Source organism: Mastacembelus armatus, chromosome 14, assembly GCF_900324485.2.
Source record: "Mastacembelus armatus chromosome 14, fMasArm1.2, whole genome shotgun sequence".
NCBI lineage: Eukaryota > Metazoa > Chordata > Actinopteri > Synbranchiformes > Mastacembelidae > Mastacembelus > Mastacembelus armatus.
In genome coordinates, this window is record NC_046646.1 from 18,062,551 (window position 1) to 18,123,498 (window position 60,948).

The following is a 60,948-nucleotide window of genomic DNA, read 5'->3' on the forward strand; positions in this document are numbered from 1 at the left end:
CCACAGAAATGGACGAGATCTGATTTTTTTTTTTTTTAAAAGCAATCTCACTTTGATAAAAGCTCCCAGCTATTCTTGAAGTTAGATAGATTAGGTTGTGCTGCTCACATCATTGTGGTCTCACATTTCATATTTGTAGCACTGGCATTAATCATTCTAGGCAAACAGCTTATCATTTAACTCTTACAGCCACTGGCTCTAACTAATTGTCTTATATTTTTTTGTGTTTATTTCTCTCCTCAGAATACACACAGTCTTATGCAAATGTAACCAACCTCTTACAGACTCATTTGCTTGTGCACCCTGTCAAACCAATGTGTTCATCAATAAAGCTTTTCCTAAATAAAGAATTATTCAGTATCCCAATGCCAATGGTGGTGACTGCATCAATGTGGTGACGTAACAATAAAGGTGTTGCATGTTGAAGTATATCAGTATCTGATTGTGTTCAACCTGGCTTTGATAGATTTGTGTGGGAGCACTGCTCTCATCCCAAAAGTCTTAGACACATTTTGTTTGGCAACAGATACATTGTCTATGAGGCTTGCTTTTAAGTTTAAGATTTATAGCAATTTGCTTCCCTTTAAGGTACCATAGTATTGTGACTAAACCAGCTATTACTGCAATGCTGCTGTTTGTGTGGGTTGTTTTACTGATTGTAACATCATGCTTGGTTGGGCTACTTGATCGTCTCTCCTTCTGTGGATCTTTGGTGATACAAAGCTTTTACTGTGATCATGGACCAACATATCGTCTGGCCTGTAATGACACGTTTTTAAATAAGATCATGATATATGTTACTTTAACAATAATTGATTATATTCCCCTTATATTGATAGCATTGACATATATTTGTATTGCCATAGCACTGAGCAGGATTGCATCACATAAAGAAAGAGTCAAAGCATTGAAAACTTGTACTTCTCACCTGATTCTTGTGGCTATTTTTTTCTTACCATTTCTGGGCACCAACATAGCTGCAATGACCTCCTACCTCCATCCTAATGCCAGGATCATAAACTCTACTTTAACACACACCATACCAGCCTTCGTAAATCCTATTATATACTCTTTAAAGTCAGAAGAAGTGCTGGACTCTTTCAAGAAACTTTGTAAAAACAAAAGGCTGAGCAAAATAACCTTAAAAAAGCCCCTTGGAATGAAGTTTGCTTTTTTTCATTAATTGACTATGTAAGGTCCCGAGCCCTCTGACTTCCGGGAGATCCCTTATTTTGAAATGCCAGCAGGATCTGACCTCTACCCACGACTATCATCCTTGATAAGTTAATTGTCTTCACCTGTCCTCTGTTCTTTTTCCCATCTGATAAATAGGGGCTGTCGGCTCCTGGAGAACTGCCAGGTTGTCTGCCGTCATTACCGGACCGAACCGCACACCTTTGAACGCCTTCCATGTCCTCACCTGCTCTGGGATTTCCACGTCGTTCATGATCAGGAAAGTGATTCCTTCTGTTTGTTTTTTCTGGCGTTTCCTGCCTTTGTCGCCTCTGCTCAGGACTCCGAAGTCACGGATTACCCAGGAGTTAAAAGGCTGTTGTTTTTCTTTTGCTTAAGAGACTTGGTCCAGACCCCGGACTAATATGGTCGGAGTTCGTCTGGTCACCCATTCTAGTTTTGTTCATTGAGCTCTGTGAGGAAGGGACGGAGAAGTGAGGATCTTCAGCTCCACCTCCTGGTCAAGCCCTAGTATTGCTTTGTGTCAAATAAAATCCTATTTTCAAACTACTAAACAGTCTACCAGTGTGAATGAACTGTGCTCCCTATTTCCTGTACCTGGAAGCATGACAGAACAACCTGGCCAATCAAGGGACCACACGTCATCCACACCAGCATCATGGTGTTCCGACATCGAATCCGCTCTTCAATCTCATGAAAATCAGCTGTCGAAGATGTTGCAGAGTCTGGATCAAGTATCCTCTCAGTTGTTTCAAGTACTCCAGGTAATCTCCCCACCAAACCCTGCTCTGGTTCCTCTACTGGCTTCACCACTTCCCTCAAAGAGGGCAGAAGAGTACATCGAACCTCGGCTTGAACCTCCGGCTCGTTACTATGGGGAATCTGGTTTCTGCCGCACTTTCCTCTCACATTGTGAGCTGAACTTCTCCTTGCAACCTTCCTCCTTCCCCACTGAGGAATCAAAAGTAGCATACACGCTCACACGCCTAGGAGGTGATGCGGCGGTCTGGGGAACAGCCGCTTGGCGTAGGAGAGCTGTCTTTTGCCAGTCGTTTCAGACTTTCGGAAAGAAACTCTCCAAGATCTTCGACCCGGTGCGCCCCCAAGGTCCAAGCTACGGTCCACCTGGCCAAGTTAAAGCAGGTAACCCGACCACTAACCGAATACATCATCCGTTTCCAAGCTCTCGCGGAAGACAGCACCTGGGGCCCTGCGGCCCTTTATGATCATTTTTATTTGGGTCTCAATGATCGGCTGAAGGACGACCTAGCCCATCAGCCCAAACCTAAGGACCTAGACACCATGATAGAGATCACCACCCGCCTAGATCAGCGTTTCCAGGAGCGGCGAGCGGAACAAGGCAGGGCCGACACCAGCCCCACTTACAGCGCCACTAGACTGCCTGACTCCGAACCAGCCCCGCTGACACCCAGTGCAGAGCCTATGCAGTTAGGCCGAAGACGTCTCAGCACGGCTGAGAGGGATCGGCGAAGAGCCCTCAATTTATGTTTCTACTGCGGCTCCTCTGAGCACCTACTGGCAAACTGTTCGGGAAAAGGCCAGGCTCGGCCGGTGCAGAGGGGATTCTGCTGAGCCATTCCCACACAGGCAGTGCCAACCGCCCCCTCACCAGGATTACCCTTGGCGTTCCTCCGCGACAACAGCAGTGTCAGGCCCTTATCGACTCCGGATCTGACACAAACTTCATGTCTAGCTCCCTGGTCCAGAGTCTGGGTCTAGAGGTAACGCCACTCCGTCAACCCGTGCAGGTGAGAGCGCTGAATGAAGTTTTGTTACATAGGTTAACTGTCATCACAACACCTGTCTTCATGTCGATTGAGAATCACCAGGAGTTGTTAACTTTCCATGTCATTGACACTCCCCATCCCTCCGTAATATTAGGGATTGCCTGGCTCCAGACCCATAGGCCCCACATAGACTGGTCCACGGGGAGGATTCTGGGCTGGGGTCAACTATGTTGCATTACCTGCCTATACACTGCTCCAACCCCAACTCCTTCTTTTCCACAGTCATCCTACCAGCCTGATCTCTCCACTGTCCCACAGATTTACCATGACCTCCAGGAGGTTTTCAGCGAAGACTGGGCCAAATCTCTTCCACCTCATCGCCCATACGACTGCGCGATTGACCTTCACCCCAGCACGGTGCCACCAAGAAGGCGGTTGTTTCCCTTGTCAGAGCCCGAAAAGATAGCAATGGACCAGTATATCCAGGAGTCCCTAGCTGCTGGTATAATCCGCCCGTCCAAATCACCAGCGGGGACGGGTTTCTTCTTTGTGGATAAGTGGGACCGGGGCCTACGCCCCTGCATAGACTATAGGGGATTGAATAATATCACAATTAAGAACCGCTTCCCTCTCCTAACATCGGCCTTCGAGCTCCTGCAGCACGCCACCATTTTTACCAAGTTGGATCTTAGGAGCGCTTATCACCTTGTGCGAATCAGAGAGGGAAATGAATGGAAGACCGCGTTCAACACCCCGTCAGGACATTACGAGTACCTAGTTATGCCCTTCGGCCTCACCAATGCACCAGCAGTGTTTCAGAACTTGGTCAATGATGTTCTTGGAGACATGTTAAACCAGTTTGTCTTCGTATATCTAGATGACATACTGATTTACTCCGAATCTGAGACCGAGCACGTTCAGCATGTCCGTGCGGTTCTGCAGCGGTTGCTGCAGAATCGTCTATTTGTAAAAGCGGAGAAGTGAGTTTCACACCCGGAATACCACCTTCCTAGGCTTTGTACTAGCCCCAGGAAGCATTACCATGGACCCTATGAAAGTCCAAGCAGTAAAGGAATGGCCGGAGCCCACCACTAGGAAACAGCTGCAAAGTTTCCTGGGTTTTGCCAACTTTTACAGGAAATTCATCCGGAACTATAGTAGTGTGGCGGCCCCTCTCCACCAGTTGACGTCCCCAAAGGTGCAGTTCGCATGGACCCCCGAGGCGGCTCACACCTTCGAAACCCTGAAGACCCTGTTCACCTCGGCCCCAATCCTGCGCTTTCCGGATTCGGACCTTCCATTCGTCGTGGAGGTAGACGCTTCCGACACCGGAGTTGGTGCCATCATCTCCCAGCGGCGCCCCGACGACTCGAGTCTACACCCCTGCGCTTTCTTTTCGAGGAAGCTGTCTCCGGCCGAACGGAACTACGATGTGGGGAATGAAGAACTGCTCGCCATAAGGCTGGCACTGGAAGAGTGGCGACACTGGCTCGAGGGCGCCAAACACCCCTTTACCGTGGTCACGGACCACAAGAACCTCGAGTATCTCCGCTCAGCCAAGAGACTGAACGCCCGCCAAGCCCGGTGGGCGATTTTTTTTTGAAAGATTACACTTCAACTTGTCATTCCGCCCCGGCTCCCAAAATGCCAAGGCCGACGCCCTGTCCCGACTGCATGCCGCGCCTGATGTCGTTGAGGAGCTCAAATTTATTCTCCCCAGCTCAACTCGGTTGGGGGTCGCCCAGCTCGACCTGGAACAAGAGATCCTTCAATGGACCTCGGGGCACCCCACTCCTTCAGCGTGCCCGCCTCGGCATCTTTTCGTTCCCCCTCATTTCAGATCCAAGGTACTCCACCTCTGCCACGACTCCCGACTTCATGTTCACCCAGGGATCAAGCGGACGCTCCAGATTTTACGCCAGCGATTCTGGTGGCCTACGATGAAGGAGACAGTGACCCAGTACGTCACGGCTTGTCCAGCCTGCGCCCGTGCCAAGGCCTCTCGTAGGGCCCCTGCCAGCCTTCTGCACCCGTTGCCGGTTCCACAACGACCCTGGTCCCATTTAGCTCTAGATTTTGTCACCGGGCTGCCCCAATCACAAGGCATGAACACAATCCTGACTATTGTGGACCGTTTTTCTAAGATGGCCCACTTCGTCCCCCTACCACAGCTACCATCAGCCCCCACCATGGCCCGCATCTTAACGGAACATGTTTTCCGCCTCCATGGCCTGCCTCAGGATATCGTTTCTGATCGGGGTCCACAGTTCATCGCCCGTTTTTGGAGGGAGTTCTGTCGCTTACTGAACATTTCCATCAGCCTTTCCTCCGGGTACCACCCGCAGTCGAATGGCCAAGCGGAGAGGGCAAACCAGGACCTGGAAACCGGTCTCCGACTACTCTGCTCCACTGACCCGACCACGTGGGTTGCCAACTTACCCTGGGTCGAGTACGCACACAACACCATTCCCTCAGCAGCGACAGGCCTGTCCCCGTTTCAGGTGGTCTATGGTTTCCAGCCCCCCTTGTTCGAACCCCAGGTGGCCGACGCCGTGGTACCCTCGGCAGCAGCAGCCGTGCGGCGGTGCCGTGGAATCTGGCGCCGGGCCCGCCGCCAACTACTTCTCTCTGGCACTTCCTACGCTTCCCAGGCCGACAGGAAACGCCGTCCAGCTCCATGCTATAGACCTGGTCAGCGAGTGTAGCTCTCCTCCAGGGATATCCCCCTACGATCTGACTGCCCTAAACTAAACCCCGGTTCCTGGGCCCCTTTACCATCGAGAGGGTCATCAACCCAGTAACGGTCTGACTACACCTGCCCGCAACCATGAAGGTCCACCCTACATTCCATGTCTCCAGGCTTAAGCCCGTCTCTTCCTGCCCACTCTCCCCTCCGTCCAGACCCCCTCCTCCCCCCCGGCTCTTCGAGGGGGGTCTGGTCTACACAGTTCATCGCATCCTACGTTCCCGCAGACAGGGCCGCGGGATCAAATACCTGGTTGATTGGGAGGGCTATGGCCCAGAGGAACAGTCCTGTGTGCCCCGGCGTCATGTTGTGGACTCGCAGCTCGTCCGGGAGTTTCACCGGCTGCACCCGGACCAACCTCGGGGGCCGTCAGGAGCCGGCCGTCGGGGGGGGGAGTACTGTAAGGTCCCAAGCCCTCTGACTTCCGGGAGATCCCTTATTTTGAAATGCCAGCAGGATCTGACCTCTCACCTGCTTTGGGATTTCCATGTCGTTCATGATCAGGAAAGTGATTACTTCTGTTTGTTTTTTCTGGCGTTTCCTGCCTTTGTCGCCTCTGCTCAGGACTCCGAAGTCACGGATTACCCAGGAGTTAAAAGGCTGTTGTTTTTCTTTTGCTTAAGAGACTTGGTCCAGACCCCGGACTAATATGGTCGGAGTTCGTCTGGTCACCCATTCTAGTTTTGTTCATTGAGCTCTGTGAGGATGGGACGGAGAAGTGAGGATCTTCAGCTCCACCTCCTGGTCAAGCCCTAGTATTGCTTTGTGTCAAATAAAATCCTATTTTCAAACTACTAAACAGTCTACCAGTGTGAACGAACTGTGCTCCCTATTTCCTGTACCTGGAAGCATGACAGACTATTGATTAAGGCTAGTTTTATGGCAGCCCTGAGAGCTCACTGCACTACAACTTAAGAAAACACTTGCAAGGAAAGGCAAGTTTATTTGTATAGCAAATGTCTTTCATAGTGCTTTGCAGAAATGAGACAAGGTAAAAGTATGTAGGCAAAAAAAGTATGTAGGCAAAAAGTAAAATAAAAAAACAGCAAATAGTATACAAAATTAACTTGAAATAAAATTAAAGGAGAATGAGTGTAGATAAAACACTTTCTGTTGTCACATGCACAGATAAAAAGAAAAGTTTTTAACTTAGAGTTAAACATTTTCCGAAATGAAGCTTGTCTAACATCATCAGGAAGACTGTTCCAGATTTTAGCTGCATAAAACTGAAATTCTGCTTCACCCTGTTTAGTCTGGACTCTGGGCACAAGCCGGACGTTTGTCCCTGATGTTTCCAGAGTTTGAGATGGTTCATGTGGCACCAACATACCAGAGATGTACTGTGGTGCTAAGCAATGAAGAGACTTGTACACAAGTAGTGTTGTTTTAAAGTCTATTCTCTGAGCAACATATTGTTGTGTATCAACTGGCGTAAAGGAAACATGTAAAGATTGAACAATAGGAGTCCCAAGATGGTCTACAGGTTAGGACAGTACCAGGTCAGTACCAGAGATGCCTGTGCAGTCCTCTAACCTTTGTAACAGGATCACATGGTCCACTGTGTCAAAATCAGCACCCTGATCCAACAGTGCTATGACACAGACTCTGCCAGCGTCGGTGTGCAGATGAACAAGGGCAGTCTCAGTGCTGTGATGGGGCCTAAAACCTGACTGAAAATTATCAAAGCAGTTGTGCGGCAGGAGAAAATCAGTAAGTTGTTGATATACAACTTTTTCAAGGACTTTACCTAAAAACGTCAAGTTTGATATGGGCTGATAGTTGTTCACTACTGTGGCATCAAGCCTGCTCTTCTTCAGGTGAGGCTTGATGACAGCAATTTTCAAGGCCCTTAGACATGTCCCAGACTGTAATGAGTTATTAACATAAGGAGTGAGTTGTGGTAACAAACTGCTTAGTACTGATTTAAGAAATCTAATGGGTAAAACATTGAGGCAGCAGATGGATGAGCACAGATGGGAGATGGTCTTTTCAACTGTTTTGTCATTGACAGGTGTAAAATGTGTCATTGAACACACACACAACTTTTGCTTATAAATGTCATAATGAACTTTACCAGGCAAAAACATTTTACCAGACAAAACACTGTCTTCTCTGATTGGAGCATAATACACATCAGTAGTAACAGCCACTGCAGCAACCCTACCTCTACATACTGACAGACTCCATGTGGGGCCTCTGGCCACAGTAGAGAAACTACAATAGGCACAAAAGAGGAGGCATCGTGCTCTGTCTGACAGAAACAAGTCATCAGGAAGAGATAAGGAGAGGAGCTTCGTCTACATAAGAGAACACTGGACTTAAACACAGAGGGGTAGGTCTCTAAATGAACTGCTGTGTTGAAAACAGTCAAAGATTGACAAGGCGTCTTCAGATGGAGTTTTTTAACTCAGCTCTTGGGCAAAATATCACTTTTGTACGTCCTGCATATTTCATAATAAGTGGTTTTATTGGGATACCTAATATTAAGTATTACTATGTCTCTCTGTTTTTTATGTATGTTGTTTCAGTGCTTGGAAACACAGCTGTAATTACTGTAATAATTCTGGACTATAATCTGAGAAGTCCTAAATATGTAGCAGTTTTTAATTTAGCATTTGCAGACCTGTTGAGTAGCTCTGCTTTGGTGCCAAAGGTTCTTGACATCTTTCTGTTTGACCATCCCTACATCCCATATAATGACTGCTTGACATTTATGTTTTTCTGCCATACCTGCTCTTCGATTCAGGCTCTTAATCTGGTTGCACTTGCCTATGACAGACTGATAGCTATTATCTTCCCACTGCACTATCAATCCATGGTGACCCACAGGTTCATGTTTTCTTTGATTGCCTCTTTCTGGCTCTTTGCTATTACAATTACACTTATTGCAGCAGGTCTTCTCACAAGACTTTCCTTTTGTAATTCTGTGATAATTAACAGTTATTTCTGTGACCATGGTCTAGTAAATCGGCTTGGCTGCAGTGATATTACCCCGAGCCGTGTAGTTGGTGTTTTGGCATCAGTTCTTTTACTTGGGCTTCCTTTGGCATTTATTTTGGGAACTTACTGTTTCATTGCTTATGCTTTGTCAAAGATTTCCACAAGACGAGAAAGAGTGAAGGCATTTAAAACCTGCACAGGTCACCTGTCATTAGTGGCTATCTATTTCCTTCCTATCATATATGTATATTGCTTTGCAAGCACAATACATCCAAATGCCAGGATCATCATCATGTCTCTGAGTGCTGTCATCCCCCCCATGTTGAACCCAATCATTTATGTTTTTCAGACACAAGAAAACAAAGCATCTTTGAAGAAGTTGTGTAAACTCAAAGAGGAATCCAAAATTGCAACAATTAGTTAAAATATATTGAGCCTTTTTTCATAGTTATTGACAATGAAATGTGCAGGTAGAGTTAGTTATTGACAATAATTTTAAATGTTTTATTACAATCATACAAATAGTTTGTTGTTTTTTTATTGCTCTTTTGTACAATAAACTTAACTAATTGCAGACTTGTTACATTAATTGCTTTTAATGAAACATTAAGATGAAAAAACACCAGTCAATAGAGCTTTAAAAAACACCAAGATAAACAGTGAAACTTTAGTCAAAATGTTTTAGTGACGTTTGAAGATGTGTGTTGCAGGCTTGTGCAAAGACTTCCTTATATAAAAGAATGCCTGCATTGTGTTGTTATGGATAGTGAATCATAATGTGAGACTTACATACTTTTTATAAAAAATGTATCAAAATAAATGGTTTGAAATATTGTACAAAATTAATTCAAAAAACTATTGCTATTACTTGTCTCTACCAAAATTTCCTAATGTGATGAAACAAATTTAATATACATGTGAGAAGAAAAGTATAAATGCTATTTCTCACACTGTAAAATGCATTTTAGGAAACTGCACAAGTGGCAACAGTTCCCATCAGTCAATCGTTTCATCTCTAGTTACTTAGTTTAGATGTAGTAAAAATAATAATGTCGACAGAAGAGAAAACTGCTACCATATCTAATCTCATATTTATTCATCCTGCAAGAAATTAATTTCAGTGGATTATCCAACATCCCTCATGTTACATATTTTTATATCTTCCTGTGTTTTGTCTATATCATGACTGTTGTTGGGAATGTTCTTCTTCTCTCAGTGATTTTCCTGGTCAAGACTCTTCATACTCCTAAATACATGATTGTGTTCAACCTGGCTTTAGCAGATTTGTGTGGGAGCACTGCTCTCATCCCAAAAGTCTTAGACACATTTTTATTTGACAACAGATACATTGTCTATGAGGCTTGCTTTTAAGGTACCATAGTATTGTGACTAAACCAGCTAATGCTGCAATGCTGCTGTTTGCATGTTTTTTTATATTAAGTCTAAAACCATACTTGGTTGGACTGCTTGATCGTCTCTTCTACTGTGGGTCTTTGGTGATACACAGCTTTTTTTTTCTGTTATTATGGACCAAGATATATGCTGGCTAGTAATGATACATCTTTAAATAAGATCATGATATACATTATCTCACAGAAGTGAGTACACCCCTCACATTTTTGTAAATAATTTATTATATCTTTTCATGTGATAATGCTGAAGAAATGACACTTTGCTACAATGTAAAGTAGTGAGTGTACAGCTTGTATAACAGTATAAATTTGCTGTCCCTTCAAAATAACTCAACACACAGCCATTAATGTCTAAGCCGCTGGCAACAAAGGTGAGTACACCCCTAAAAGAAAATGTCCAAATTGGGCCCAATTAGCCATTTTCCTTCCCCGGTGTCATGTGACTCGTTAGTGTTACAAGGTCTCAGGTGTGAATGGGGAGCAGGTGTGTTAAATTTGGTGTTATTGCTCTCAGTCTCTCATACTGGTCACTGGAAGTTCAACATGGCACCTCATGGCAAAGAACTCTGAGGATCTGAAAAAAAGAATTGTTGCTCTACATAAAGATGGCATAGGCTATAAGAACACTGCCAAAACCCAGGACAGGTTCCACTCAGAACAGGCCTCGTCATGGTCGACCAAAGAAGTTGAGTGCACGAAAAAAGCTTTTGACCAAGCGGAGTGAAGATATCTCTTGGTCTGAGTGACTCCTTGTGTCTTAGGCACAGCTGTCCCATCTTAGTCCCACTGCCTCCATTGTCACAAATCAGGAAAGTCACACCCCTGGTGTGTGAGCCACTGGCAATCAGTATAAGGCAACGTTCATTGATTAAAACCATAACTTTATGAGGAGTAGATCAACCAATGACATTACCATTTTTCTGTCCAATCCTGAACAATCTATTCCGCATCCACTTCCATCCATCCATTTTCTATACCCGCTTAGTCCTTAACCAGAGTCACAGGGATGATATTTAAATTTAATTTTAGGGAGAAACTAAATGACTTAAAAGGGAATGTTGAAAAATGGAGAACGCTGCTTCTGTCCTTGATAGGCTGGGTAAATAGAATTAAAATAGTTTCTTTCAAAATATTCCCAACTATATTCCAAAGTCCTATTTTAAACTAATAGACCCTACCATTACCATTCATCTGGGGATATAAAGCACACAGATTTCAAAACAATATCTTCAAAAATCAAATGTATATGGAGGCTTGGGCCTACCAAGTTTTTTACATTACTACTTGGCTGCCAATGTTAGAACAATGGTATACTGGCAGTTAGCTCAAGATCCTAACCCTCTGGCTGAAGTACCTCTTTGGCTAGTGATTGAACAGAGTCTAACACCAAAAACTTCCCTTCAGGCACTTTTTTTTACCACCCAGATCAATGAGATCAATGGCCTTTCATAAAGAAGAACATTTTACTATATCTAACTTTCAAAAGATTTGGCTGTAGGTTTGAAAATTTAGTGAACTTCCAAATACATCAGTACATGCCCTGATATAGCACAATCATACCTTTCCCCTGTCAATCACAGACGCAGTGTTTAAGGAGTGGAGTCGAAAGAGGATAAAGTCTATAAAAGATGTTTATATCAACGTCTTATTTTACAATTAAAATATACTTTGCATAAAAGCCATTTATTCAAATATTTGCAGCTGAGTAATTATATCAGGGAAAATACCACATTGTTTGACTCCTTTTTTGTATACATTATGTATATTTCATTTATTGTTTTTATTTATATTTATTTATACTTAAGCTCTCTAATAGAACTGCATTACTTGCCAATTGTATTTTGATTGGTTACATTATTGTCTGTCTGTCATGTCTTTTTGGTTTATGTCTTGTCCACATGTTAAAAAGTTAAAAATGCATAAATAAAATAAAACACAAAAAACAAACATACAACAAAAAATAGGGCTGGGGCTTGATGGAGCATCCATAGTTGCAATTGTTCCTGCAGAATGGCACATGTCCAAGTGTGACAAGGGTTTTGACAGCCGTCATCTTAAAAACAAAATGTGTTTGGTTTGTGTATTCTTGGCTACCGTAGAAACATAGCGGTGCAACATGGCTGCCTCCATGAAAGGAGACCCATTCCCTATGGAGATTTAAAAGATCAGGAAATGCAAAAGTTAGTGTTTTCAGGAGTGACAATATATTTATGAATACTACATTGCATTTCTGCTAACAGATTACACTAAATATTACCCATTGGAAGTTTAATGAAACAGAACTGAAATAGTATTATTTCATGGTACTAACTCTAGTCATAAGCCTGATGAAGTGATGCCAAAGTTCAGTACAGTGATGTCAAACTGAGACAACTGAACATGATCAGTGTCTAATTCATGATCATGTGACACAGCTTCCTGCTATTCTGCTCATGATGACAGAAGAAAAGTATAAATGATAGGTCTCACACTGTACATCTCACTTTAGGGAACTGCACACTTGATATTGTGGTGAGTTGAGTTTGGTTACAGCCGTTCATCTCAGTCAGCTGTGTTATCTCTTATTATAAATTGTATTTGCTAATTTTACATTTAGTCAAAGTGATAATGGTCCCAAAAGTGAAAGCTGCTACCATATCCAATGTCACATTTGTTCGTCCTGCAAAATTTTATTTCAGTGGATTTTCCAACATCCCTCATGTTACATACTTTTTAATCTTTCTGTGTTTTGTCTATATCATGACTGTTGTTGGGAATGTCTTCCTAATGTCAGTGATTTACCTGGTCAAGACTTTTCATACTCCTAAATCCATGATTGTGTTTAACCTGGCTTTGACAGATTTGTGTGGGAGCACTGCTCTCATCCCAAAACTATTTGAAATATTTTTGTTTGACAGGACCGATATTGTCTATGAAGCTTGTTTAAGTTATATGTTTTTTGTCTTACTCTTTATAGATGTGCAGTCATGGACACTTGTCACTTGTAATATCACATCTTTAGATTTGATCATTTATTATGTTGTCTTTGTTATAGGCTTCTGTTTACCTCCTGTATTGATTGCACTGACATATGTTTGCATTGTCATAGCACTGAGCAGGATTGCATCACGAAAGGAAAGACTAAAAGCCTTGAAAACCTGCACTTCTCATCTGATTTTAGTGGCCATTTTCTTTTTACCTGTCTTTTGCACTAACATAGCTTTGTTGACCACCTATCTAGATCGTAATGCCAGGATCATAAACATTACTTTAGCACACATCGTACCACCTTTACTCAATCCTATTTTATACTATACTATATATAGAAACTTTGCAAAAACAGGCTGAGTAACATAAGTATGTCTAAAAAGGTATTCACTGCTATGATGACAAAGTAGAAAGTGTTAAATGGCATACAAGTATTTTATGTTTTACTATTGACTTCTTACTTGCTATCATCGTTCACTGTTGTTTAACTATACTTCACCACCAGAGATGTAAATATTAAAAATATTAGAAATATAATGACATAATACATTTGTGTTCAACTTTTAGAAATTACACATTAGTTAATGTTTTTTGTCTCCATTATTACTTTTTGGGGCATTTTGCCTTTTTCTGTCAATTAGACATAGAGAGGCTGATAGGACATGGGTGTGAGGGTAACCGGAAAAAAAAAAACTGGGATAAAGAATGAGTCCAAAGCTTTATGTAATTTATACCCACATTCCAACATCTCAGGACCTGTTTACACTCTTTATGCTCATGTCAGGACCAGTCGGGAGAAATTTCATGTGTATACCCTTTATCCGTGCATTATTCACGCTTCAATCATATTCCACCTATGACCAATTTACAATACATATACGCTTAAACCCAGAGTCAGTTGCCATTCAATTCGCATTTAGTTCCGTTTTTAGCCAGTCAAAATTTCCATCCTCGACCATTAACTTTATGTGTAACATACTTACACTGTAGATACGTTGCCAACAACCAACTCACGGGGCATTCTGGCTGTACTTACACCTACCCAACTAAGATGTGCTCTTTTCTCACGAAAGCAGCCGCTCTCTGCCATTTAGCAATTATTTGCCTACCATCGTCTCGTGCCCACCATGGATTGAGCTCAAGGTGTGCTGCTAAATGCTCTGGTTTTGAAACAAGTCTTTCTCCAACAGCAGACTGCTATCGCTTTTTTATACAGCTATACCGCTGGCGCTTTTAAGGACTCTTGGACATCAGCAGCGTGTGGAACATTGGCATGCTTGCCAACACCAGAAGCTGGTGATGCAGGTGCCTGCACCACCTCTCTCTTATGTTTGCCTATGCTTCTTGTGGCCTTTGCATGGAGAGGCATCTTGTGATAACAGAAGAGGTTGGTTGATGGGAACTTGGAGGTTTTGTTTGGTTGAGGAATGAGCAGTAGCAGTCGGCTGCCTGTTTTATACAACGCAGATGGTGTGAGTTAATCAGCGGTTGGGCAGGGCTTAACCGGCAATTGAGTAGAATGGATCTGATTGGGCAGTAGAATGGGGAAAGAAAAGGTGTGATAGGTGTCAAAGTTTCAACAAACACCCCAGCACATTTTCCCTGATGTTGTCTCCTCCAGTTGACACAGAGAGAAACTACACCTCCAACTAACATCTCTGACACTTGCAGAATTTTGTAAAAAAAAAAAAGAAAAACAAACAAACACGAGTGAGCATATGACTGAGGCCACTTTGCGTGGCGCCATATTTTACTTCCTATCTGTTTTGATGAATAATTGGGATGTAAATGTTGAGAATCTTGCAAATGTGCCGGCGCATTTTGTGGCATCTTCTCCTGGTAACGCCAAAAAAAACGTAAATTACTCCGTCAATTTTGATCGTACAGATAAAAGCAATATATCAGATAAAACAACCAGAATCTCAGCACAAACTTGGCTACTATAATATCTGAGCAGCAAGTTTATACATGATTGTGTTTTTGAGTAAACTGTTTATGCATGGTTAGTGAAATACTAAAATTTTTAAGTCACTGAAAAAAAGACCATAAAACATACACATACACAAGACTTTTAAGAAATGCATCTTGTAGTGTAAAGTGTTTGTTTGTGAAAGTCATCTTTTTCACTCACTCACAAAAAACACTACACCGATTAAAATTTTCTAACACTTTTTGCATATGCAGGAAGGTGTGTCTGAGCATGAATAGTCATGTGATTTACCTGAGAAGACAAAAGACCCGCATAATGAGCCTTTCAGTCAGGAATGTGGCTGAGAGGAAATTAGTGCAATTCAATACAATACAATGCGGATCCAAACGTTCATCATTTGAGTCGTGTTTTTACTCTGAGGACAAAGTAAACTCTTCGTCGCTGTTTGGGACATATGAAGCGCTTTTTCATCCGCGTAACGTGCCATCATCCAAATGCACAGAAAAAGTGCATAAATTCTATGATGAATTTGACGTTTTATGCCCATTTCTCGGGGACGTGTACAGAACTACCTGGTTTACCTCAGATTATTTCCATATGAACAGTGCGCTCAGTATGAGGCCGGGTCAAATTAGCTGTAATGAGGTGATACAGGAGAAAACGTACTTCTCCTTAAGTTCATACGGATTAAATAAAAAGTGTTGATTTGTTTTCGACTTGAAGTGTTTAATTTCAAAGAAAACATTTCAGGCTTTCTAGCCATATATTTCTTATTTTTATGAGGCAAGTATTTGCTGAGATTCTGGTTGTTTTATTTACATGTCTCTGAAGAGAGATGACAGAGAGAGAGAAGACAGAGAGCGCACTCTGCTTTCTTTATTTTACAAAAGCACAGCGGTTTGTTGTTATTATGAGGGTATACAACTAAAACTAGACCCTTTACAGATTGAATGATATATTGCTTTTATCCTTTTAAAAGGTGGCAGGATTCACAGCAAGAACTTAACAACGTGAATGTTCCTCACCCTTACTTCCTTCTCACTAACAAAGGCCAAGGAAGTGGAGTTGCGCATCTTTGCTGATGCCTCAGTGAAGGCAATTGTAACGGTCGCTTACCTCAGGGTTGAGCCTGAAGACGGGCCTGTTGATGTTAGTTTTCTATTTGGCAAATCCAAACTGGCACCTCTGGCAGGACTCACCATCCCCAGATTGGATCTCTGTGTGGCAGTGTTGGCTGTTGATATGCAGATCAAATCCAAGAGGAAATTGGGCAGAAAATGGACAAGATCACATTCTTTACAGATACCAAGGTTGTACTGGGTTATATAAACAATGAATCCAGGCAATTCAATGTGTTTTTCCGTAACCGCATACAAAGAATCCGTCAATCAAGTCATCCCAATCAGTGGAAACACATCTCTACAGGAAGATGTTGTATAAATACTCTACATCAGTTTTTCTCTATCAGGGCACCAGCGAAGCAGCTGCGGTCAGATCAAGGGGCAAATTTTGTCGGTGCCAAAGCACATTTGAGGTTTGAAACAGATGCAGAGAAAGACAGTGTTGAGGCTTACCTTCTTTCTCAGAAATGTACATGGGTTTTCAACCCCTCCACATGCGTCTAACATGGGAGGCAGTTGGGAGCACATGATAGGAACAGGGCGACGAATACTAGACGTTGCTCCAGGCTGAGAAATCCACAGTTACCCTCGAGGTTCTGTGTACCTTAATGGCTGAGGTTGCAGCCAAAATTAACTCCAGGCCGTTAGTTCCAGTCTCCTCAGAATGCACAGCAGCCACTGATACTCACTCCTTCAGCGCTACTCATGCAAAAGGTTGGGATTCCATCTACTCCTTCTCAAGGCTCCTCAGATGCGTGTTTGTTAAGTAATCATTGGAAAAGAGTGCAGGCATTGGCAGACACCTTCTGGGCAAGATGGAGACGGGAGTACCTGAGTACACTTCAGAGCAGACAGAAGTGGCATGCCAAGAAGCCAAACCCCAAAGGAGGAGATGTGGTGCTACTAAAGGATAAACAATCCCAGAGACCTAAATGGACAATAGGGATACCGACCAAAGTCTACCAGAGAGGTGATGGTCTTGTCAGGAAGGTGGACGTAAAGGAGACATCCCACCAACCCCCCAGGATTCACTTGTTATTTTGTATTTCAGTTTTACCTTCATTAAAATCCCTGCCAAGTACAACACATGGTCTGTTCATTGGAGGGACTCTTTGAAGTAAGGAGTTAAGCTTTCTGTTTCGTATAGACGAGAACAGTAAATTGCTGGCCCGTCAACTTTCAGGGGCAACAATCCTCCAGAGCATTACACAGAAAAAGAATTGAAGCCTGTTCTGGAACATTTAATGCTACAAATGTCACCTAACAAATATTTTTGATGTGAACAGTGATGCTGGATATGTACTAAAATTCTAAGACCCAGTGGGTGTGTGTGTTTATTGAATTGTTGTATACATTATGCATATACTTTTCATTTATTCTTATATCACTTTTTTGTTTATATTTATTTATTCTTAAGTTGCACTTAAGTGATGCATTACTTGCCCATTTTCATTAGTTACATTATTGTCTCAGTTTATCTATCTTGTCGTTTTTCATTGTCATGTCCATGTGTTAAAAATCCATAAATAAAGAATGAAATACTATCATGTCATGGTAATACCTATATTCATAAGCCTGATGAAGTGATGCCATGGTGACAAAAATTCTGCAGAGATGACAAACAATGAGACACCTGAACATTATCAGTATCTAATTCATGATCATGTGACACACCTTCCTGCTATTCTGCTGTCTCACAATGACAGAAGAAAAGTATAAATGACAAGTCTCTTATTTTACATCTCACTTTAAGGAGCTGCACACTTGATATTGTGGTGAGTTGAGTTTGGTTACACCTGTTCATCTCAGTCAGCTGTGTTATCTCTTATTATAAATTGTATTTGCTCTTTTTACATCTACTCAAAGAAATAATGGCTCCAGACAAGAAAGCTGCTACCATATCTAATGTCACATTTGTTCGTCCTGCAAAATTTTATTTCAGTGGATTTTCCAACATCCCTCATATTACATATTTTGTAATCTTTCTCTGTTTTGTCTATATCATGGCTGTTGTTGGGAATGTCTTCCTAATGTCTGTGATTTACCTGGTCAAGACTCTTCATACTCCTAAATACATGATTGTGTTCAACCTGGCTTTGACAGATTTGTGTGGGAGCACTGCTCTCATCCCAAAACTATTTGAAACATTTTTGTTTGACAGGAGCGACATTGTCTATGAAGCTTGTTTAAGTTACATGTTTTTTGTCTTACTCTTTATAGATGTGCAGTCATGGATACTTGTCACTATGGCATATGACAGATTTATAGCCATTTGCTTCCCTTTAAAGTACCATAGTATTGTGACTAAACCAGCTATTGCTGCAATGCTGCTGTTTGTGGGGGTTGTTTTATTGACTATAAGAGCATTAACTGTTGGGACAATTGATCGCCTTTCCTTCTGTGGATCTTTGGAGATACAAAGCTTTTTCTGTGACCCTGGAATAATATTGCATCTGGCCTGTAATATCACATCTTTAGATGTGATACTTTCTTTTGTTGTCTTTACTACAAGTGTCTGTTTACCTCCTATATTGATAACATTGACATATGTTTGCATTGCCATAGCACTGAGCAGGATTGCATCACGAAAGGAAAGACTGAAAGCTCTGAAAACCTGCACTTCTCATTTGATTTTAGTGGCTATTTGCTTTTTACCTGTCTTTGCCTCTAACATAGCTTCAGTGACCTCCCCTTTTGATCGTAATGCCAGGATCATAAGTGTTACTTTAGCGTACATTGTACCACCTTTACTCAATCCTTTTTTATACTCTTTAAAGACAGAAGAAGTGCTGAACTCTATGAAGAAACTTTGCAAAAATAGGCTGAGTAATATAACTATGTCCAAAAAGGTATTCAGTGCTATGATGACAAAGTAGAAAGTGTTAAACGGCATACAAGTGTATAATATTTTACTGTTTTATTATTTGCAGTTTTGCTTTTCAGTTGCAGTCATGATGTGGTTTTTGTCATTTATTGTATTCTGTTGTTGCAGTGGCCATGTAATTATCTGCTTTGCAATCAGACATGAATCTGTTGAGACTTCACTGCTTAAGATATTAAATATTTCAGAAAAATACATCTTTATACTATCATCATTCACTGTTTATCAATACTTTATGACCAGAGGTGTAAATATTAAAAATATTAGAAATATAATGAAACATATTACATTTGTGTTCAACTTTTACAAATTACACATTAGTTAATGTTTTTTGTCGTCATCATGACTTTTTGGGGCATTTTGCCTTTATCTGTCAGTTGGACATAGAGGCTGATAGGACATGGGTGTGAGGATGAGCAGCTAAAACTATATTACTGGGATATAAATGAGTCTAACTTCTATGTGTATTAACACCTAAATGACACTCCATTACAACAGTAAACCAGCACAGGCAATAAGGCCATAGTTGAAGAACAGCACCACCATTTTAATGTGAAGAAAAGCAGTAAAATCTACTGCAGCTTTTAAAAAAACAAGTCTCAAAATTGTTTAGACCAGGATTTCTTTTATTTCTTTTTATTTTACCAACACTTCATGTAGCTGAGACAGGAATAGTGACTTCAATTTAAATTTTTTTTATGAGTAACACCTGATACAATGAGAGAGCTAGTGTTAATGTCAGAGACTGCAAATGGGAACAAATGACAAGTGGGGGGAGGGCCTAACGGGTGCTGTCAATTTTGCTCTGCGGAAAGGTGTGAGTGTTGGCTGAAGTGTTGGAGCTGGTGGAGTTTTAGTTGACTCTGGCAAAGGGGGTGGTGTTTGCTGGGGGGATGAATTCACTGGCGTTGATGATAATACCCGTGACCTTGCCAGGTTAGGGGTAAGGGGTACCATTTTAATTCCTGATCCAGATTATTTGGAAGTCCCATGGTGAAGCTGGGGATGGAATGGACAATGACAAGTCTGTGGAGGGGCAGTGGAGGGGGCACCAATGGAAGTGCTGTCGAGGGGGATCTTTGGCTGATGAGGGGTCCATTGCTGGTGAGGTAAGAGTTGCTTTCTTCACTCCTCTCTTCTCTCAGAGGAGCCGCTGCCTGTTCAGACGGGCTTCCAAGACCCAGTCTGGTGCCTCAGAGAGTGGAGGAGGTTATTCATTAGCCGTCTCACTCCACTCCTGCTCAGGTATGGGCCCTTTCCAGGTCATCAAGTTGCCAAAACAAGTTGAAATTATCAATGAAATGCACTCCTCTTATCTCACAGGCCTTGGACAGCCATCAGAATCAGAATCAGAATGAGCTTTATTGCCAAGTGAGTGTGCACACACACACACACAAGGAATTTGTTTTGGTACGGGGGGGGGGGGGGTACTCCAGTGCAAACAGACATAAATACAAATGCTACAAAGGGTCAAACAGTAAACATAAATGCTACAGAAATGCTACAAAAAACTAAAAGACTAAGAGAAAAATGCACAGATAACCTGAGAAACAGGATGAAAGGGGAACTAATTGGTGTGCAAAGAGCAAGAAGGTGCAAGTGTCATAGTGCAGGTGGTGGAAGGGAATGGTGGAGAGCTACGAGTTTAAGAGTTGGATGGCCTGAGGGAAGAAGCTTCCTTTGTGCCGGGCTGTCTTGATGTTTGGAGCTCTGAAGCGCCGGCCAGACGGTAAGAGCTGGAAGAGGTGGTGACTCGGGTGGGTGGCATCCAGAGTGATTTTCCGAGCTCTTTTTCTCACTCTGGAGGTGAACAGGACTTGGAGGGTGGGTAGGGTAACACCGATGATCTTCTCAGCGGTCCGGACTGTCCTCTGAAGTCTTCGGATGTCTGATTTAGAGGCAGAACTAAACCAGACAGTGATGGAGGAGCACAGGACCGACTCGATGACCGCTGAGTAGAACTGGGTCAGCAGCGTCTGTGGAAGGTTGAACTTCTTCAGCTGGCGCAGGAAGTACAACCTCTGCTGGGCCTTCTTCGTGATGGAGTCGATGTGGAAGTTCCACTTCAGGTCCTGAGAGATGGTGGTGCCCAGGAACCTGAATGACTCCACTAGTGCCACAGTGCTGTTCATAATGGTGAGAGGGGGGTGGGTGGGGGCATTTCTCCTGAAGTCCACAACCATCTCCACTGTTTTGAGCGTGTTTAGCTCCAAGTTGTTGTGACTGCACCAGCGAGCCAGCTGCTCCACCTCCTGTCTGTATGCAGACTCTTCACCGTCCTGGATGAGACCAATGACAGTGGTGTCATCTGCAAACTTCAGGAGTTTCACAGAGGAGTCACAGGAGGTGCAGTCGTTTGTGTAGAGGGAGAAGAGCAGTGGGGAGAGAACACACCCCTGGGGGGCGCCGGTGCTGGTGATGCGGGAGCCAGAAGTAAATTTCCCCATCCTCACTAGCTGTTGCCTATCCGTCAGGAAGCTTGTAATCCACTGACAGGTGGAGTCAGGAACAGAGAGGGTAGTGATCCATGCAAATTGATACACAAGTCATGACAGTTTCTCTGATACCAGTCATGTGCTCCAGTCTCTGTAATAAGATGTGGTCAATAGTGCCATCTGAGGCTAAGAGAAGATCGTTGGTAACTTTTAACAGTGCTGTTTCTGTACTATGATGTGCTCTAAATCCTGATTGATTAAATTATCTGATAGCTGCTTAGCAACAGCTTTTTCAAGGATTTTAGAAATAAATGGTAGGTTGGATATTGGTCTATAATTAGCCCAGACTCCTGGATCAAGACTAGGCTTTTTGAGCTTTTTTTCGTTTTGATTACTGCAGTCTTAAAGACCTGTGGTACGTAGCCTGATACTCGAGATAAATTTACCAAGTCTAATAAAGATGAGTTAATTAATGTCAGGGTGTCTTTAAGCAGTCTAGTCGGGATGGGGTCTAAGAGACACGATGATGATTTAGATGAAGCAACTACTGATGTGAATTCAGAGAGATCTATGGGAGAGAAGCAGTTTAAATGTAAATGAGGTCCTACAGATGATTCAAAAGCTACTGCAGTAGAAGAATTATTTATGGCAGGTATAGGAAGCATCTGATGAATTTTATTTCTTAATAGTTGAGATTTTATTTGTAAAGAAAGTCACAAAGTCATCGCTGCTGAGAGCTAAGGGAACACTGGGCTCAACAGAGCTGTGACTTTTTGTCAGCCTGGCTACAGTGTTGAAAAGAAACCTGGGATTGTTTTTATTTTTCTCTGTTAGTGATGAATAGTATGTAGTTCTGGCTTTACGGGGAGCTTTTTTATATGTTAATAGACTGTTTTTCCAGGCTAGATAAAATTCCTCTAAATTTGTGAAATGCCACTTCCTGTCCAGCCTTTGTGATGCCTGCTTTAAGGTACAAATATGTAAACTGTACCATGGAACTAATCTCCTCTGATTCATTAACTTCTTTTTCAGAGGGGCCACAGTATCAAGTGTATCACACAGTGAGGCTACAGCACTGTCAACAACATGATCAATTTGGTGGGGAGTAGGATTGAGGCAGCTGCCCTCCACTGTGTTGGCACATGGTATAGATGTAAATAAAAATGAAATCATTTTCAGGAAGTCTGGAAATTCAATTGAAAAATGAAGTAGAATTGTTTTTTGTGTTTTCCAGTTTGGATGTGAGAGACTAAGAGTGAGGCTCTCAAATGAGTTATAATTGTTCTGAGGATGAAAGTTTAATAATACGTTTGAGTGGAAGATTGCAGCTACTCCTCCACCTCAACCCGTGCCTCGAGGAACATGACAATATTTATGACTGAGTGGTGTTGATTCATCCAGACTGACATATTCATCCTGCTGCAGCCAGGTTTCAGTGAGACAGAGTAAGTCAATTTGGTGATCAGTTACCAAATCATTTACTAACAGAGATTTAGATGAAAAATACCTGATATTTAATAATCCACATCTGACTATTCTGTTTTTCTGTTCAGTAAGAGGAGTGGTCTTAATTTTTATTATGTTTTTATGAATAACTCCTCTTGTGTTAACTTCTGATTTATTTGATTTCTAAGTTAGAGGAGCAGACACAATCTCTTTGTCGTTTGAAGGGGGTGCCGGCTCAAAGGAAACTGCAGAGAGGCGTTTTAGACTGAGTCTCTGCGTCCTGGTCCCCACTCTGGATTGTTAAACTTTAGGTTGGCTAATAAACTGAAACTCAAAACAAATTTCTAGAGATGAGACCCACACCATCCAAAGTGGGATGGATGCCATCCCTCGCTACCAGACCGGGTTTTCCCCAGAAAGTGGCCCAATTGTCAATGAAGCCCACATTGTTTGCTGGACACGACCTAGACAGCCAGCGACAGAATGACAACATACGGCTAAACATGTCATCGCTGATCAGATTGGGGAGGGGTCCAGAAAAAATTACGGAATCTGACATTGTTTTGGCAAAATTACACACCGACTCAACATTAATTTTAGTGACCTCTGATTGGCGTAATCGGGTGTCATTGCTGAATAACAATCTTACAATATTTATGATTAACCTTAGCCAGCAGCTTCAAATGTCAGATGTCGCCCGCTCTGGCCCCAGGAATACATTTGACTATAGTCGCTGGTGTCTCTAGTTTCACGTTTCTGACTATAGAATTGCCAATTATCAGAGGTTTCTGGTTAAAGACTATTCATACCTACTACATACATTAAACAGGTTTAAATCGACTCAAATTGCAAGACATGGATCAATAAACTATCCTACTTCAGCATCATTTAAGCAGCATGTTGAAAACCTTGTAACTATGCTTAGTGATGTTTTTTTTTCCCAACACAGCTTCATTTTCTTCAGAAGTCAGGAAAAGGCTGGTTGCTGCCTTCTTACAGAACGAAAAACGACAGCATGTATTTTGTTCTTGTTAACTGTCACAGTGTCTTCAATGACAGTCTTTTGTCTGAAAATAAAGCAAAAACAAGAAGACATGAAAATGTGTAATAGAGGGGAGATTTTCTTCAATCTAAATCTCAAATCCTACTAAGTATTCATGTCTCTCAGAAGAGGACTGGTTTAAATTGAATAGTTTTTACACTGTGCCATAAAGAATTATTCTGTATTCCACTGACAATCGTAACAGCTGAATCAGAGCTGATTGTATTGAACCACATATTGATGAAAGATACTATGAGGAAGTTCCATATAGAATATATTAGTATATGATTCCTAATCATGTGATGCAGCTTCCTGCCTTTCTGCTGTCTCTCAATGACAAAAGAAAAGTATAAATGATGAGGCTCTTATAGTACAGCTCATTTTAGGGAACTGCACACTTGATAGTATCTGAGGTGAGTTTGGTTAGAACAGTTTCCATCAGTCAGCTGTGTTATGTCTTATTATAAATTGTATTTGCTCTTTTTACATCTACTCAAAGTGATAATGGTCCCAACAGTGAAAGCTGCTACCATATCTAATGTCACATTTGCAAAATCGTCCTGCAAAATTTTATTTCAGTGGATTTTCCAACATCCCTCATGTTACATATTTTTTAATCTTCCTGTGTTTTGCTTATATCATGATTGTTGTTGGGAATGTCTTCCTAATGTCAGTGATTTACCTGGTCAAGACTCTTCATACTCCTAAATACATGATTGTGTTCAACCTGGCTTTAGCAGATTTGTGTGGGAGCACTGCTGTCATCCCAAAACTATTTGAAACATTTTTGTTTGACAGGAGCGACATTGTCTATGAAGCTTGTTTAAGTTATATGTTCTTTGTCTATTTGTTTGTGGACGTGCAGTCATGGACACTTGTCATTATGGCATATGACAGATTTATAGCCATTTGCTTCCCTTTAAGGTACCATAGTATTGTGACTAAACCAGCTATTGCTGCAATGCTGCTGTTAGTGTGGGTTGTTATTATGAGTATAACAGCATGTACGGTTGGGCTACTTGATCGTCATTCTTTCTGTGGCTCTTTGGTGATACAAAGCTTTTTCTGTGATCTTGGAATAATATTGGACCTGGCCTGTGGTGACATATCTTTAGATGTAGAATTTTCTTTAGTTAGCCTTGCTTTAAGTGTCTGTTTACCTCCTGTATTGATAACATTGACATATGTTTGCATTGCCATAGCACTGAGCAGGATTGCATCACGAAAGGAAAGACTAAAAGCTCTGAAAACCTGCACTTCTCATGTGATTCTAGTGGCTATTTGCTTTTCTCCTGTCTTGTTCGTCAACATAGCTTATTTGATTTCCAACGTTGATCGTGATGGCAGAATCATAAACATAACTTTAGCATACATTGTACCACCTTTACTCAATCCTATTTTATACACTTTAAAGACAGATGAAGTGCTGAACTGTATAAAAAGACTTTGTAACAATATGCTGAGTAACATAACTATGTCCAAAAAGGTATTCACTGCTATGCTGACAAAGTGGAAAGTGTTAAAATAGCATACAAAGGTTTAGAATGTTTTACTATTGATTTCTTACTAGCCAGTTGCAGTCATGATGTGGTATTTTGTCATTTATTGTATTTTGCTGCTGCAGTGGCCATGTATTTATCTGTTGTGCAAAATGAAATCAAACATGAATCTGTAAAGTCTGCACTGCTTAAGATATCACATATTTCAGAAAAATTCATTTTTACCTTCTCATCATTCACTGTTGTTTAACAATACTTCAACACCAGAGATGTACTTATATAAAATATATGAAATATATTTAAACATATGTGGTCAACATTTAGAAATTGGTTTTGAGGCATTTTGCCTTTCATCTCAGTTGGATAGTGACAGGCTGCGATGAAATGCCTCCATGTGCAACTTCCATGTGCATTAACCCATAAATGACACTCCATGACAACAGTCAGCACAGGAAATAAGGCCATAGTTGAAGAATAGCACCACCATTTTACTGTGAAGAAAAGCAGTAAAATCTACTGCAGCTTTTAGAAAATGAGACTCAAAATTGTTTAGAGCAGCAGGATTTCTTTTATCTGATTTCACCAACACTTCATGTAGCTGAGACAAGGAGAGTGACTTAAATTTAAAGCTGCAAGTGGGAACAAAATATTCAGTGAAAAACCACAGTATATTAGGGCTCTGTAGCTGTAGCTGAATTTACCAAGTGGAGGAAAGTAAATCAATAAAAGTTTTTCTCAGCCTGTAGAGATTTAATTGATTTCTAGTCCTTTCTGGTTTCAGAAATGATTGACAGTGGAATTACTGAATAAAATTTCAGATTCAGCATTTTTGATATTAGAACTACATTGATTCCTCATTTCCTGAAGTGGATCCAGTTTAATTCAGAGCCTGTCTTTCTTGCCTTAACCCCAGGCCTTTATTTCTCCCCCTTTCTGAATCCACACACTTGTGCAAATGTAAACACCAACTTGTAAAGTGATTGCCTGTACATCCTGTCAAATCAATTTGTTTGTCAACAAAAAGTTTCCAAGCTGGAACCTCAGGACCTTGATTTTCTTGATTGATTGGTGTCGCTGTAATTTTGTGGATCCCAGATGTTTTAGAAGTCATTGTGAGCCATTCTCTTTCTGGAAAACCTTAATGTTAAGTAGACTCATTAATGTTTTTCTCTTCATATGCTAAATATACTCAACATATTTGGTTAAAGCTTTTTAATGTATTTATTGCTTTCAGACTGTAGTCATGTTTCCTTTAACCTTCATATTGATTTTTCAAAAAAAATAACATTATTTTTGAAAAAAAGTTTTTGTGCTTATACAAGATGAAATTTCAGGTGTAATGAAGAGGGAATATTTTGCAAAACTGCAATGAAAACACTGTTTTCGTATTAAAAGAGTCACGTGATCACCAAAACAGCAAAGAGGAAAAAGAAGGCAGAAAAGGAAGAAGTAGTAGAAGAAGAAAAATGGAGGAAATACAATGTTTTAGTTGCATAAAATGACTTAATGGAAACACTGTCATGTCAATATTGTGTTTTATCAACATTTGGAAAATAGCAATAAAGTTTTGTGCAAATATGTGATGGAAATGCAGTTAGTGAGTGTTTACTACAATGACCACAACCAGTCAAAATCTACATCAGTGGTTTTGTTTGGCAATGCATTTCAAATTTAGAAAAATTAAAATCACTTCAAATTTTCTATTTTGAAGTGATTTAAATTTTGAGTGACTTCAATTTAAAATTTTTATTAGTAACACCTGATACAATGAGAGAGCTAGTGTTAATGTCAGAGACTGCAAATGGGAACAAATGGGGGGGGTCTAACGGGTGCTGTGAATATTGTTCTGCGGAAAGGTGTGAGTTTTGGTCGAGGTGGTGTAGCTGGTGGAGTTTTAGTTGATTGTGGCAAAGGGGGTGGTGTTTGCTGGGGGGATGAATTCACTGGCGTTGATAATAATACACGTGACCTTGCCAGGTTAGGGGTAAAGGGCACCATTTTAATTCCTGATCCAAATGATTAGGAAGTCCCATGGTGAAGCTGGGGGTGGAATGGACAATGACGAGTCTGTAGAGGGTGTGGAGGGGCAGTGGAGGGGGCACCAGTGGGAAGTGCTGTTGAGGGGGATCCTTGGCTGATGAGGGGTCCATTGCTGGTGAGGTACGAGTGCTTTCTTCACTCCTCTCTTCTCTCAGAGGAGCCGCTGGCTGTTCAGACGGGCTTCCAAGACCCAGTCTGGTGCCTCAGAGAGTGGAGGAGGTTGTTCGTTAGCTGTCTCACTCCACTCCTGCTCAGGTATGGGCCCTTTCTCTTGAACAGGTCATCACGTTGCCAAAACAAGTTGAAATTACCAATGAAATGCACCCCTCTTATCTCACAGGCCTTGGACAGCCATGTGTTCAATGCAAGCAGCTGACTGAATTTATTGATCCTCCTGTCGATGTTTGGGAGAGGTCCACTGACAAATGACTAGATTTTCAGTTTGTCAGGTTTCTCTAATAATTTCGAGAAGTCATATTTTAAAACTTCTGATTCTCCCTTTCTGTTGTCCACTGCACCCACATGCAGGATCAGCTGTCGCTCAGGACACTCAGGTAGCAGCTGCGGCTGTGATCTGGACGACCCCGGCCCCGAGGACTCCGAAGGCTTGGATGGCTGCGGCGGCTGCTGCTGAGGAAGCCAAGGCGGCTCTGGCTTAGGAGGCTGAGGAGGCTGAGGAGGCTCTGGCTCTGGCTCTGGCTCTGGCTCTGGCTCTGACTCTGACTCTGACTCTGACTCTGACTCTGGCTCTGACTCTGACTCTGACTCTGACTCTGACTCTGACTCTGACTCTGACTCTGACTCTGGCTCTGACTCTGACTCTGACTCTGACTCTGACTCTGGCTCTGACTCTGGCTCTGACTCTGGCGGCTGAGGAGTCTCTGGTTCTGGCTCTGGCGGCTGAGAAGGCTCTGGCTCTGGCGGCAGAGGAGGCTCTGGCTTTGGCTCTGGCGACTGAGGAGGCTCTGGCTCTGGCTCTGGAGCCGGAACGAAGACCTCAGCGGGGACGTCTTTGTTGGCGCACCGAGGCTCGTGAACCTGGATGGGTGCCTCAGTGGGGGGCTGTCATCGGCACCCTGAGGGTCCAGGATCCTGGGGGAAACCTCAGCGGGAACGACCACGTCGGCACACCGAGGCGCTCAGATCCTTGGCGAGGCCTCAGCGGGGACGCTGTCGTCGGTGTGCTGAGGATTTGGAGACGCTGAGGAATCTAGCTGTGAAGGCGAGGGAGACTGCGGTGGAGGCATGGGAGATTGCTTGGTTTGTCTCCACCGACGGCGGCGACTCTGTCGCTGTGGAGAAGATGGCGGTGGAGAAGACGGCGGTGGAGCAGACGGCGGTGGAGAAGACGGCTGTGGCTGAAGGAACTGCGAGTCGGACGGGGAAGTAGATGGCTGGAAGGCTGGCCGCTGAAACAGGGTGAAGGAGTTGCATATCTCCCAGGGTTCTTCTATGGGAGTAAACAGAGCGAGACACTGTTCCAGGACCGACCTGATAGCGTTCAGGTGATAGGGGACCAGGTCGGTCCCCTCCTTAATCATGTAGCCAGTCGGGTTTGAAAAAAGCCGGGTCATCGCCGTACAGACATCGAATATATCCTTATAACACAGGGCGTCCTGGATTGTGTGTGACAGGATCAATTAATGCCTGGGAAATCAGTCGTTCCGCCTCCGTGGTGTCCACCAACTCGGGAATGGGACCAGGAGTACTCAACCTGTGGTTCGGTAGTGGTCTGATCTTCTGTAACATAGGCAGGCGGACACAGAGGTAAGTGAAGTCACACCAAAATTTTATTGACACAGGAAAGTAAAGACTGGTACAACGGAAAACATAGAAATCAGGACTAGGAGACTTGAACTTTGTTTTTAGCTCGCAGGAGTAAGGTCCTCGTCGTGTTTACGAGATCGGACGAGGATAGGAGTGTGGGAAGTGCTTTTATCTGTGGCTGTGATAATGAGGTGCAGGTGATCGCGGTGAGGACTAAGGTGAAATGGATTGTGCTGATTGTCTGAGGAGGAGCCTGGCCGAACCGTGACAAGGTGGAGCACTCAGGGGAGGTGGTCTCCTTGGGGGGGTGGTCCGCTCAGGGTGAGGCGCTTGGGGAGGTGCTTCGTTCAGGGAGGCGGTTTGCTTGGGGAGGCGGTGCGTCAGGGGAGGTGGTGCGCTCGAGGTGAGGGCCGCTTATTTGTGTTTATTTTTGTCATAACAGTCTTCTCTTTTCCTCTCATATTTATAGCAGCAACATATGTTTGCATTGCCATAGCACTGAGCAGGATTGCATCAGGAGAGGAAAGAGTCAAAGCATTGAAAACTTGTACTTCTCACCTGATTCTTGTGGCTCTTTTTTTCCTACGTTTTCTGGGCACCAACGTAGCTGGACTGACCTCCTACCTTCATCCTAATGCCAGAATGATGAACTCTGCTTTAACACACACCATACCTGCTTTACTAAATCCTATTATATACTCTTTAAAGTCAGAAGAAGTGCTGAACTCTATCAAGAAATTTTGGAAAAACAATAGGCTGAGTAACATAATCTTGTCTGAGAAGGTGACGTCTTTATGACTGCTCTGCTGACATTTCCAAAGTGGTAAAATTGTATAAACATCTTATTTTACAATGAAAATATAGACATAGTTGTCTGTATGTGTTTTCACATCTTAGATATATTTTGCAAAGCTGATCATTTACTGTTGTTCTATAATGCTTTACCTTGGAGATGCAAATATTAAACACATTAAATTATAAAATAACAATCTAAGAACAAAATATATTCAGAGATATTAAGCATGACTGTTATAATGTAACTTTAACAAAATGTATTACGCTAATATTAATGATATAAAAGGGGAGTTCCTGTGTAATATCTTATTGAGATTAAATTAAACCCAAAAGAAACAATGGCAAATACTGTCCAGAATATTTTGCAGAGTATCAATGTGCATATAATAAATGCAACAGCTCCTTAATAACCTTGTGAATTGTCTCTTCCGTGCTTGCCAGCTGCTGCAGAATCATTCATTCATCATCCATCAATCCATAATCTATACCCACTTATTTCTAATTAGGGTCACAGGGATCTGCTGGTGCCTATCCCAGTTCTCTTAAGGTGAAAGGCAGGGGTACCCCCTGTACAGGTCACTAGTCCATCACAGCCTAGTGAGATTCAATTTTCAAATAAATGTATGTTTTTATTGAACCTACATTACAACATTAGCATTAGCATTATTTTTGTCATAACAGTCTTCTCTTTTCCTCTCATATTGATAGCAGCAACATATGTTTGCATTGCCATAGCCCTGAGCAGGATTGCATCAGGAGAGGAACATTAACATCGTTACCTCAGCAAGAAGTTTCCAGGTTTGAATCCTGGTTGACCCGGGGCCTTTTTATGTGGAGTTTACGTGTTCTCACTGTCTCTCTGTGAGTTTTTTGGTACTCTGGCTTCTTCCCCCAGTCCAAAAACATGCAGCTTAGGTTAATTGATCAATCTATATTGTCGGTAGCTGTGAATATGAACATGACCGTTTGTCTCCCTTTATGTTTCAGTGTTACTTATTTTGTTTTACACAGTAGTAAAGGCTGACCACAGTAGCTTCTCAAATTAAAGAGAGAACACCAAATGTAGATCAGATTTCCCAGTATTATTTTCTCCAGTCATGTAACAGTCAGTCTTTTTATAGATTGCTGATATGTCCAGGGTGTACCCTGCCTCTTGTGCACTATCACCTGGGATTGGCTCAAACTTACCCACAACCCTGGATAGCAAAAATAAGCTTTAGATAATGGAAGGATTTTAAAATAAAAAAACCTTCAGAATTCATTTGACCCCCTTTTAAAAATCATTATTTGTTATGAGATGGTGGTGATGGTGATAAAGGGAGGAGAGGAGAGGACCCAATTGCAAAACACAAACTCGGTTTTATTAACCTGGATTGACCAGGATTGGGCAAAATACATAAAATATCTCCGCCACTCGGCGTTCCGGACAAGAACAGAACTTCTGGCATAAATACCTTTCGAACAAACAACTAATTAACACAGGTGAAAGAAATCAAACTAACGAACACAAAGCTACTCATGACCAACCTAGGAGAGAACAGGAAAGAAACCAAAATAAAAGTCCAGCACCGGAACTGAAAAATCCACCTCATGACATTATTGTGCTTTATAATTTGTGGCATTTGTTCTAATTTATTTTCTGTTTCCACATGTATCAATACCATGGTGACAATAGTTAACTGAATTAGTTGTTTCAGCACATTGCCAACATAAACTATGAGGCAATTATTTTTTGAAATACATCACACATTTGTGATTTGTGATCATGTGACACAGCTACCTTCATTTCTTCTGGCTCACAATGATCGAGGACAAAATATAAACGGCAGGTCTCTCACAGTACAACTCAACTGCACACTTGTTACTGTCTGAGGTGAGTCTGAACAACAGTTCCCATCAGTCAGCTGTGTCATTAGTATAGGTTAATATTTATAATGGTCCCAGCTGCTACCATATCTAATGTCACATTTGTTCGTCCAGCACAATTTTGACTGTTACAGGAGACTCTGTTCCTTTGGCGTGTGCAACAAGTTACTAAAGATGTTCTATCAGTCTATTGTAGCAAGTGCACTGTTCTTTGCAGTTGTGTGCTGGGGAGGTGGCATCAAGGCTGGTAAGACCAACAGACTGAACGAGTTGATCAGGAAGGAAAAATCTGTTGTTGGGCTGATACTGGACAGTCTGGAGGCTGTGGCAGAAAAGAGGATGGTGGACAAAATCAACTCCATACTGGACAATTCTGCCCACCCACTTCATGAGGAATTGTGGCGAATGGGAAGTTCATTCAGCCACGGACTATTGACTATATTATTATTATTGACTATAGACTATTGTTGCTGCAATAGTGTTGTTTTCATGTTTTTTATATTAGGCATACTTGGTTGGGTTACTTTTAATTACCTATCCTTCTGTGGGGCTTCAGTAATAGAAAGCTTTTAATGTAAACATCTTATGGTCGGTAATGATTCATCTTTAAACAGGAAGATGGCATATGTTGTCTTAATTGTAATGTCTTAATTTTCTCCTCCTGTTTTGATAGCAGCAACATATGTTTGCATTTTCATTGCACTTAGCAAACTTACATCAGGACAGAAATGATTCAAAGCATTGAAAACTTGGACTCCATACCTGATTCTTGTGGCTATTGCATTTTTACCACTCTTAGTCACCAACATAAGTATATCGACCTCCAACATCCATCCTAATGACCGGACCATAAACTCAGCTGTGTCAATCACAATACTATCTTTGCTCAGTCCTATTATATACTCAATAAAAACAGAAGAAATTCTGAGCTCAATCAAGAGACTTTGTAAAAACCATCGGTTGATCAACATAACTTTCTCCACCAAGGTAACCTCTATATTCACTGCAAAGCAGAGTGTTAAAATAGCATAATACTGATTTGTAATTTTTTTTAATTAATAAGTAACTTTTTAATAGTAAGTATCACAGTTTTAGTTTAACAATGGTGGTTATTATCAGGTATTTTGTCTTCAGTGTTTTCTGGTTAAAGACTATTCCTACCTACTACATACATTAAACAGGTTAAATCAACTCAGATTGCAATACATGGATCAATAAACTATCCTATTTCTGCATCATTTAAGCAGCATGTTGAAAACCTTGTAACTATGCTTAGTGATGTTTTTTTTCCCAACACAGCTTCATTTTCTTCAGAAGTCAGGAAAAGGCTGGTTGCTGCCTTCTTACAGAACGAAAAATGACAGCATGTATTTTGTTCTTGTTAACTGTCACAGTGTCTGCAATGTCAGTCTTTTGTGTCAGAAAATAAAGCAAAAACAAGAAGACATGAAAATGTGTAATAGAGGGGAGATTTTCTTCAATCTAAATCCAAATCCTACTAAGTATTCATGTGTCTCAGAAGAGGACAATGGTTTAAATTGAATAGTTTTTACACTGTGCCATAAAGAATTATTCCGTATTCCACTGACAATCGTAACAGCTGAGTCAGAGCTGACTGTATTGAACCACATACTGATGAAAGATACTATGAGGAAGTTTCATATAGAATATATTAGTATATGATTCATAATCATGTGATGCAGCTTCCTGCCTTTCTGCTGTCTCTTAATGACAGAAGAAAAGTATAAATGATGAGGCTCTTATAGTACAGCTCATTTTAGGGAACTGCACACTTGATAGTATCTGAGGTGAGTTTGGTTAGAACAGTTTCCATCAGTCAGCTGTGTTATGTCTTATTATAAATTGTATTTTCTCTTTTTACATCTACTCAAAGTGATAATGGTCCCAACAGTGAAAGCTGCTACCATATCTAATGTCACATTTGTTCGTCCTGCAAAATTTTATTTCAGTGGATTTTCCAACATCCCTCATGTTACATATTTTTTAATCTTCCTGTGTTTTGCCTATATCATGATTGTTGTTGGGAATGTCTTCCTAATGTCAGTGATTTTCCTGGTCAAGACTCTTCATACTCCTAAATACATGATTGTGTTCAACCTGGCTTTAGCAGATTTGTGTGGGAGCACTGCTCTCATCCCAAAACTATTTGAAACGTTGTTTGACAGGAGCGACATTGTCTATGAAGCTTGTTTAAGTTATATGTTTTTTGTCTATTTGTTTATAGACGTGCAGTCATGGACACTTGTCATTATGGCATATGACAGATTTATAGCCATTTGCTTCCCTTTAAGGTACCATAGTATTGTGACTAAACCAGCGATTGCTGCAATGCTGCTGTTAGTGTGGGTTGTTATTATGAGTATAACAGCATGTACGGTTGGGCTACTTGATCGTCTTTCTTTCTGCGGCTCTTTGATGATACAAAGCTTATTCTGTGATTTTGGAATACTATTAGACCTGGCCTGTGGTGACAAATCTTTAGATTTAGAATTTTCTTTAGTTAGCCTTGCTTTAACTGTCTGTTTACCTCCTATATTGATAGCATTGACATATATTTGCATTGCCATAGCACTGAGCAGGATTGCATCACGAAAGGAAAGACTAAAATCTCTGAAAACCTGCACTTCTCATCTGATTCTAGTGGCTATTTGCTTTTCTCCTGTCTTGTATGTCAGCATAGCTTATTTGATTTCCGATGTTGATCGTGATGGCAGAATCATAAGCCTAACTTTAGCACACATCGTACCACCTTTACTCAATCCTATTTTATACTCTTTAAAGACAGAAGAAGTGCTGAACTCTATCAAAAAACTCTGTAACAATATGTTGAGTAACATAACTATGTCCAAAAAGGTATTCACTGCTATGCTGACAAAGTGGAAAGTGTTAAAATAACATACAAAGGTTTAGAATGTTTTACTATTGATTTCTTACTAGCCAGTTGCAGTCATGATGTGGTATTTTGTCATTTATTGTATTTTGCTGCTGCAGTGGCCATGTATTTATCTGTTGTGCAAAATGAAATCAAACATGAATCTGCGGATCTGCAAGAAAAAATGGCAGAGGATCCCCAAATCCAGGTGTGGAAAAACTTGTTGCATCATTACCAAGAAGACTCATGGCTGTACTAGCTCAAAAGGGTGCTTCTACTCAATACTGAGCACAGGGTCTGAATACTTATGACCATGTGATATTTCAGTTTTTCTTTTATAATAACTTTGCAAAAATTTCTACATTTCTGGTTTTTTCTGTCAAGATGGGATGCTGAGTGTACATTAATGAGAAATAAAATGAACTTTTTTGATTTTGGCAAATGGCTGCAATGACACAAAGAGTGAAACATTTAAAGGGGTCTGAATACTTTCCGTACCCACTGTATATTTAGGACTGAGGTACATTGATAACGCTTATTCAATAGTAAAATAACAGTCAAATCAGCTGGAATTCGGTGGCACAACGTCCTGATGACTCCTAGGTTGTGTTGCAATAAGTCCACTGGGTCTACAACATAAAGGCATTTTTTTAAACACTGTAGATTTTAAATGGCGAATGCAACCATAGGGGGGTACAATTCAGTGTCTTCATGTGCCGGTCCCAAGTGCGGGTAAATGCAGAGGGTTGTGTCAGGAAGGGCATCCGATGTAAAATTTCAGCCAAATCAAAACATGCGAATCACAAATATGACTTCCATACCGGATTGGTTGTGGCCCGGGTTAACAACGACTGCCACTGGTGCTGTTGACTTACAGGGTGCCAGTGGAAATTGGACTACTGTTAGTCGAAGAAGGAGAGGAGGAAGGCATGTTCACAGGCAAAGAGAAAAGAGGAAGGGCAGGAGTGTAGGACTTAGAGTAGGGACTTTGAATGTAGGAACTTTGAAAACTAGAGAGTTGGCTGATATGATGGAGAGAAGAAAGGTGGATATCTTGTGTGTTCAGGACACCAGGTAGAAAGGTAGCAAGGCCCATAGATTAGGAGCAGGGTTCAAGCTGTTTTATCATGGTGTGGATGGAAAGAGGAATGGAGTAGGAGGATTTTGCTAGGAATGTTCTGGAGGTGAACAGAGTGTCATATAGGTTGATGAGTCTGAAGATGGAAGTTGAGGGTGTGATGTTGAATGTTGTCAGTGGTTATGCCCCACAGGTAGGATGTAAGTTAGAAGAGAAGGACAAATTCTGGAGGGAGATGGATGAGGTGATTCAGGGTATCCCTAGTGATGAGAGAGTGGTGATTGGGGCAGACTTCAACGCACATGCACATATTGGTGAGGGAAACTGAGGTGATGAGGAAGTGATGGGTAAGTTTGGTATGCAGGACAGGAATGCAGAAGGACAGATGGTGGTAGACTTCGCAAAAAGGATGGAAATGGCTGTAGTGAACACATTTTTCCAGAAAAGGGAGGAGCATAGGGAGACATGTAAGAGTGGAGGCGGTAGCACACAAGTTGATTACATCTTGTGCAGACGTTTCAACCTGAAAGAGATCAGTGACTGCAAAGTAGTGGCCAGACAGCATAGGATGGTGGTGTGTAGGATGACTCTGGTGGTGAAGAAGATGAAGAGGACAAGGGCAGAGCAAAGGACCAAGTGGTGGATGTTGAAAAAGGAAGAGTGTTGTGTGGTTTTCAGGGAGGAGCTGAAACAGGCTCTGGGAGGTCAGGAGGTTCTTCCACATGACTGGACAGCTGCAGGGTTAGTTAACCCTCTGGGGTCTGAGGGGGTTTTGGGGGCCTGGACAAATTTTGACATTTGTGCTTTTTTCAGTGTCTTTTAAACATATTAATGTCTAAAGTCTGATAACCCTGTAATCAGCACAAAATTGGCTACAATAATATGTGAGCAGCAAGTTTATACATGATTGTGTTTTTGAGAAAAAAGTGTTTATGCATGGTTAGTGAAAAACTACAATTTTTTTACTCACTGAAATAAGACCATAAAACACAAATAGAACATTGGTTCACAAGACTTTGGAGACCTGCATGTTGTAGGCTAAAGTGTTTACTTCAGAGTGCTGTGAATGTCATCTTGTTCACACATTCACAGTAAACAATACACTGATTTAAATTTTCTAAGACACTTTTTGTCCAGAAAGGCCATATGCAAGAGGGTGTGTCTGAGGATGAATAGTCATGTGATTTACCTGAGAACACAAAAGACGCACTGAACGTCCAGACAAAGACGCGCATAATCAGCCTTTCAGTCAATGTAGATGGGAGGGATTAGTGCAGCACAATACAAAACAATGAGGAGCCAAACGATCCTCATTTGAGTTAAAATCAGTGTTTTTACTCTGAGGACAAGCTAAACTATTTGTCTGTGTGGAATATAAGAAGGGCTTCTTCACGTCCGTGACGCGCCATCATCCAAACGCGCAGAAAAAGTGAGTAAATTCTATGATGAAGTTTGACGTTTTATGTCATTTCTCGGGGGTGTGCACATATTTACCTGGTTCACCTGAGATTATTTACATGTGAACAGTGAACAGAGTACAAGGCAGGATCGCATTACCTGTAATGAGGTGAGACAGGAACTGAAACGGACTTCTCCTTACGTTCATACGGATTAAATAAAAAGTGATGATTTGTTTTCAACTTGAATTGTTTCACTCAAAAGAAAACATTTCAGGCTTTCTAGCCATATAATTCTTATTTTTATGAGCCAAGTATTCGCTGAGATTGTGGTTGTTTTATTTACGCGTCTGTGAAGAGAAATGGCAGAGACAGAAAAGTCCGAGAGCGCACCCTGTTGGCTTTCTTTATTTAAAAAAAGCACAACGTTTTGTTGTTATTATGATGGTATACCACTAAAACTAGACCCTTTACAGATTTGAATGATGTATTTCTTTTATCTGTACGATCAGAATTGACGGAGTAATTTAAGTTTGTTTCGGCCTTATCAGGAAAAGATGCATCAAAACGCGCCGGCGCGTGCGTCGACCCCAGAGGGTTAAGAAGAAGTGGGACACTGAGAGGACAGAAGAGAACAGGCAGCATAAGGTGAAGGTAGAGGTGGCAAAAGCCAAACAAAGGGCATATGAAGATTTGTATGATAGGTTGGACTCTAAGGAGGGAGAGGTGGATTTGTACAGGTTGGCAAGGCGGAGAGACAGAGATGGGAAGGATGTGCAGCAGGTTAGGGTGATCAAGGACAGGGATGGAAATGTGTTGACAGGTGCCACAAGTGTGATGGAAAGATGGAAGGAATATTTTGAAGGGTTGATGAATGAGGAAAATGTTAGAGAGCACAGAGTAGAAGAGGTGACTGTTGTGGAGCAGGAAGTAGCAAAGATCAGTAAGGATGAAGTGAGGATGGTGTTGAAGAAGATGAAGAGTGGAAAGGCAGTTGGTCCTGATGACAAACCTGTGGAGATATGGAAGTGTTTAGGAGGTGGCAGTAGAGTTTTTGACTGGGCTACTTAGATCTTGGAAAATGAGAGGATGCCAGAGGAATGGAGGAGAAGTGTACTACATCTTTAAGAACAAGGGAGATGTGCAGAGTTGTGGAAACTACAGAGGAATAAAGCTGATGAGTCACACAATGAAGTTATGGGAAAGAGTAGTGGAGGCTTGGCTGAGGTCAGAACTGAGCATTTGTGAGCAGCAGTATGGTTTCATGCCAAGAAAGAGTAGCACAGACGCAATATTTGCTATGAGAATGCTGATGGAGAAGTACAGAGAAGGCCAGAAGGAGCTGCATTGCGTCTTTGTAGATTTGGAAAAAGAGTATGACAGGGTGCCGAGAGAGGAGCTGTGGTTTTGTATGAGGAAGTCTGGAGTGACAGAGAAGTATTTTCGAGTAGTGCAGGACATGTATGAGAGCAGTAAGACAGTGGTGAGGTGTGCTGTAGGGGTGACAGAGGAGTTCAAGGTGGAGGTGGGACTGCACCAAGGATCGGCTTTGAGCCCCTTCTTGTTTGCTGTGGTGATAGACAGGCTGACAGATGAGGTTAGACAGGAATCTCCGTGGACCATGATGTTTGCAGATGACATTGTCATCTGTAGTGAGAGCAGGGAGCAGGAGGAGGAAAATCTAGAGAGGTGGGGGTTTGCTCTGGAAAGGAGAGGAATGAAGGTTAGCCGCAGTAAAACAGAGTACATGTGTGTAAATAAGAGGCACTCTAGTAGAACAGTGAAGTTACAGGGAGTAGAGGTGCAGAAGGTGGAGGATTTTAAGAACCTAGGGTCAACAGCCCAGAGCAACGGAGAGTGTGGAAAAGAAATGAAAACACGTGTGCAAGCAGGTTGGAACTGGAGGTGGAGTGGAACTGGAGCGGAGCTGGAGGTAGCAGAGCTGAAGATGTTGAGGTTCTCTCTGGGAGTGACGAAGATGGATAGGATCAGGAATGAGTACATCAGAGGGACAGCTCAAGTTGGATGTTTTGGAGAAAAAGCAAGGGAATCCAGATTGAGATGGTTTGGACATGTTCAGAGGAAGTATCAGTGAATACATTGGTAAAAGGATGCTGAGGTTAGAGCTGCCAGGAAGCAGGCCTAGAGGAAGGGACACCTGCTCTAGGCCTGCTCTCTCCCTCTCTCCTGTACAGAGAGAGAGGGAGAGAGCTCAAACTAGGGGAGAGAGCACAAGGTTAATGGCATTCAATGGTGGAATATACATATGAGGGGGGAGGAGAGGAGGAGAGGAGGGTTAAGGTAGGGGAGCTCAGTGCACCGATGGTCCTTGGGCAGTCTAGGCCTATAGCAGCATAACTAAGGGAGGTTCAGGGTTACCTGAAGCCAGCCCTAACTATACACTTTGTCAAAAAGTCAGGGGTGTCAAACTCAAATCACAGTGAGCCAAAATTAAAAACTGGGACGAAGTCGTGGGCCGGGAAAAGGCTGGTTGCTGCCTTCTTACAGAACGAAAAATGACAGCATGTATTATATTCTTGTTAGCTGTCACAGTGTCTTCAATGTCAGTCTTTTGTGTCAGAAAATAAAGCAAAAACAAGAAGACATGAAAATGTGTAATAGAGGGGAGATTTTCTTCAATCTAAATCTCAAATTCTACTAAGTATTCATGTCTCTCAGAAGAGGACAATGGTTTAAATTGAATAGTTTTTACACTGTGCCATAAAGAATTATTCTGTATTCCACTGACAATCGTAACAGCTGAGTCAGAGCTGATTGTATTGAACCACATATTGATGAAAGATACTATGAGGAAGTTTCATATAGAATATATTAGTATATGATTCCTAATCATGTGATGCAGCTTCCTGCCTTTCTGCTGTCTCTCAATGACAGAAGAAAAGTATAAATGATGAGGCTCTTATAGTACAGCTCATTTTAGGGAACTGCACACTTGATAGTATCTGAGGTGAGTTTGGTTAGAACAGTTTCCATCAGTCAGCTGTGTTATGTCTTATTATAAATTGTATTTGTTCTTTTTACATCTACTGAAAGTGATAATGATCCCAACAGTGAAAGCTGCTACCATATCTAATGTCACATTTGTTCGTCCTGCAAAATTTTATTTCAGTGGATTTTCCAACATCCCTCATGTTACATATTTTTTAATCTTCCTGTGTTTTGCCTATATCATGACTGTTGTTGGGAATGTCTTCCTAATGTCAGTGATTTACCTGGTCAAGACTCTTCATACTCCTAAATACATGATTGTGTTCAACCTGGCTTTAGCAGATTTGTGTGGGAGCACTGCTCTCATCCCAAAACTATTTGAAACATTTTTGTTTGACAGGAGCGACATTGTCTATGAGGATTGTTTAAGTCATATGTTTTTTGTCTATTTGTTTGTGGACGTGCAGTCATGGACACTTGTCATTATGGCATATGACAGATTTATAGCCATTTGCTTCCCTTTAAGGTACCATAGTATTGTGACTAAACCAGCTATTGCTGCAATGCTGCTGTTAGTGTGGGTTGTTATTATGAGTATAACAGCATGTACGGTTGGGCTACTTGATCGTCATTCTTTCTGTGGCTCTTTGGTGATACAAAGCTTTTTCTGTGATTTTGGAATAGTATTGGACCTGGCCTGTGGTGACAAATCTTTAGATTCTAAATTTTCTTCAGTTAGCCTTGCTTTAACTGTCTGTTTACCTCCTATTTTGATAGCATTGACATATATTTGCATTGCCATAGCACTGAGCAGGATTGCATCACGAAAGGAAAGGCTAAAAGCTCTGAAAACCTGCACTTCTCATCTGATTTTAGTGGCTATTTGCTTTTCTCCTGTCTTGTATGTCTTCATAGCTTATTTGATTTCCGATGTTGATCGTGATGGCAGGATCATAAGCATGACTTTAGCACACGTTGTACCACCTTTACTCAATCCTATTTTATACTCTTTAAAGACAGAAGAAGTGCTGAACTCTATCAAAAAACTCTGTAACAATATGCTGAGTAACATAACTATGTCCAAAAAGGTATTCACTGCTATGCTGACAAAGTGGAAAGTGTTAAAATAACATACAAAGGTTTAGAATGTTTTACTATTGATTTCTTACTAGCCAGTTGCAGTCATGATGTGGTGTTTTGTCATTTATTGTATTTTGCTGCTGCAGTGGCCATGTATTTATCTGTTGTGCAAAATGAAATCAAACATGAATCTGTTAAGTCTGCACTGCTTAAGATATCACATATTTCAGAAAAATTCATTTTTACCTTCACATCATTCACTGTTGTTTAACAATACTTCAACACCAGAGATGTACATATATAAAATATATGAAATATATTTAAACATATGTGGTCAACATTTAGAAATTGGTTTTGAGGCATTTTGCCTTTATCTCAGTTGGATATTGACAGGCTGCTATGAAATGCCTCCATGTGCAACTTCCATGTGCATTAACACCTAAATGACACTCCATGACAACAGTCAGCACAGGAAATAAGGCCATAGTTGAAGAATAGCACCACCATTTTACTGTGAAGAAAAGCAGTAAAATCTACTGCAGCTTTTAGAAAGTGAGACTCAAAATTGTTTAGAGCAGCAGGATTTCTTTTATCTGATTTCACCAACACTTCATGTAGCTGAGACAAGGAGAGTGACTTAAATTTAAAGCTTCAAGGGGGAACAAAATATTCAATGAAAAACCACAGTATATTAAGGCTCTTACCTTAATTCCCTTACTAGTCCCACAATGGGGAAATTCTATTACCACCCAAAGTGCACACACACAGTAGCGAACACACAAACACAACATGCACACACACCCGGGGCAGCAGTTGGGTGTCCGGTCTTGCTCAAGGGTCTCACCTCAGTCATGGTATTGAGGGTGGAAGAGGCGCTGGCTGTTCACTCTGCCCACTGACAATTTCTTGCCTTAACCCCAGGCCTTTATTTCTCCCCCTTTCTGAATCCACACAGTTGTGCAAACGTAAACACCAACTTGTAAAGTGATTCCCTGTACACCCTGTCAAATCAATTTGTTTGTCAACAAAAATTTTCCAAGCTGGAACCTCAGGACCTTGATTTTCTTGATTGATTGGTGTCGCTGTAATTTTGTGGATCCCAGATGTTTTAGAAGTAATTCTGAGCCATTCTCTTTCTGGAAAACCTTAATGTTAAGTAGACTCATTAATGTTTTTCTCTTCATATGCTAAATATACTCAACATATTTGGGTAAATCTTTTTAATGTACTTATTGCTTTCAGACTGTAGTCATGTTTCCTTTAACCTTCAAATTGAAATTGCAAATGAGAAAAAAAAATTTTTTCAGAAAAAAGTTTTTGCGCTTATATGAGGTGGTATTTGAGGTGTATTGAAGAGGGCATATTTTGCAAAACTGCAATGAAAACACTGTTTTCGCATTAAAAGAGTCACATGATCACCAAAAACAGCAAAAAGGAAGAAGGAGGCAGAAAAAGAAGTAGTAGTAGAAGAAGAAAAATGGAGGAAATGCAACGTTTTAGTTGCATAACATGACTTAATGGAAACACTGTCATGTCAATATTGTGTTTTATCAACATTTGGAAAATAGCAAAAAAGCCCTGCGCAAATCTGTGATGGAAATGTGGTTAGTGAGTCAGTGACCACAACCAAACTAAATCTACATCAGTGGTTTTGTTTGGCAAAATTTAAATCACTTAAAATTTTCTATTTTTTAAAAGAATGTACAGTGAAAGACACTTTTGAAAAATTGTAGAATTGTGTATAAAAAGGTCAAATGAAATTGTTTAGTCAGAATAGGGTTGAGTTAGGCAAATTATTATAGTTTAGAATTACATAAGTTACCATAAATAAATAAAATTAATTTGTCTGTGCATGTTGTTTAAGCAGCTGTCAGTCTAAACATTTATTAGTGACTGGGGACTATGATGCATAAAACCTGATCAACAGATGTGCTTGACATTCACAGGCTGATAGTAAAACAGAAAAGTGTATAGTTCTACATGTTTTGCACCAGTTATTACTTTGATATATTACTTTACTAAAGGACAAGTTTATCATTTTAAGGGATTTCTTAACGCAATGCTCAAGTGTAAATTCCTCATCTCCAGTGTTTGTAAACCAAACAAAATGCAGTGTGATCAGTTTTTAAATATTTTCTGCAAAGTGTATAATTTAAATGTATCCAAGTGGAAAACATGTATTTCAGAAACAAGAATTTAGAGTGGCTTCATTTTATATCCTTTTTAAAAACACTAATCATAATGTGCAATTTCTACCATTCGTTCTAATTTATGTGCAGTTTCGATACTAACAGAAATGTAATTCAGTATTTTGGTAACGAAAGTTAACAAAATCAAATCTATCAGCACATTGATGACAGAAACTATGAGGCAGTTACACTATGAAGTATATTAATATCATATTTATCATGTGATACATCTAACTCAATTTCTATTGTTTCACAATGACAGAGGACAAAATATAAATGGCAGGTCTCTCACATCACAACTTACTTTAGGGAACTGCACAATGGTTACTGTCTGAGGTGAGTGTGGTTTCAACAGTTTGCAACAGTAATCTATGTTATCAGTATACAGTTGTGTTAGTTTCTCCTTTTTCATCAAGATAAGAAAATATTCATAATGGTCCCAGCTGCTACCATATCGAATGTCACATTTGTTCGTCCAGCAGAATTTTATCTCAATGGATTTTACAATGTCCTTCATGATGAGTATTTTTATATCTTCCTGTGTTTTGTCTATATCATGACTGTAGTTGGGAATGTTCTCCTTCTCGCAGTGATTTTCCTGGTCAAGACTCTTCATACTCCTAAATACATGATTGTGTTCAACCTGGCTTTGACAGATTTGTGTGGGAGCACTGCTCTCATCCCAAAAGTCTTAGACACATTTTTTTCTGACAACAGATACATTGTCTATGAGGCTTGTTTATGTCAAATATTTTTTGTTATGGTTTTTGCAAGTATGCAGTCATGGACACTTGTCACTATGGCATATGACAGATTTATAGCAATTTGCTTCCCTTTAAGGTACCATAGTATTGTGACTAAACCAGCTGTTGCTGCAATGCTGTTATTTGCGTGGGTTTTTTTATTGAGTCTAATATCATGCTTGGTTGGGCTACTTGATCGTCTCTCCTTCTGTGGATCTTTGGTGATACAAAGCTTTTTCTGTGATCATGGACCAATATATCATCTGGCCTGTAATGACAAGTCATTAAATTACATATTTGTATTTATTTTTGTCATAACAGTCTTCTCTTTTCCTCTCATATTGATAGCAGCAACATATGTTTGCATTGCCATAGCACTGAGCAGAATTGCATCAGGAGAGGAGAGAGTCAAAGCATTGAAAACTTGTACTTCTCACCTGATTCTTGTGGCTCTTTTTTTCCTACCTTTTCTGGGCACCAACATAGCTGCAATGACCTCCTACCTTCATCCTAATGCCAGGATCATAAACTCTACTTTGACACACATCATACCTGCTTTGCTAAATCCTATTATATACTCTTTAAAGTCGGAAGAAGTGCTGAACTCTATCAAGAAATTTTGGAAAAACAATAGGCTGAGTAACATAATCTTGTCTGAGAAGGTGACGTCTTTATGACTGCTCTGCTGACATTTCCGTGGTAAAATTGTATAAATATTTTATTTTACAATGAAAACATAGACATAGTCTGAATGTGTTTTCACATCTTAGATATATTTTGCAAAGCTGATCATTTACTGTTGTTCTATAATGCTTTACCTTGGAGATGCAAATATTAAGCACATATTAAATTATAAAATAACAATCTAAAAAGAAAATATATTCAGAGATATTAAGCATGACTCTTAAAGCATCAATCTGAAACAATTGATCAACCCATAATGTAACTTTAACAACATGTACTACACTAATATTAATGGTATAAAAGGGGACTTCCTGTGTAATATCTTATTGAGATTAACAATCTCTTTTTCAAGAAAGACCTGGCTGGATTATCAACATTACAAGTTTCAAACAGGACAATACCTCATCTAACACATATGTTGAAACAAAGTCAGACCTAAAAACCAAGAGAAAATATATGGAAGGTCAATGAGACTTTGAACAGAGAGGGACCATTAGTGTATTTTGCCACATATTTTATCCTGTGGCAAAACATTTCCTGTTTCTTTATTTACACATGAAAACTATTCCAAGCTGTTGCGGCATGAAACACATTATTCTCAGAAAGTGATGACATTTTTTGTTCTCCTGTGTTGCCACTGTGTCAACAATGTAAAAATGTTTTTTCTACATTTATCAAGTAACATGACTTTTGTTTTGTCTGGGGTTGGATGTGCAGAGACTGTACATCATTAATTGCAGACTGATGTTTAGAAAGTTTAGAAAGAGCCAATTAGCTTTTACATGTGGAGTCCTACCTTAGCAATAATTACTAAAGCAGTCTGCTGCTTGATCAAACATGTTTTCAAGAAGCAACCATTGCCATAACAGGGCATGGTCCTTAGCATCAAAGGCTTTAGACAAGTCCTGTCAATCTATTTAAATATTTCATCACGATTAATTAGATGATGTCCATTGTTAACTTTCTTTATGCAGATTGATGTTTTTATTAACATTATTGCAACAACCCAAAAGAAACAATGACAAATACTGTCCAGAATATTTTGCAGAGTATCAATGTGCATATAATAAATGCAACAGCTCCTTAAGAACCTTGTGAATTCTCTCTTCCGTGCTTGCCAGCTGCTGCAGAATCATTCATTCATCATCCATCAATCCATTATCTATACCCGCTTATTTCTAATTAGGGTCACAGGGTTCTGCTGGAGCCTATCCCAGTTCTCTTAAGGTGAAAGGCAGGGGTACACCTTGTACAGGTCACCAGTCCATCACAGCCTAGTGAGATTCAGTTTTCAAATAAATGTATGTTTTTATTGAACCTACATTACAACAGGTGGTTAGCATCGTTACCTCACAGCAAGAAGTTTCCAGGTTTGAATCCTGGTTGACCCAGGGCCTTTTTATGTGGAGTTTACATGTTCTCACTGTCTCTCTGTGAGTTTTTTGGTACTCTGGCTTCTTCCCCCAGTCCAAAAACATGCAGCTTAGGTTAATTGATCAATCTATATTGTCGGTAGCTGTGAGTATGAACATGATCGTTTGTCTCCCTTTATGTGTAAGTGTTACTTATTTTGTATAACACAGTAGTAAAGGCTGACCACAGTAGCTTCTCAAATTAAAGAGAGAACACCAAATGTAGATCAGATTTCCCAGTATTATTTTCTCCAGTCATGCCATGGTTTCTGAAGCAAAAACATACATATAATTTGACAGCCCTAGGTGATTTGTAACAGTCAGTCTTTTTATAGATTGCTGATATGTCCAGGGTGTACCCTGCCTCTTGTGCACTATCCCCTGGGATTGGCTCAAACTTCCCCACAACCCTGGATAGCAAAAATAAGCATTAGATAATGGAAGGATTTTAAAAGAAAAAAACCTTCAAAATTAATTTGACCCCCTTTTAAAAATCATTATTTGTTATGAGATGGTGGTGATGGTGTGCATATACAAACAAGAACAAAGTAAATCAAGGGGCATAAATACCTTTCAAACAAACAACTAATTAACACAGGTGAAAGAAATCAAACTTAAACTGGCACTGAGGGTGGACCACCGACAATTCCTGCTGGACCTGAGACTTGAGTCCATGACTTTCAGGTTACAAGTCCAACTCCCTATCCATTATGCCACAACTGCCTCCCCCAAACTAATGAACTGAAAAATCCACCTCATGACAATATTTTGCTTTATAATTTGTGGCATTTGTTCTAATTTATTTTCTGTTTCCACATGTATCAATACCATGGTGACAATAGTTAACTGAATTAGTTGTTTCAGCACATTGCCAACATAAACTATGAGGCAATTATTTTTTGAAATACATCACACATTTGTGATTTGTGATCATGTGACACAGCTACCTTCATTTCTTCTGGCTCACAATGATCGAGGACAAAATATAAACGGCAGGTCTCTCACAGTACAACTCAACTGCACACTTGTTACTGTCTGAGGTGAGTCTGGATACAACAGTTCACATCAGTCAGCTGTGTCATTAGTATAGGTTAATATTTATAATGGTCCCAGCTGCTACCATATCTAATGTCACATTTGTTCGTCCAGCACAATTTTGACTGTTACAGGAGACTCTGTTCCTTTGGCGTGTGCAACAAGCTACTAAAGGTGTTCTATCAGTCTATAGTAGCAAGTGCACTGTTCTTTGCAGTTGGAAGATGGCATATGTTGTCAAGGTTGTAATTATATTTTCTCCTTCTGTTTTGATAGCAGCAACATATGTTTGCATTTTCATTGCACTTAGCAAACTTACATCAGGAAAGAAATGATTCAAAGCATTGAAAACTTGGACTTCATACCTGATTCTTGTGGCTATTGCATTTTTACCACTCTTAGTCACCAACATAAGTATATTGACCTCCAACATCCATCCTAATGACCGGACCATAAACTCAGCTGTGTCAATCACAATACTATCTTTGCTCAGTCCTATTATATACTCAATAAAAACAGAAGAAATTCTGAGCTCAATCAAGAGACTTTGTAAAAACCATCGGCTGATCAACATAACTTTCTGCACCAAGGTGACCTCTATATTCACTGCAAAGCAGAGTGTTAAAATAGCATAATACTGATTTGTAATTTCTTTTATTAATAAGTAACTTTTTAATAGTAAGTATCACAGTTTTAGTTTTACAATGGTGGTTATTATGAGGTATTTTGTCTTCAGTGGTTTCTGGTTAAAGACTATTCCTACCTACTACATACATTAAACAGGTTTAATCAACTCAGATTGCAATACATGGATCAATAAACTATTCTATTTCTGCATCATTTAAGCAGCATGTTGAAAACCTTGTAACTATGCTTAGTGATGTTTTTTTTCCCAACACAGCTTCATTTTCTTCAGAAGTCAGGAAAAGGCTGGTTGCTGCCTTCTTACAGAACAAAAAATGACAGCATGTATTTTGTTCTTGTTAACTGTCACAGTGTCTTCAATGTCAGTCTTTTGTGTCAGAAAATGAAGCAAAAACAAGAAGACAATGGTTTCAATTGAATAGTTTTTACACTGTGCCATAAAGAATTATTCTGTATTCCACTGACAATCGTAACAGCTGAGTCAGAGCTGATTGTATTGAACCACATATTGATGAAAGATACTATGAGGAAGTTTCATATAGAATATATTAGTATATGATTCCTAATCATGTGATGCAGCTTCCTGCCTTTCTGCTGTCTCTCAATGACAGAAGAAAAGTATAAATGATGAGGCTCTTATAGTACAGCTCATTTTAGGGAACTGCACACTTGATGGTATCTGAGGTGAGTTTGGTTAGAACAGTTTCCATTAGTCAGCTGTGTTATCTCTTATTATATATTGTATTTTCTCTTTTTACATCTACTCAAAGTGATAATGGTCCCAACAGTGAAAGCTGCTACCATATCTAATGTCACATTTGTTCGTCCTGCAAAATTTTATTTCAGTGGATTTTCCAACATCCCTCATGTTACATATTTTTTAATCTTCCTGTGTTTTGCCTATATCATGACTGTTGTTGGGAATGTCTTCCTAATGTCAGTGATTTACCTGGTCAAGACTCTTCATACTCCTAAATACATGATTGTGTTCAACCTGGCTTTGACAGACTTGTGTGGGAGCACTGCTCTCATCCCAAAACTATTTGAAACATTTTTGTTTGACAGGAGCGACATTGTCTATGAGGCTTGTTTAAGTTATATGTTTTTTGTCTATTTGTTTATAAACGTGCAGTCATGGACACTTGTCATTATGTCATATGACAGATTTATAGCCATTTGCTTCCCTTTAAGGTACCATAGTATTGTGACTAAACCAGCTATTGCTGCAATGCTGCTGTTAGTGTGGGTTGTTATTATGAGTACAACAGCATGTACGGTTGGGCTACTTGATCGTCTTTCTTTCTGTGGATCTTTGGTGATACAAAGCTTTTTCTGTGATCTTGGATTAATATTGGACCTGGCCTGTGGTGACAAATCTTTAGATTTAGAATTTTCTTTAGTTGGCCTTGCTTTAAGTGTCTGTTTACCTCCTATTTTGATAGCATTGACATATATTTGCATTGCCATAGCACTGAGCAGGATTGCATCACGAAAGGAAAGACTAAAAGCTCTGAAAACCTGCACTTCTCATCTGATTCTAGTGGTTATTTGCTTTTCTCCTGTCTTGTATGTTTGCATAGGAAATTTAATTTCCGATGTTGATCGTGATGGCAGAATCATAAGCTTAACTTTAGCACACGTTGTACCACCTTTACTCAATCCTATTTTATACTCTTTAAAGACAGAAGAAGTGCTGAACTCTATCAAAAAACTCTGTAACAATATGCTGAGTAACATAAGTATGTCCAAAAAGGTATTCACTGCTATGCTGACAAAGTGGAAAGTGTTAAAATTGCATACAAAGGTTTAGAATGTTTTACTATTGATTTCTTACTAGCCAGTTGCAGTCATGATGTGGTGTTTTGTCATTTATTGTATTTTGCTGCTGCAGTGGCCATGTGTTTATCTGTTGTGCAAAATGAAATCAAACATGAATCTGTTAAGTCTGCACTGCTTAAGATATCACATATTTCAGAAAAATTCATTTTTACCTTCTCATCATTCACTGTTGTTTAACAATACTTCAACACCAGAGATGTACATATATAAAATATATGAAATATATTTAAACATATGTGGTCAACATTTAGAAATTGGTTTTGAGGCATTTTGCCTTTATCTCAGTTGGATATTGACAGGCTGCTATGAAATGCCTCCATGTGCAACTTCCATGTGCATTAACACCTAAATGACACTCCATGACAACAGTCAGCACAGGAAATAAGGCCATAGTTGAAGAATAGCACCACCATTTTACTGTGAAGAAAAGCAGTAAAATCTACTGCAGCTTTTAGAAAGTGAGACTCAAAATTGTTTAGAGCAGCAGGATTTCTTTAATCTGATTTCACCAACACTTCATGTAGCTGAGACAAGGAGAGTGACTTAAATTTAAAGCTGCAAGTGGGAACAAAATATCCAATGAAAAACCACAGTATATTAGGGCTCTGTAGCTGTAGCTGAATTTACCAAGTGCAGGAAGGTAAATCAATAAAAGTTTTTCTCAGCCTATAAAGATTTAATTGATTTCCTTTGTGGTTTCAGAAATGATTGACAGTGGAACTACAGAATTAAATTTCAGATTCAGCATTTTCTGATATTAGAACTACATTGATTCCTCATTTCCTGAAGTGGATCCAGTTTAATTCAGAGCCCGTCTTTCTTGCCTTAAACCCAAGGCCTTTATTTCTCCCCCTTTCTGAATCCACACAGTTGTGCAAATGTAAACACCAACTTGTAAAGTGATTGCCTGTACACCCTGTCAAATCAATTTGTTTGTCAACAAAGCTTTTCCAAGCTGGAACCTCAGGACCTTGATTTTCTTGATTGATTGGTGTCGCTGTAATTTTGTGGAACCCAGATGTTTTAGAAGTCATTGTGAGCCATTCTCTTTCTGGAAAACCTTAATGTTAAGTAGACTCATTAATGTTTTTCTCTTCATATGCTAAATATACTCAACATATTTGGTTAAATCTTTTTAATGTACTTATTGCTTTCAGACTGTAGTCGTGTTTCCTTTAACCTTCAAATTGAAATTGCAAATGGGAAAAAAAGCATTTTCAGAAAAAGGTTTTTGTGCTTATATGAGGGGGTATTTGAGGTGTATTGAAGAGGGCATATTTTGCAAAACTGCAAAGAAAACACTGTTTTCGCATTAAAAGAGTCACGTGATCACCAAAAACAGCAAAGAAGAAGAAGAAGGCAGAAAATGAAGAAGTAGTAGAAGTAGAAAAATTGAGGAAGTGCAACGTTTTAGTTGCATAACATGACTTAATGGAAACACTGTCATGTCAATATTGTGTTTTATCAACATTTGGAAAATAGCAAAAAAGTTCTGCGCAAATCTGTGATGGAAGTGCAGTTAGTGAGTGTTTACTACAGTGACCACAACCAAACAAAATCTACATCAGTGGTTTTGTTTGGCAAAATTTAAATCACTTCAAATTTTCTATTTTTCAAAAGAATGTACAGTGAAAGACACATTTGAAAAATTGTATAATTGTGTATAAAAAGGTCAAATGAAATCGTTTAGTCAGAATAGGGTTGAGTTAGGCAAACAGTTGGGTTTTATAATTATAGTTTAGCATTACATAAGTTACAATAGATAAATGAATAAATAAATAAAATTCATTTGTCTGTGCATGTTGTTGTTTAAGCAGCTGTCAGTCTAAACATTTATTAGTGACTGGGGACTATGATGCATAAAACCTGATCAACAGATGTGCTTGACATCCACAGGCTGATAGTAAAACAGAAAAGTGTATAGTTCTACATGTTTTGCACCAGTTATTACTTTGATATATTACTTTACTAAAAGACAAGTTTATCATTTTAAGGTATTTCTTAACACAATGCTCAAGTGTAAATTCCTCATCTCCAGTGTTTGTAAACCAAACAAAATGCAGTGTGATTAGTTTTTAAATATTTTCTGCTAAGTGTATAATTTAAATGTACCCAAGTGGAAAACATGTATTTTGGAAACTAGAATTTAGAGTGGCTTCATTTTATATCCTTTTTAAAAACACTAATCATACTGTGCAATTTGTACCATTCGTTCTAATTTATGTGCAGTTTTGATACTAACAGAATTATATTTCAGTATTTTGGTGACGAAAGTTAACAAAATCAAATCTATCAGCACATTGACGACATAAACTATGAGGCAGTTACACTATGAAGTATATTAATATCATATTTATCATGTGATACATCTAACTCAATTTCTATTTTTTCATAATGACAGAGGACAAAATATAAATGGCAGGTCTCTCACAGCACAACTTACTTTAGGGAACTGCACAATGGTTACTGTCTGAGGTGAGTGTGGTTTCAACAGTTTGCAACAGTAATCTATGTTATCAGTATACAGTTGTGTTAGTTTCTCCTTTTTCATCAAGATAAGAAAATATTCATAATGGTCCCAGCTGCTACCATATCTAATGTCACATTTGTTCGCCCTGTAAGTTTCTATATCAATGGATTTACCAACATATCAAATGTTACATATTTTTATATCTTCCTGTGTTTTGTCTATATCATGACTGTTTTTGGGAATGTTCTCCTTCTCTCAGTGATTTTCCTGGTCAAGACTCTTCATACTCCTAAATACATGATTGTGTTCAACCTGGCTTTGACAGATTTGTGTGGGAGCACTGCTCTCATCCCAAAAGTCTTAGACACATTTTTGTTTGACAACAGATACATTGTCTATGAGGCTTGTTTAAGTTATATGTTCTTTGTTGTGTTCTTTCAAAGTGTGCAGTCATGGACACTTGTCACTATGTCATATGACAGATTTATAGCAATTTGCTTCCCTTTAAGGTACCATAGTATTGTGACTAAACCAGCTATTGCTGCAATGCTGTTATTTGCATGGGTTGTTTTATTGATTATAAGCTCATGCATGGTTGGGCTACTTGATCGTCTCTCCTTCTGTGGATCTTTGGTGATACAAAGCTTTTACTGTGATCATGGACCAACATATCGTCTGGCCTGTAATGACAGGTCTTTAAATTACATAATAACAAGTATTACGTTTGCAGTAGTAATTTGTTTACCTCCTATATTAATAGCACTGACATATGTTTGCATTGCCATAGCACTGAGCAGGATTGCATCACATAAAGAAAGAGTCAAAGCATTGAAAACTTGTACTTCTCACCTGATTCTTGTGGCTATTTTTTACTTACCATTTCTGGGCACTAACATAGCTGCACTGACCTCCTCCCTCCATCCTAATGCCAGGATCATAAACTCTACTTTGACACACACCATACCAGCTTTGTTAAATCCTATTATATACTCTTTAAAGACAGAAGAAGTGCTGAACTCTATCAAGAAACTTTACAAAAACAATAAGCTAAGCAACATAGTTGTGTCCAAAAAAGTGACCTCTTTGTGACTGCTATGCTGACATATCGAATATTGTTAAAATTGCATAATTGTGTAAATTTTTATTGTTAAAATTTTGCTAGTAATTACTAAAATTTTACTTCAAAATTATGGTCAGCAGGTAGCATTTTGTCATTTCCTAACTTTGCTGTTGCAGTATTCACATAATCTTTTTGGCAAAATGAAATCACAGATTCAAATACATTATGACTCTACACTGCTTAAGACATCAATATTTTGGAAATAAGACGTTAATTGTTGTTTTAATAATTCATGGAGATGTAATTATTGTGGTTAATGTGATGTTGTATCAGTCACTGTATTTTTTTTTTTTTTTGCCATGGCCTTATAATGCTTTGCAAAATGAAATCAGAGAAATAAATGTTGACTCTACACTACATGATGTATCAGTTTGTCAAAGTACACCAAAATCTTTAACTGTTGATTTATTAGTACTTTGTGTATATGTAATTATTGAAGGCATATAAAAATATTATGTAAAACCTATGAGCCTTTGGGTGGCCTCAGAACATATTAAGTTATAATAGACCAGTATATAAGTTAGTAGGGAGGCGTTAAGGAATTATTTTTTAGACAAGGAACTGAAGCCAATGGGTCAAGGTCATATTATCAAAATATACTCACAATACTTGAAAAGTGAAAAAAAACATAAACTGTTACAAGCTAGTCTGTATATTTATGCATGTAGTAGTCATGACAGTTATGTAAAAAAAAAAAATCTTATTTAAACTTTAATTCAACCCAACGATGCTTTAACATGAACTCTTGTGTGCATCTTACTGTCTCTTACTCTCTTACTGCAGTGAGGTATGTCCCTATGTAGCAAATGTAGCAAAATTCACATCCTCGGTTGTTCCCTTTTTCACAGCATTTGTGTAGCTCTGTTCAGCCATTTAGCTCTCTCTTAAATAACTTTAGACTGATGTGCTTTCAGTCTAGAAATTGGTTTAATTCTTGATATAGTTTTTTCGATTTGCGTGGACTCTGTTGTAAAAGTCAGGATCCAGATGTGGGCCTTGCACAATCTAACCACACTGGTATATCACATCAGAGATAAGGAGTGGTGGGTTTTCCTCCTCAGTTATTCAAGGTGCTGAAAGGTGTGAAATTGACTATAGATTCAAACAGTTTTACTGATCAGGGAAATTATTTAACATGTTCAGAAATATGTTGTCATTAATGTGTAATCAGGAAAATATCAGCCATTGCATTTCATTAATTTTAACCAGAATGGCCAAACAAACACTGGTGACAGCCACTGTGCCCTCCCTCAGTGCTTGGCAGTTTGCATTCTGCAATCTCACCACTACATGTCGCTAAATCTTTCACACATTACACTTTGCACTTTTCACATGATCTCTTCAACAGGAACCACTTCAAAATAAAATACTGCTGACATACATATAAATCGATCAATACCCTTTGCTTGTTTAACTGAAAATAGGTTTAAAATAGAGCAGTAATAAAAAATAAAATGAAATTATGGAACCAACTGCCCTTAATGGATTATAATTACATAAGTTCAAGTAAAAAACATTTTGGAATGAAAATACAGCATTACTGTACAGCATTAAAAGCAGACTCTAATTTCTGCTAAGTGTATTATAAACCAAAAAACCTTTGCAAACTGAGTCCTAACGCACAGATAGGTGGTGTGATACTGGTGACAGTAGTGGCTGAGCTGATTTCATTGATGATGTTTCCGATAAGACAGTTGTAGATTATCCATATCTAATTTACGATTGTGTGACACTGCTTTTTGTACTGTCCCATAATGAAAGGAAAAAAATATATAAATGAGAGGTCTCTCATAGTACAGGTCACTTTAGAGAACTGCACCCTTGTTAGTGTCTTAGGTGAGTTTGGTTACAACAGTTCCCATCAGTCAGCTGTTTCATTTTTTATCATATATTGTGTAATTATATTATTATTGAAACAAGTAATGTCCTCAGACAAGAAAGCTGCTACCATATCTAATGTCACATTTGTTTGTCCTGCAAAATTTTATCTCAGTGGATTTTCCAACATCCCTCGTAACATATTTTTATACCTTCCTGAGTTTTGTCTATATCATGACTGTTGTTGGGAATGTTCTTCTTCTCTCAGGGATTTTCCTGGTCAAGACTCTTCATACTCCTAAATACATGATTATGTTCAACCTGGCTTTGACAGATTTGTGTGGGAGCACTGCTCTCATCCCAAAACTCTTAGACACATTTTTGTTTGACAACAGATACATTGTCTATGAGGATTGTTTAAGTTATATGTTCTTTGTTTAGTTCTTTGCAAGTGTGCAGTCATGGACACTTGTCATTATGGCATATGACAGATTTATAGCAATTTGCTTCCCTTTAAGGTACCATAGTATTGTGACTAAAGCAGCTATTGCTGCAATGCTGCTGTTAGTGTGGGTTGTCATGCTGAGTGTAGTATCATGCATGGTTGGACTACTTGATTGTCTCTCCTTCTGTGGATCTTTGGTCATACTGAGCTTTTTCTGTGGACCAACATATTATCTCGCTTGTAATGATACTTTTTTAAATACCATTATGGCCTCGGTTGTATTTATTGTTGTCATTTGTCTTCCTCCTATATTAATAGCACTGACATATGTTTGCATTGCCATAGCACTGAACAGGATTGCATCACATAAAGAAAAAGTCAAAGCATTGAAAAATTGTACTTCTCACCTGATTCTTGTGGCTATTTTTTATTTACCATTTCTGGGCACCAACATAGCTGCAGTGACCTCCTCCCTCCATCCTAATGCCAGGATGATAAACTCTACTTCGGCACACACCATACCAGCTTTAATAAATCCTATTATATACTCTTTAAAGACAGAAGAAGTGCTGAACTCTATCAATAAACCTTGTAAAATCAATAGGCTGAACAAAATAACCTTATCGAACAAGGTGAACTCATAACTGCTGTACTGACATAACTGTGTTACAATTGCATGAATATCTTTCATAAGATTTTACTGTCAACTTTTTACTAGCAAGTAATGCATGTTTGCCTTTATATTGTACTTTTTATATGGTGTTACTGTATCGACCATTGTGCTTTGCTGTTGGAGTAGCTGTATAATGATCTGCTCGGCAACATGAAATCAGAGATATGAATAAATTATGACTATACACTGCTTCTGATGGCAAGATGTAATTATTAAAGCCATATAAAGATATTTCATTATTTTAAACATAACGGTTTTAATTGAAATGAAAAAACAGTACAAAAACTTTTGGAAATTTCATACTGGCAAATTTTTAATAGCTCAATTCTCCTTTGTCTCATAGAGTAAACATGGCTGAATCAATTTCTATCAGAATAAATGGATAAATGAATTATACCCTCTTTACAAAATGTAATTTTATTATTATTGTGGAAAGGGACAAAACTACTTTGATGTAGTGTCTCATTGTGCTTCACACTGTTGTTACAACAAGAAGGTTTAATATTTGAATGCCTGAACCTTTGTGTGGACAGTTTGTATGTTCTCTCCATATCAGAGTGAATTTTCTCATGTCACCTCAGTCAAATACTATACTACATCCAAATGTCCAAAGACATATATTCTGGTTAATTGATGACTCTGTACTGCCACTTGGTGTGAATGTTTGTTGCCATGTGTCTGTCCTGTGTTTGTCTGACAAGCTCTCCAGGGTGTACCCTTGTCATGAACTAGGGCGTGGTCAGGAGCAAACTTCACACAAAACACAGGAGTGAAGGAAAAAAGGGGCTTTATTGAACCAAAAACCAAGGTTAAACCAGAAACAAACACACGAAGCAGGAGTACACTAAGACATGAAACCTGAACATGAGGACAAGACAGGGACTCAAGGGAAGCAAGGCATGAGGGTCTGGGTCACACACTGAGGGAGACGCACCAGACCAAACAGGAAACAAGAACATGAGAGTCAGGGAAGACAAGGCATGAAGGTCTGGGTCACACACAAGGAGGACTCACAGACAGAGGGGAAACATGGACATGAAAATCAGGAAAGACAAGGCATGAACAAAGGAATCTAACATGCACACGGTAACAAGACAAGACCTGAACACAAGAGGAACTAGATAAACACGCAAGACATGGTGAGTACACAGACAAAAACCAGAATACTTAACACAAGGTGAAAATCCAAGAAACGAAAACCCAGGGAGGAAATCCAAGACGTGGGACAACAGAGGCAAGATGAAACTACAAGCGGCTTCTCAAAGGCAGTGGTAAACAAGGCATGGACACAGGTATCACAAGAGACGAGGTAAGGCAACAGACAACCTGGCAAAGACACAGTGACTGAACCAAGGTACTTAAAGTGAAGGACAAAACAAGGCACAGGTGAAGACAATAACTAATTAGGTCAACGTAAAGTGAACAGAAATTAAACAAAACTAGATCCTGCCATGATCCTTTTCAAAATAAAACACAGGAAGTCCAAAACTGCGGATCATGACACCCTGCCTCTGAGACTGTAGCAAACCAGTTTGCTGTTCAGTCAGACCAATTCACATTAAGAAACCTTTGCTGTAACAGGGTATGATCCATGTAATCAAAGGTTTCAGACAAATCAATAAAAAATAAAAAATCAATAAACACTAGTTGAACCAAAGCTGATTTCCACACTCCAGGAATCTCACTGTAGAAAAAATAACATTAAAATGTGTGTTATAGTACAAAAAAACAACACCAGCTTAAAGGTTTAATATGTAATGTTTAGAGTGATCTATCAACAGAAAAGAAATATGGTGGAGTAAAATGTTGTCATTAGTGTGTAATCACTGGAAAATTCCAAACATTGGATTATCTTAATCTTAGAATGAACCTTACAACCTTACAATCTACGCATAAACAAATGTCCCAGTTAGGTTTAGACATTATAATGAAAAGAAAACAACATACAAATAATAACTGTTATATAACAACAATAATATAACACTGTTTCACTCTCATTGCCTCCAGTAGGTGAAGTAGGATCCTACTGACCAATATATACAGTGGGTACGGAAAGGATTCAGACCCCTTTAAATTTTTCACTCTTTGTGTCATTGCAGCCATTTGCCAAAATCAAAAAGTTCATTTTATTTCTCATTAATGTACACTCAGCACCCCATCTTGACAGAAAAAAATTGACTCATGGCTGTACTAGCTCAAAAGGGTGCTTCTACTCAATACTGAGCACAGGGTCTGAATACTTATGACCATGTGATATTTTAGTTTTTCTTTTTTAATAAATTTGCAAAAATTTCTACATTTCTGTTTTTTTCTGTCAAGATGGGGTGCTGAGTGCACATTAATGAGGAATAAAATGAACTTTTTTGATTTTGGCAAATGGCTGCAATGACACAAAGAATGAAAAATTTAAAGGGGTCTGAATACTTTCCGTACCCACTGTATATAGGACTGAGGTACGCTGATAACGCTTATTCAATAGTAAAATAGCAGTCAAATCAGCTGGAATTCGGTGGCACAAAGTCCTGATGACTCCTAGTTTGTGTTGCAATAAGTCCACTGGGTCTACAACATAAAGGCATTTTTTTAAACACTAGATTTTAAATGGCGAATGCAACCATAGGGGGGCACAATCCAGTGTCTTCATGTGCCGGTCCCAAGTGCGGATAAATGCAGAGGGTTGTGTCAGGAAGGGCATCCGATGTAAAATTTCAGCCAAATCAAACATGCGAATCACAAATATGACTTCCATACCGGATTGGTTGTGGCCCGGGTTAACCACTGGTGCTGTTGACCTATAGGGTGCTAGTGGAAATTGGACTACTGTTGGTCGAAGAAGGAGAGGAGGAAGGCATGTTCATAGGAAAAGAGAAAAGAGGAAGGGCAGGAGTGTAGGACTTAGAGTAGGGACTTTGAATGTAGGAACTTTGAAAACTAGAGAGTTGGCTGATATGATGGAGAGAAGAAAGGTGGATATCTTGTGTGTTCAGGACACCAGGTAGAAAGGTAGCAAGGCCCATAGATTAGGAGCAGGGTTCAAGCTGTTTTATCATGGTGTGGATGGAAAGAGGAATGGAGTAGGAGTTATCCTGAAGGAGGATTTTGCTAGGAATGTTCTGGAGGTGAAGAGAGTGTCATATAGGTTGATGAGTCTGAAGATGGAAGTTGAGGGTGTGATGTTGAAGTGGTTATGCCCCACAGGTAGGATGTGAGTTAGAAGAGAAGGACAAATTCTGGAGGGAGATGGATGAGGTGATTCAGGGTATCCCTAGTGGTGAGAGAGTGGTGATTGGGGCAGACTTCAGCGGACATGTTGGTGAAGGAAACTGAGGTGACGAGGAAGTGATGGGTAAGTTTGGTATGCAGGATAGGAATGCAGAAGGACAGATGGTGGTAGACATCGCAAAAAGGATGGAAATGGCTGTAGTGAACACATTTTTCCAGAAAAGGGAAGAGCATAAGGAGACATGCAAGAGTGGAGGCGGGAGCACACAAGTTGATTACATCTTGTGCAGACGTTTCAACCTGAAAGAGATCAGTGACTGCAAAGTAGTGGCCAGACAGCATAGGATGGTGGTGTGTAGGATGACTCTGGTGGTGAAGAAGATGAAGAGGACAAGGGCAGAGCAGAGGACCAAGTGATGGAAGTTGAAAAAGGAAGAGTGTTGTGTGGCTTTCAGGGAGGAGCTGAAACAGGCTCTGGGAGGTCAGGAGGTTCTTCCACATGACTGGACAGCTGCAGCTAAAGTGATCAGGGAGACAGGTAGGAGGGTACTTGGTGTGTCATCTGGAAAGAGGAAAGCAGATAAGGAGACTTGGTGGTGGAATGAGGAAGTTCAGGAGTGTGTTAAGAGGAAAAGGTTAGTTAAGAAGAAGAGGGACACTGAGAGGACAGAAGAGAACAGACAGGAGTACAGGGAGATGCAGCATAAGGTGAAGGTAGAGGTGGCAAAGGCCAAACAAAGGGCATATGAAGATTTGTATGATAGGTTGGACTCTAAGGAGGGAGAGGTGGATTTGTACAGGTTGGCAAGGCAGAGAGACAGAGATAGGAAGGATGTGCAGCAGGTTAGGGTGATCAAGGATAGGGAGGAAATGTGTTGACAGGTGCCACAAGTGTGATGGAAAGATGGAAGGAATATTTTGAAGGGTTGATGAATGAGGAAAATGTTAGAGAGCACAGAGTAGAAGAGGTGACTGTTGTGGAGCAGGAAGTAGCAAAGGTCAGTAAGGATGAAGTGAGGATGGTGTTGAAGAAGATGAAGAGTGGAAAGGCAGTTGGTCCTGATGACATACCTGTGGAGGTATGGAAGTGTTTAGGCAGTAGAGTTTTTGACTGGGCTACTTAACAAGATCTTGGAGAGTGAGAGGATACCCGAGGAATGGAGAAGTGTACTGGAGCCCATCTTTAAGAACAAGGGAGATGTGCAGAGTTATGGAAACTACAGAGGAATAAAGCTGATAAGTCACACAATGAAGTTATGGGAAGAGTAGTGGAGGCTAGGATGAGGTCAGAACTGAGCATTTGTGAGCAGCAGTATGGTTTCATGCCAAGAAAGAGTAGCACAGATGCAATATTTGCTTTGAGAATGCTGATGGAGAAGTACAGAGAAGGCCAGAAGGAGCTGCATTGGGTCTTTGTAGATTTGGAA

At 40.0% G+C, this 60,948-nt stretch overlaps 3 protein-coding genes across 3 annotated transcripts; all 3 read left to right on the plus strand.

Moving 5' to 3' along the window:
* The first annotated feature begins 8,080 nt into the window (after positions 1 to 8,080).
* Positions 8,081 to 9,052, plus strand: LOC113143143 (olfactory receptor 1-like). The gene has a single exon (XM_026328612.1). It carries the CDS (start codon positions 8,081 to 8,083, stop codon positions 9,050 to 9,052), a length of 972 nt encoding a protein of 323 aa, XP_026184397.1.
* A 34,796-nt stretch (positions 9,053 to 43,848) lies between these two features.
* LOC113142537 (olfactory receptor 5K4-like) lies at positions 43,849 to 44,835 on the plus strand. Its single transcript, XM_026327576.1, has one exon. It carries the CDS (start codon positions 43,849 to 43,851, stop codon positions 44,833 to 44,835), a length of 987 nt encoding a protein of 328 aa, XP_026183361.1.
* A 3,883-nt stretch (positions 44,836 to 48,718) lies between these two features.
* On the plus strand, positions 48,719 to 53,332 carry LOC113142538 (olfactory receptor 146-like; the record flags this gene model as incomplete). The annotated part of the gene is made up of 2 exons (XM_026327577.1): positions 48,719 to 49,125; positions 52,753 to 53,332. Coding segments are annotated over 2 exons (987 nt in total), but the record flags the coding sequence as incomplete, so codon positions are not given.
* Positions 53,333 to 60,948: the final 7,616 nt, after the last annotated feature.

What these genes read in the sequence shown, in the direction of transcription:
- LOC113143143 (XM_026328612.1), top strand. Translation starts at nt 8,081, where the DNA reads ATGGAGTTTTTTAACTCAGCTCTTGGGCAAAATATCACTTTTGTACGT.
- LOC113142537 (XM_026327576.1), top strand. Translation starts at nt 43,849, where the DNA reads ATGGTCCCAGCTGCTACCATATCGAATGTCACATTTGTTCGTCCAGCA.